Genomic DNA, 72,089 nt, shown 5'->3' on the forward strand with positions numbered 1-72,089 from the left:
TCAAGAGCAGAGCTTTTGTTTTGTTTCATTTTATTCAGTATTATCTTCCAGTCACCTTGCAACAGTTTCTGGCCCAGCATAAGCCCTTAATAAGTGTGCTTTGAGTATTTGAATGAAGGAAGGAATGTAGAAATCTCTCTCTCTGTGCTTGATGATATCTTAGGGGCTTGGTACAACTACAAATGCATGGGCCTCACCCTGGAGAATTAGAGCCAGCAGTTTTGGAGAAGAGCCTGGACATCTAAAATTTTCAAATGCTGCACAGTTAATTCTGAGGTACAAGAGCCAGTTGTTAAATATTGAGAAATTTTGCGAGCTGGTTGCTAAACACGACAATTGTTAAAAATTAGAGTATGTAGAGCTGCAAATAAATCAATAGTTTAATTATATTTAAAACAAGTACTCAAATTTAGAATACTCAAGATTCATCACTGTAATTCCCAATTATCTTACATTTTACTATTATCTGTGTTCTTGAGTGTTTTATGTTGATTATATCTCACGATGGAAATTCTCTAGGATATGTGCCACTGCACATCCCTTCCCGACTCTGTGTTCAGTGATGTCACGTTGGTGGCTTGAAAACGGCTGCCATGGGAGCGTTTACACCACAGAAATTGCCGAACTCTACAAATCAGGGCTTGGTCCCTCTGGAGAGCCAGCTGTTGAACATTTATCAGCATACCACTGGGCACACTCAAGTATGACAACCACTGATAGAGTGAGAAGATAATGGATTCAGATCAACTGTGCCACTCACTCGCTGTGTGACCTGAGTAATTGCTTACCTTCTCTGAGCCTAACTTCCCTTAGCTCTAGATTGGACTTGATTGCATCTTTCTCCCTCCCTGGCCCTTCCTGTTCCTCCCTGAGCCTAACTCAGAGGAAGGGAAAATGAAGGTAGAGCAATTATTATTATGGTTGGCATATAAGATGCCTTCAGTAAAAGTCATATAGCTGCTCTTGGGAGGCTAAAGGGAGTCTTTCCTTGAGGAGTGACTTTCTTGCTGGGTACTGAAACGTGTTAAAGTAGGCAAAAGGGGGCAGGGGAAAGATTATGTGATTGGGAAAGGTGTTCCTGCCAAAGAAAGTCATTAAAGAGAAGCCTGAAAGAGAGAGAGAGAGAGAGAGAGAGAGCATGACGCTTTGGAATACTCGGGGTGGTTCCTTTAGGCTAGAACAGTAGTTCTCAAACTTTTTAGTGTTGGGACTCCATTACAATGCTAAAAATTACTGAGGATCTCTGAAAGGTTTTGTTTACGTGGTTATGTGGGATATATCTATTGGTATTCACAGTGTTGAGTTAAAACTTTTAAAAAAATTTAAAATAGGTGTTTATTAATGTAAAGTAAGAATAAAATAAACCCATTATATGCTCACATAAATAGCGTACCTTTTATGAAAAATAAGTGTATTGTTCCAAAGCAAAAACTATTTAGTGAAGAGCTGGCATAGGTTTACATTTTGGCAAATCTCTTTAATGTCTGGCTTAATAGAAGACAGCTGGATTCTCATACCTGTTTTTTCACTCAATCTGTTGCAATACCACACGTCATGTAAGCTTGGAAAGACGTCACTGAATACTCAGGAGAGGATGAAAGTGAATAAAGCAAAGTGTCTTAATATTATTATGAACATGGTTTTGACCTCAGATCCCTTGGAAAGGCCTGTAGAACCCCATGGGTCCTCAGACCACACTTGGAAAATCTCTTGTGTCATGTATAAAGTTTAAAGTGTGCAGTGAAGGAACTGATGAGGCTTGAGAGTGAAGAAGGGCCAGATAGCACCTCAAGGAGTACATGGAAAGCCATGAGGGCTTAAAACCAAATCATGGGTTATAAAGAGGGAAGTAGATTAGAAAGGCCAAGAGGGGCTCGGGGTGGGGCACCAGTTATGAGGTTGTTGCCATAAAGCACATGAGACATGAGACTGGCCAGAGAAGCAGCTGTGGTAGCAAATCTGGAGAGCAAGGGGAGGAGAGCAGAGTTGACAGGATTTGTGGTAAATCATATGTGAGGAGACAGTAAGGTGGAGAGGGTGTACCCTCCAGCTTTTTTTTTTTTTTTAATGTTTTTAATTTATTTTTGAGAGAGCACAAGCAGGGGAGGGGCAGAGAGAGGGGGACTGAGGATCCACAGCAGGTTCTGTGCTGACAGCAGAGAGCCCAATGTGGGGCTTGAGCTCATGAATTATGAGATCATGACCTGAGCTAAAGTCAGATGCTCAACTGAGCCACCCAGGTGCCCACCCCCGCCCCCACCACTCTCCCAGCTTTCTGACTTGGGCAACTGAGTGGATGGTGGGGACATGGGAGGAAGAACAGGTTTGGGGTGGGAAATAATTAAGTCCACTCTGTATGGGCAATCAGAATTTTCTAGTACACAGTCAACAGGTGGGTCAGAGAATAGGAAAGGTATCTGGGCAGAGGTTATGGTGGTCTGGGGAAAACAAACAAAGGCTTTGAGGGACAAACTGTTTGATTGTGGTCACACAGCTTCTCGGCGCCTTTGACATTCTTCATCAGGACAGATGTATGAAAATGTTAACACAGTACCTGGCACATGGTGGTCCTGCAAATAAATTGGTTATTTTCTGCTTTCATTGGTTTCTGTTTTTCTAATGTGCAAGTGGGCTGCCCAGCCTGTGTCCCCGCAGTCCACTCACAGTTTGGGGCATTCATTTGGGGTGTACAATGGGTGGGCTTAATGCCATTTTCTTCAGCCCTGTGGCCAGGAAAATGAGGGACATCAGAAAATTTACAACGTAACTATTCTGTAACTTGCCGTGGAAAAATGTAAACAGTGTAGAAATCTGCCAGGAGGATATAAGGGGCTACCCCCGCCCCCCACCCTGCAATGTTTCAGGAGCAGAAGAAATCTGGTGTCGACTTGTATAGTTACTGCACAGGGTCTGCTTCTGAGTGCATGATTGGCACCAACACTGATCACATGGTTGATGTGGGGATGGCTTAGTCACTGGGGGACCAGAAGGGCAAGGGGTGTGGTCAGTACAGACTCATGTAACTGTCATTCATTCATATACTTACTCAACAAATATTTATTGAGTATCCAACTGGAGTCCAACCAAGATGCTTGGTCCTGTGGGAGTTATAAAGTGAAATGAGATTAGGGTCTTACCTTTAAGGAATTTACAGTCTCTGACACAAAAAAAGGAACATTTCTTGAAGTCACATGAAGCCAGGAACTGTTCTAAGCATTTTGCATGTATTAGCTCTTTTGATCTTTACAATGACTATATAGAGGTCACAGGTTAGTACTACACTTCTCATTATACAAACGGGAAAGCTAAAGGAAGGAGGGATGAAGGCACTTGCCGAAGTCCCTAGCGCATGTGCTCCAGTGGGGGAGATAAGTGAAAGTCTCTGAGAGGATCTTGCACGTTGTCTGGGTCTTCACAAAGGGGCCCAGTCAGGAGCACACCCAGGAACACAAACCTGAAGGAAGGAGCATACAAGGCTGATCTGGGGGCGGAGGCAACATGTGGAGAGTAATGGGCAATGAGGAGGAAAGCATGGCACCAACCTGACACAGAGTTGGTGCTTCCTAAGTATCTGTTGAATGAGGATTTGAAGAGAACAAATACTAACAAAAATACACAGATAATATGCTGGGACCAGGTTGACAAAGACCTGGAAGCCCAAGTTAAGGAGTTAAACTACTATATATGTATATATGTGTGTACACACACACACACATATATATATATACACAAATGCGCACATACACAAATGTTTAAACATTTCTTTAAACAACCACATATTTGGTTGATTGAAAAATGGTGTAATTTAAATAATTTGCTATTGTTGGATATTTTCTTTGGTTCTGATTTTGTTTTTGTAGTTGCAAATAGTGCTACAGGGAACAGTTCTGTACATTCACCTCAGTCCTGGTCTCTGAACATCTCCCCAGTTTCAAGGCCTAAGAATAAAATTACTTCATTAAGGGGGTATTACCATTCTTAAGGTTCTTGATCCGTATTTCTAAATTGCATTCTGGAAAGATTGCAACAATTTGCGTATCTACCAGCCCCGGGCAAAAGTTCTACCATCGGACTCCCTGTTTTGCGTCAGCTTGTGAGTACCTAGCCTTGAATTGTGTTGAGTATGCCAGACCACAGTTTCAAATTGGATTTCAAATATTTTGACTTGGATTATGTATCACATCAGGACGGTTGTTTCTTAAAGCCAGGTTTGCGCAGTGGACCGGGAATTAGATAAGTAACTGTTTATGTTGTGGGAGTAGAAATGAGGGCTGACGTCATCAAGCTCATGGCCTGACTTAAAGGGATGCAGCTTGGAGAAAACTAAAGACCTGGGAAGAGGACTGACTTTTCAGACACCTTCTTGTTACGTCAACTTCAGCATAAGCAATCTTGATTTTGGGGGGCCTGATTACCCTGAATTTTTATCCCTTTCTGTCTCCTCCTGATGAGTTGGGATTTGACCACCTCGCTTTTCATTAACACCTCTGCCAGAGAACTAGAAGAAGGAATAAAAGGAAAAGAAAATCAAAACTTCCCAGGCTTCTGTTTTGATTGGTGGGAGGATAAAACTAGCAAGCAAGTGAATGTTCTCATAATCCCTGCTCTTTTTGACAACCCCCCCCCAAATCACAGAAAATTGAGATATTGTTTTAGAAATGATGGGAAAGGGTTTTCTTTCTATCACAAAAGATGCCTGATTTTTCTAGCTCTGGATAGTATAATGTCTAATCTTTTTTAAAAACTGTAGCATACAGAAGGTTTCCTGTTTCTCCAAGAGATTCCTGGATGTTGTCACCTCTCCTAGCACTCATCCTCATTGGCCCAGTTTGCTTATCTGTATGATGAGCAGGAGGGGATAAATTAGCTTAGTATTAATTCTAACCCCAATGATTCTTTGATTTGAACACCTTAATCCAGGCTAAATGCCCTGGGGGAAGATCGGGGAGTAAAAATTGGAGGAACCTCTCTCCTTTGTATTTCCTATGGGCAAACTACAGTTCCCTCTCATGACACCTACACTATTCTAAGTGCTCCATGAATGTTATACAGCCAGTTCACACGAGGACAGGTACTGTTAATAGTGCAAAAATTGACAGGTGAGGAAACTGAGGCACAGAGGTTTTTAGTAATTTGGCCAAGGTCTCACAAACACTAAGTTGCAGAGATGCATTTCCCCCCTGGCCTCAGAGCGAGTGCTCTCAAAACATGGTGCTATGATGAGAAAGAATGAAATCAGGCCATTTGCAGCAACGTGGATGGAACTGGAAGGTATTATGCTAAGTGAAATAAGCCAGTCAGAGAAAGACAGATATGATATATTTTAACTCATAGGTGGATCTTGAGAAACTTAACAGAAGACCATGGGGGAGGGGAAGGGGAAAAAAAAGTTACAGAGAGGGAGGGAGGCAAAGCATAAGAGACTCTTGGATACTAAGAACAAACTGAAGGCTGATGGGGGGTAGGGGAGAGGGGAAAGTGGGTGATGGGCATTGAGGAGGGCACTTGTTGGGATGAGCACTGGGTGTTGTATGGAAACCACTTTGTCAATAAATTATATATATATGTGTGTGGGTGTGTATATATATATACACACCCACACACATATATATATATATACACACATATATACACACATATACACACACACATATATATATATATATATATACACACATATATATGTGTATATATATATATATATACACACACACACACACACACATATATATATATCATGGTGCTATGCTGCCTCACAAAAAAAGCTTTGCTCAGTTAGACTCTGGAGGGTTCTAAGCCTGCTGACTCTGCTTCCTGATATTGACCCCTTTGAACAAGTCTGTCTGGCTTGCCTCAAACCAAAAATGGTAACACAAGAATGACACCTCACTGTAGTGGTGTGAACTATAAGTTAAAGTGTTTGTAAAATAACTTTATTCACTTATTGGGATTTGCTAGCTGTGTGATTTTAGGAAAGTTTATTTGCTTTCCCTGTGCCTCTATTTACATATGTGTCAAATGGACATGATAATAGTGTCTTTTGCAGGAGATTGTTGTCAAAAGCAAATATATGTAAAGGGCTCAGAATGGTATCTGGCATGGTGAAATTATTCTTTAAGTGCTGTTAATATCATTACAGTATGTTATGCTATATTATAAACTACAACTATATGTCAGGTACTGTGCAAAGCATTGGAGAAAAAGGACTGAAGACAGGTAGGTTCTTCCCCTTGGGTCTAGTGAGGGAATGATGATGATGATGGTGATGATGATGATTTTGAGAGAGGGAGAGAGTGTGTGGGAGAGAGGCAGAGGGCAGGAGAGAGAGAATCTTAAGCAGGCTCCACACCCAGTGCAGAGCCCGATGGGGCTCAATCTCACAAACCATGAGATCATGACCTGAGACGAAATCAAGAGTCAGATGCTTAACCAACTGAGCGACCCAGGTGCCCCTGAGGGAGTTATTTTAAATCAATAATGACAAAAGGTAAATGTTGGGAGTGTTACAAAGGAAAACTGTATGATGCTCTAGGAGCAACCAATATAAAGTTCCAACCAGAAGTGATGGGGGAAATTGTCAATAAAAAATAACCTAGTGTGGCAGACACCGAAATATTATTTTCTCCCCAGGGTTATTCCTTCCTTACTTTCTGTATTGCCTCCTTTGTTTTCTTCACCCCTGCTATCCAATCCATAAACAAGATCTACTGGCTCCAGTTCTAAAATTCACCCCAATCTCTTGAATTCCACCAATACCAGCCTCACCAAAACCAGCACCACCGCCATGTTGCCTCCTGAAGAAGTCTGAATATTCTCTTCCCATGTGTTCTCTCTGTCACCCCTACTAGCCATCCCCCACATAGCATCCTACATAATCTTGTTCAAATCTAAACGTAAATTAAAATGTTCCAGTGGCTTCCATTTATACTTAAAATCTGAACCTCTTACATTATCAACATGGTTGATTATGCTCTAGATCACCTGTCCCACCCTCCTCTCTGACCTATGGTATACTTGTCTATCCCCATCCCTGTTTCCTAGGACCCAGGCCTTCTTTTTCCTCTTGACAAAGCTCATCCCTGCCACACACAGCTCAGGTTACTAAAAGGTGATCCAATCAATGCATACTGCCCTCTTATGCCCAACTGCCACCCTCCAGAGAGCCTGACGTTCCCTATTCCATTAGCCTTTTATTTCTCTCTCAATAACCTCCATAAGAAATGATCTTGCTTGTTTATTCTCTGTCTCCCCACTGTTAGAAAATGAGATTCAGGGGCGCCTGGGTGGCGCAGTCGGTTAAGCGTCCGACTTCAGCCAGGTCACGATCTCGCGGTCTGTGAGTTCGAGCCCCGCGTCAGGCTCTGGGCTGATGGCTCGGAGCCTGGAGCCTGTTTCCGATTCTGTGTCTCCCTCTCTCTCTGCCCCTCCCCCGTTCATGCTTTGTCTCTCTCTGTCCCAAAAATAATAAAAAAAAAAAAAAAAAAAAAAAAAAAAAAGAAAATGAGATTCATGGGATCAGGGTCTCTGCCTTTTGATCCACAACTATCTCCAGCATCTAGGACAGTGCCTGGCACATAGTAGGCACTCAATAAATATCTGTGATTTTAATGACTGACATTAAGTTGAATCCTAAAAGAAGGATGAGAGTTAACCAAGATGAGGAGCAAGAGTCTTCCAGGCAGTAGAACAGTGTGTTGACAGGTCTCACTTGGGAAGAGTATGGTATCAAGTGGACTAGAAAGAAGGCAAATGCAGATGGAGAACAAAGAGCTAAAGAGGGCCTGGTACAAGATGAACTTGGCAAATGAGTAGGGCCAGAACCTGCTGAGCCCTGTAAGTTGTGCTGAAGGTTGTAGACTTTTGTAAGGGCAGTAGGAAGCTATTTTAAGGCTTAAGCAACAGGTTCAAGTTAGTGATTTTTGTATGGAAACGAATTTGACAATAAATTTCATATTTAAAAAATTTTTTCCTTAAGAATATATATATAAAACCTAAAATAAATAAATAAATAAATAAATAAATAAATAAATAAAGCCTCTATAACCAATGGGTGGGTGTAGAGTGGATACATAACACCAGGTCATACCTCCCCTTCCCTTACCTCAATCTTCACAAAAATCCTGTGGGGTGGATAATGAAAGTGTGATTATTTCCAAGCTGTAGATTAAAAAAAAGCAAAGGTTCTGAGAGCATAAACAAGTCATTGATGGTCAAGGTGACTTTATTCTGGACTCTCTTGGCTTGAAGCAGCCATTGACAAAGAAAACAAGGAGGTGCTTAAGGAGATCACTCAAATGCCCTTAGTGTCTCTTCTCCTCCCTGTTCTAAGGAGGGAGGGCATCAGGCACAACATACATTTAGAACGTTGGCTTATGATAAATGTTCTACTTCCTTTAAAGAGCATCATGAATCTTGTGTCTTCAAGAGTTTCTCTGCTCCATGAATTTTAACAACTTTCTTTAGTGTAGAAACTTGGCCTCTCCCTGTCCATGGTTAACTTTTGAATCCCAGATGAGCAGATATATTATACCACTGAGTCACAAGAGCACTAAGGCCATCCATCCATCTGCCTCGTTGTAGGTCAGTCTTTTTTACCTGTGACTGATGAGACTTCTGCTCTGGTTTGCTTCCACATCACTCTTCTTCCCACTACTCTCTCCCTGCATGATTAGAGCCCAGAACTGTGGCTGCTGTGGGGGGGGGGGGCAGGAAGGGAGGCAACAGTTACTGTGGGCCTACTATGTGCCAGGCTTTGGGTGGGGTGCTATACATGCCTGGTACAAGCCCGATCTCATTTAATCCATCCACAACAATCCCTTTTCTGTTTTGTTGATTAAGAGAACTAATTCACATTTTGTGGGTAAAACCTTCCAACACATTGGAATCAAAGTCAACATTCTCTATTCTGACTATTCTCATGCTGCCTCCAACCTCATTGTTTCTCACATTATAAGAACCACCTTACAGGTGTTTGTCTCAGCCTTGGGTTTTTCTCTCAACTATTCCATACTCTGTTACTGCTAGGGTCATCTGACTGAAGCACAAACCTGACTGAGTTTCTGCCCTACTCAGAAACACCCCCTGGCCCCCCGTTGCCCATGGTTTATTGACCAGTAAGGAACAAAACCAATCATGCCACAAGTACAATAACCGAAGAGGGCTGTTAGGGCAATGTGAGAGGAAAAAATCATGATCCTTTGGCTGGTGGAGCAGGTGGGGGGTGGGGGGTGGGGAGGGGGCAGGAAAGACTTCACAGACAGTGGTTGAGCTGTGTTGGTGGTGGATAGAGGGTTTTCTCTAAAAAAATGCAGCGATGTGAAAGTCGTGGCTCTGACTGCCCGTGAGATGCATAACTGGTTGTTACCGCGCTGTGGAATCTTTCTCTCAGGGCTGCAAGGAGCAGCATAGCAACAAGCAGTGATTTGTTACAGCTAGGCTGTCAGGCAGTTTATCTGATGTTAGTGCCTATGTGAACTGCATGATGATTTATGAAACTCAATTTCTCTACCAATATAGGCAAACAGATTTAGTAGCACAGTGAGGAAGAGCTTAGGGAAAGGCAGCCTACCCCCTCTATCGCCCCAGCTCCACCTCTATGGAACACTGAAACAGTGATTTGGACCAAGGCCATGGAAAATAAAGCCACAGAGTTAGGGCAGAGCTTCCAGTGAGATAAGGAAAATGATTAAAACAACAATAACAACCCTGGAATTCAAATGCCATGGTGTCTCTTTAGTTTTTCCCTTTTTGCCTTATATACTTGACTTTCAAAATATCTCTTCTCCTATGAGCTGAAGGAAGGGGTGTCGGTGCTCTGGGAAGGTCAAGTAGACACCATAAGGGTACCAATAAAGGGACTCAGGGAAAGGGAGGCTTCATCTGTCTGTTGAGGCATTTCCTGTCTAGACTTAAAACTAAAAAGGCAAAGAGTTTCCCAACATTTTTCCATCTCTACTTATTGGGACCGAGGGCTCCTGAGAGGAATTAGGTCTAAATCATAGCTAGTAATAAAGAGGGTCCATTTGCCCAGGCTCCTTCTCTGTGTTTATTGCTTTCATAAAACTTAGCAGCCTAAGGTCAATGATGTATCCTTGAGGATAGATTAGTCCCAAAGTTTAGAGTTGCCATGCCCCAGGGCCACACGAAGCAATAAGGAGGACTTGAATTCAAGCCTTGTGATTGGTTTGTCTAGGACACTGGCAGCCTCTGACAATAGGCTTTAGAAGCAAGGGTGGAGACAGAGTCAACCTCAACTGCATTCTGCCCAAGGCTGAATTCCCACTGTATATGCACATTAACCCATCCTAGGCCACCTGCCCCTCTTGGGCTATGTCTGCAGCCCTTACATTTACTCTCTAGACTTGTGCATGCATGTAGCCAGCCCATGAGAGTCACTTGATCTACAGATTTAATACAACTCCTATTAAAACATCAACATGGTTTGTTAGACTTAGACAAGCATATTCTAAAATTCATGTGAAAAGGAAACGTGCTAGTATGGCCAAAGAAATTTTTAAAAAGAGAAATAAAGTGTGAATAAAGACTCCAGAATCTCAATGTTGATTCTTAATGTTAAGGCTTAATATATAGTTACAATAATCGAAACAGTATGGTATTGGCAGAGAGATAGGCACACAGATTAAGGGGACAGAACAGAGAGCCCCACAATAGACCCCCACACATGCCCAACAGATTTTTGACAAAAGTGCAAAAACAATTCAATGTAAAAAGGATAGTCTTTCAACAGATGGTGCTGGAGTGATAGAACATTGCTATGGACTGAATTGTGTCCTCCACATTGCCCCCTCCCCAATTTATGTGTTGAAGCTATTACCCTCAATGTGACTGTATTTGGAGTCAGAGCTTTTAAGAGGTATTTAAAGTTAAATGAGATCATAAGGGTGAGGTCCTAACCTAAGATTGGTGGACTTATAATAAGGAGAAGAGCTCTCTCTCCTCCACATGAGGACACAGCAAGAAAGCAGCTGTCTGCAGGCCAGGAAGGAGACTTCTCCAAGAACCCAGCCCTGATCTCAGACTGCTAGTCTCCAGAACTGTGGGAAAATTAATTTCTATTGTTTAAGCACCCCAGTGTATAATACTTTGTTATGGCAGTCTGTGCTAACCTAAACATCTACAAGCAAAAAGAAAAAAAACTTTAATATAAACTCCACACTTTGTACAAAAATTAATGCAAAATGGATCATGGACTTGAATGGAAAATGCAAAACTATAAAACTTTCAGAAAGAAACATAGAAGAAACTCTTTGTAACCTAGGACTAGGTAAAGAGCTCTTAGACTTGACACCAATGTGTGCTCTATATGAGGAATAATTAATACATTTTTATCAATATGAAAATATTGAAAATTTTTGCTTTGTGAACAGCTCTATTAGAGATTGCATATTTGTATACAGATTGTATATTTGTAAATCACCTAACAGACAAAGTATTTCTATCAAGGATATATAAAGAACTCTCAACACTCAACATTAAAAAAAAACTCCAGTTGGAAAATGGGCAAAAGACACAAACAGACATTTATCAAAGATTCACAGACGGCAAATAATCACATGAGAAGATGTTCAGCATTTGTAGCCATTGGGGAAATACAAAACTACAATGAGATATCACTCTACCCCCACCAAAATTGTTAAAATAAATTTTTTTAAAAGGAAATAACATCAAATGTTGGAGAAAATGTAGAGAGCCTGGCCTACATTGCTGGTGGGAATTTAAAATGGTACAACCACTCTGGAAAACAGGTTGGCAATTTTTTAAGAATTTAAACATAAATTTACCATATGACACAGCAGTTCCACTCCCAGGTATATATCCAAGAAAAATGAAACACATTCACATGAAAAATTGCACATGAATGTTTATAGCAGCAGCTTTATTCAAATATCCCAAATGAGACAGTTCTTATGTCCATTCCATGGTGAACGGATAAGCAAGATGTCAGTTGGTGAATGGATAATAAAGTTGTGGTACATACACACAATAGTATGCCACCCAGCAATGACAGGGAGTGAAGCCCCAAGCAAGCTACAACATGGATGCATCCCCAAAATATTATGCTTCTTGTCTCTGCTCCTTGCCTCTGAGAACATCCTCGTTGTGCTTAGCTGAGCCCAGAGTGTTTACTGTTTTTTAAAAAACTATTATTTTTGGGCCCCTCTACAAAAGCATGGCCCTGGTGGAGAGTTCAGATGGTTTAATTTGACTTTGTAAAAGACATTAGTCATAACAAGCTTTTCTTAGGTGAACCTGGAGAAGGATCAACATCGGTTGTTTCTGTGTGTCAGGAGGAAGGATCGGGCACAGTGTGCCCAGCTGACGGCCATCAAGAACCCAGAGCCTGGGCCTCACCTGTGGCTTTGTTTACCTGCATCCCCTCGGGTCCCAGGACAGCCCTGCACCCCAGTTTTGGTTGGCCGGACCGAGTGATGTTGAAGGGAACGTGAAAAGGCAGACACAGAAGACCCTGTATGGTAGGATTTCATTTATGTAACATGTCTGGAAAAGGCAAATCTGTAAGAAACAGAAAGTAAATTATTGTTTGTTTAGGCCTGAGAATGGGAGCCAGGAGTGAAAAGAGGTAGGAGGGATCCTTTTGGGGTAATGGAAATGTTCCAAGATTCCACTGTGGTTATGGTTACGTAACTCCCTAAATTCACTAAAAATTATTGAATTTATGTGAGTGAAGTTTATGTTATATGGGTTACACCTCCAAGAAAGCTGATAATTTTTTAAAAGTTAGTTTTTAATTTGAAAATTAATTTACAGAAAAACTATTAAGGAATGAATAGCATATTTAATACGCAGATACCACTGTAAGCTAATTCCCAGGTAATAGAAACTGGGAGACCCTTTGTTCTATACCTCAAGTTTCATTCTGGTACTAAGATTCCCTAATGCTAAGATATGGGTTGAAATCAAAATTTGTCATGGAGAATCACAAATAGAGTGGGTCTGCAATTATCTCATGGCACACTGCATCTTCCGATTTTCAGACCTCCATTTCCCTGAACTGTCATTATTAAAGAAATTATAGCTTTTTGGAGAAATTGTTCTGTCTTAGAATTTCCATGTTAAATTAAGAAATCGGGTCAGTAGCAGAAATCAAAATGGTCCATCTAGTGTCTGTGTTCTGCTCTCCCTCAAAAAATCTCACCCAGTGCAAAGTCGTAATTATAGTTTTACAATTTTACCCAGTTCTCTGGCATCCTTAAATTCACTCTCATGCTAGGAAAGTGTGGGAGATAGCTGTTTACTGCAAAGAACTTCAGCTATACTTAGAGGAAAAATGGGCCAAACTAGAGAATTCTAGTGAGAGATCAGCATATGGCTTGCCATTATGTTTGCTAAAAATATGTTTACTGTAGTAGAACATATTTTCAGACTGCCAAGATGTGGAATCCTCGGCTCATTCTTTTATATCTCCATCTGTTCAGTGCTCTGCCACTTTTATTTTTATAACATGAAGATAATTTAGTCTCAATAGAACAAGAGAGTAAGAATAAAGCAAGGTGCGTGTGTGTGTGTGTGTATGTGTGTGTGTGTGTGTGTGTATCATGATGTACAATGTTCTTGGGTTGGTTTGTTTGTTTTAATACAGTTAGTTTTTTTCTATTTTTTGCTCTAATTCTTTTTTTTTTCTCTAAAGAGAAGACTCTACCTTAATGGTCATGGGTGACATTATCTAAAAATGTTTGAAAACCGTTTTGACTAAAACACAAGCTGACATACAGGAGCATTTGAGTGATGAAAAGGAGGCTCAGGTTCTTGAATCAGCTGTGTCTCATCACATAGGCCAGTCACTTGGCATCTGTAGGTCTCCCTTCTCTCATCTCTGCAGTTCTTTGAGATTTAGGGGAGATAATCTCTAAAGTGCCTTCCAGGCCTAAAATCTATGATTCAGAGAAGTGGTTTTTTTTAAAAAAGAATTTGTTCCACAGACAAGTGAACAACAGTTTTACATAGTATACTATGTAGCATTGTGGAAATATAATGATCTTTGGAGTCACAATTCTGCCTCTGCCACTTTCAAATCTGTTACCTTGGTCAAGTTATTTCATCATTGTGAGCCTTAGCTTCATTACCATTAAACATGAGGTTAATAATACACACTTCATAGGATTGGAGTATGGTTAAAGTCACACTGGCTGATGTAACAGATCAATTCCTAAGTCTCAGTAGATTACACAAATAGAAGTTTATTTCTTGCCCTCAAAAGATTATAATGGTGAAAAGGGACCAAGTCTTCCTTCCACTTTACAGTTCCCCCATTATTAAACGTAGCTTCCCAGGTCTCTGTAGAGGGGAAAGAAAGAATGGAGAATTCTTCCTAACCACACTACCTCTGCTCAGATTTCATTAGCAAAATCTAATCATGTGGCCACACCCACCTGTAAGAAAACTTATAAGAAATGTAGTCTCTAGTTGGGCAACCAGTTTCTAGAAACGACTCTGTCCTATGGAAGGAAAGCATACATTTGATATTGAAAGCTAGCTATTTCTACCACAAAACTGTTAGGAAAATAAAATGAGTCTTTATTTGTAAATGACCTAGTCTAGTGCCTAGTACAACATAGATAATGAAAAAAGTTAAGATTTGGTAGGAGTAAAAAAAGTAAAAATTTCGTTGGAATAAATTTTGGTTGGAAAGTGAATATATATGTACATATATATGTACATTTTTTTGAGATAAAAAGTGATATAAGAGAGTACAAAGTGCAATGAGACATTTTTTTTAGTTTCCTTTTGTCACTGGAACAAATGACCTAAGAGGTTAACACAATACGAATGTATTATTTCACGCTTCTAGAGGTCAGAAGTTTGAAATGCATCTACAGGACTAAGATCAAGGTGTCAGCAGGCCTGCATTTCTTCTGGAGGCTGCAAGGGAGAATCCATTCTTTGACTTTTCCTGCCTCTAGAGGCTGTCCTCACTCTCTGGTTCTTGGCTTTATCTCTCCAACCTCTGCTTCCATTGTCACATCTTCTCTGACTCTGATCCTCCTGCCTCCCCCTGATAAGGATGTCTGTGGTTACATCAAGCCTGTATGGATAATCCTAAAATCAATCTCCCCATCATAAGATTTTTTTCCTTGACTTCATGTGCAAAATCCCTTTCACCTTGTAATGTAGTCACAGTTTCTGGAGATTAGGATGCAGACATCTTTGTTGGGGGCAGGGGAGGGGACATTATTTTTCCCATCATCGATATCAAAGGAAGGAAAGACACTGGTTATAATTTAATATTTTGAGGGTGACATGGAATTGAAAACCAGTTCTGTCTTTTTTCATTGTTGTTATTATTATTTTTTTTTATTCTCAAGTTAATTAACATACAGTGTAGTCTTGGCTTCAGGAGTAGAACCCAGTGGTTCATCACTTACATATAACACCCAGTGCCCATCCCAACAAGTGCTCTCCTTAATGCCCGTCACCCATTTACCCCACCCCACCCCAAACACTCAACCCTCCATTTGTTCTCTATATTTAAGAGTCTCTTGTGGTTTGTCTCCCTCTCTGTTTTTATCTTATTTTTCCTTCCCTTCCCCTATGATCAGCTCTGTCTTTTGCACTGGCGAAACAATCTTGAAATTTGTTCCACTTCCCTCTTCTGTAAAATGAGAATGGTAATAGTGATTACCTCACAGACTTGTAAGGATTTAATAATGTATATAAATTGCCTGACACATGGTCGACGCTCAGGATAAGAGATTCATTATTATTTCACTATTTTAATGGTATATACTGGAGCCCATACACATCCCTTTATCATTCTAGGGCCCTCTAACATCCCAGTTGAATCAGAAATGAGTATTGTGGTTATTGTGTACCATGAGGGTAAAAAGATACTATCAGTTATGTTCGTCATACTGACCTTCTCTTGGAAGAAAAGCAGAGCAATGCATCTTTGCAGTAGCAAAGATTGAGCAATATGGTTCTTCTGCTGTGTCTGGTAACCCCTATATTCCAGGATGTTGTCATGACTTGAGTTTCCTGAGGATTGTGGTTTTATTGTGTACTTGATCATCCAAGGAACCATTTGGCAGGGAGTAGGAAAGCTGAAGCATTTTCTCCCATGAGAGAGATAGTCACACAAACTGATTCCAAGAATTTGGCCACACAGTGAGCAGAAGTCAGGATGACTTCCTGAGAGGCTACCTTCTAGCACCAACGCTTGAGGACCCAGTAACAAGCCTCCACCTCACCCTCACTTTTGGGTGGTTTAGAGCCCTCCCTCTTAACTCTTGCCACAGCTATCAGATGTCATTTCCACTTAGAGAAATCTTCTGGTTAGAATTTTACCACACATCAAGAGATTTGTAGGTTCAAGTTTATCATAAACAATTTGGCTTTACCAAAGAGCTATGATCATATTAGTGTTAACTGTCAGGTAGGGTCTAATCATCTAGAGTGGCTTAAAGTTTCTCCATTTCTTCATCAGCAAAATAATATATGTAAGGGCAACTCCATCAAAACATGGAGAAGCCTTCTCCCAAGGCTAGTTTCCAATGTCAAAACTCTTAAGATTAGTACTTTTTTGGTATGGTTAAAGAAAGGTCTATTATTCACACAGGTGGGGGGGAAATCTCAAGATGAAGGACAAAGGGGATGGGTCTGCTGGAGAAGTCCAGAAGAGAGAGTGTAGAGAGTGCACAGGCATTTTGTAGAGAGGAAGTGCTTCCAGTGGGAAGAGAGCTCACCTGCTACAGTGAAATTTGAAAGAGGCAGTAAAAACACACTTGAGCTAAGGTACAGGAGTGAGAGAGTGTGGCCCTTATTGTATAGTTATTAGACACAGGAATGTCAGCTGGGGTGGGTGGGGTTCAAGTTCCTTTCTTATGCTCTTCACAACTCATCTGAGATATTTGGGCTAATATAGCAACCTCCCAGTTTTCCTATAAATAAACATGTATTTGAAAGGAACCAAATTTGCAAGGCAAACCCAAAGTAAGAGGACAGCAATTGTTATTACAGCTCCCTGAAAGACAGTGGGGAGTTACTTGCCCCAGGCAGAAGGAGATAGCCAGAAGAAGAAATAAATGGAGTCCCAGAATGTCTTAGAGTATTTTAGTAATAACACTGACTATTTTAATTTGTTGCTTTATTTACTTATTGGACTCTTCTGCAGACCTTATGTGTGTTATTGACCTACATGTAGTAGGAAGTAAACTTCAAGGCACACACTCCACTTTGAGATGCCAGTAGATAGTCTAATGCCAATCTGTTATTATTAGCTACCATAGCAACCAGAGAGTTTTATCTCTCATTAATGACATCAATGGCTTGGGCCATTTGAAGTGTGTTGTCTTCTAAGAGTTGTGACATTTGTCTTGTGGCCTCTCTGAGTTGAACCTGTGTTGCAGAATTGAAAATACCTAAATCTATTCCTGTTATACCAAAGGTGTGATGAGGCCCAACATAATAGGTAAAATGTGACCCTTTTGATGGAAGTCTCTATGAGACAAGCAAATTCTCTGTTTAGAGGTAGAGTGATCTGGGTGCTGTCTGATGGAAGGACACAGGCCAGGTTGCATAGGTGAGAAGGGGTAGGGTGGAGGAGGAGAGCCTGAGTCACTGTTGAGCAGGAATAATACCATAGAAGAACCAGTAACCCTAGGGTCTTAGAGGATGGAGTTTCTGATGGGCAAATTTATATTGATACAGACATGTGAGAGCCAAATAATCTCAATGAGGGTTGGGGAGAAGCCACAGCTATATATATAATATTACTTGGTTGGGGAGGCTGGGAAGGGCAAGGAGTCCATGAAGGGAAGGTTAATAGAGAAGCACCTGGTGAGACAAGAGAGTGCTGAGAGGTGTACAGAGGCTGGAAGTTGACTGGAGATGATGAGTAGTTAAGATGAATATTTCAGACCTGTAAGAGAGCAGAAATTAGTTGTAGAAGTGGTTTCCCAAAATCAAATGATTAAAGAATCCTAAATCCCTGAGCCTCCTGTGCCAAAGATTTGGAATGGGGTTGTAATGGGGGTGTTGTTTGAGAGACCCATATTTTAATTTTTATTATCATCGTGACAATTACAAATTTTATTGACGCTACTCTTTCCTAGAATTAAGTATACTGTGGCATCCAGGACAGATTTAGGTACAGTTTATAGATCCAACATGTCTAGAGCCTGGCAGTCTGGCCTATTAAATGAAAAAATGAGGCTCCATAAATGCAAAAAGATCCCTGCAAGAAGGGATTGGAGGATATCTAAGTCTAAAGGGACCTGTTCAGGGATGGTTAGGGCATCTCTTCTTCATGGTATTCGGCATAGTGATAGATCCGTAGTAGGATCAAATAGGATGATGCATATTTTCCATGATATTTGGTAACTGTCCTCTGAAATAGTCCAATTACTGAGGACACATGCAGTAAGAACAGTGGCAACTAGATGGGTTGACCTCCATGCCATCAACACCCACAGGAGGAGGGGGGAAGGCTGCCAAGGATGGGAAGGTTTGGGCTGCCTATTTGAGGAGCCAGGTCAGAGATTTCAATAGCTTGTTAACTGAAGGATCCCAAGAGACACTGACATCTGTCTAATTTTATGTTGGTTAAGTTGAGTTCTGGGTCTGTATTAAAGAGATAAAATAATCAATAGGCTCTGGTTATGAGATAAATAAGTACTGGGGATGTAATATACAATATGATGACTACTGTATGGTACATATGAAAGTTGTTAACAGGTTACATCCTAAGATGTACTCACAAGGGGAAAAACCATTTTTTTCTTTTTCCTTTTTTGGTATCTAATGAGATGATGGACAGTAACTAAGCTTATCGTGGTTCATGTCACAATACATGTAACTCAAATCATTAAGCTGTATACCTTAAACTAATACAGTGCTGTTTGTCAGTTATATCTCAGGAAAACTGGAAAAATATGAGACATAAGAAACCATTTAGAAAACTGGGAAGTGATATACCAACGCAGAGTAATAGCAGTATTTTGTAGCTTAAGTATTCAGTACTCATTCATTGAATACCAGTTACCAAATGACAATGACAAATACCAGGTTGTCCTGGCTAGCATGAATGGAGAGTGGATGATGCATGACAAGAGATTTGAAAAAGTAAATTAGGAAAGGTGGATGCTGAAGGATAAGTAATACATGGGAGGCAGACATGTCTATAAGTTAAGGAGGAGAGGAGGTTGGGAAGACAGGAGGAAGAAGAGAGATAAACATTCCATAAGATGGCTCTAAGCAAAAGAAACATGATTATGAAAGAGAGAGTGAGCCATGTTGCTTCTCCCAGAAGTGGAGGATGTGCAGTTAAAGATGGGATAGGGTAGGGGGACTCCTACCCTTCCCCATTGTACCTAACATCTTCCTCCAATGCCCCTTGTTGAGTCTGCCTTTTTTTTTTTTACATTAGCATTTAGTCCCTTTTAAAATTCTTGAGATCTGGGCACCTTGGTGGCTCAGTGGGTTGAGTATCTGACTCTTGATTTTGACTCAGGTCATCATCTCATTAGGGTCATGGGATCGAGCCTCACATTGGGCACATAGGAATCTGCTTAAGATTCTCTCTTTCCCTCTGCCCCTCTCCCCTGCTCACATTCTCTTTTCTCTAAAATAAAAAAATGAAAGAAAATTATTGAGATAATCAGTAATTAATCTGAGGCTACGATCCACATAATTAATATATCAAAAGACTGGATATATGGATTGTAGAGTAGAATCAGGTTAAAAAACAGAAGTAATATTTTATTTTTCCCAGATGGAGCTAAATAATCCTCTACCTCTGAACTTACACAGCATTTATCAGGTATGCTTTGTACTCTGGTGTTTGTGTAAAGTGAGATCACCTCTAATAGACAATGAATTCCTGGAGCAGAGGACCAAGTCTCTCTTATCTTTGATCCGCACTGCCTGACACAATGTCAAGCACATCGCAGGTGTCATTAAGTGTTGTTGAATGAATGATGGAAGACTATATTATCATTAGATAAACTAGCCTATTCCTTGACTATTTGTTCTGGACATTTTTGTGGTGAATGGCAATGTCTACCCAGAAGAAACCCCTAGCTGGGAGATATCAAGGAAGAATATTTGACCACATTTTGGAAGCAGACAATTTTTTGAGTTCTATGAAAAAAAAAGACAATTTTAGTCCCAAGTACTGGAAACTCACCCTGGCAAGAACTCATGCAAGTTTACAGGATATTCAGACCTGGGTAGCTTTTCCAGACCATTCCTCAGGATTTTTAGAAAATTCATCAGTGTGACTTAGATATGCATGAAAGGGGTCGGGGGAAGTTGGGGCAAAAGATGCACACGGCAGATTTCTGTCTTAAGAGAACTTAAGAGTTGTTGGAAAAGTAAGATGTACGTATTTTGAACAGTAAGAGTAAACTTTAAATCAGGAGCCAAATTGAGAGGCCAAGAAGAGGGAAAGGTACCTGTGCATTGGGCCCAGTGTGGATTAGTGGGAAAGAATGGAAGCTGCTGTCACAAGATCCCTGAGTCCCAGTTTGTGAATGAATGATCTGTGCAGATTGGATCCAAGCCTCTATTTTCTCTTCTGTACAAAGGGATTAATAAAAGCATATACCCTACTTACCTGTAAGGCTGATTCATAAATCAAACCAGGTCATCTATATGAATGCATTTTTTGGGTGACAAAGTGCCAAGGAATATGGGTAGAACTTGAAAAATGGGTATTACGATTGGCAAAAAGAAAGGGTAGCTGTACCACAAAGATGAATAATAGCATGAGCTATCAAGCATGGAGGTAAAAAGTTACATGACAGAGTGAAAATTCTGGCCCACTTGGGGCATGCTATATAATGAGAGCATGTTTACAATAAAAATTGTTCTTTATCTGAAATTCAAATTTAATTGTGCAATCCTGTATTTTTATTTGCTAAATCTGGCAGCCTTATCCAGGCTGCCCCATTTCTGCTGCAACAGCCCAGCTCCTATCTCAAGGGCCACATGCTATTTCTTCCCCCAGGTTTTCTGTTTCTCCTGTTTAGGAGGTATTTTCTTCAGCAAGATGAGAAGACTGGGGGAAGAGCTTTACTGTTTGGTAGTTAAGAGCTTAGACTCTGGCATCAGACATCCAAGATTTATAGTTCATCTCTCCTAATGACCGTATGTGTGATCCAGGGTTTTAAAAAATCTCTCTGAACTTCAACTTTGTTTTCTGTATAAGGAAAGTACTCTGTGGGATTGTCTTCAGGATTCAATAAACTATATACAGTGCTTGACATGCTTTTGCTAAAAAATCTCAGTTAATCCATGTATCCATCCATACATGCATACATCAGATTTTTTAGTGCATACTATATGTCTTTCTGGTGTCTTCTACTAATAACTAAAAATCTTGTATTTTCCTCCTAACTACTCTCCTTTATTTCATACCTACTGTCTCCTGGACCACCCACATAGTCCACAGACATGTCATCTTCAAGTCCAAAGTGAACCCCAGGCCTTTTCGTACCTTTTTTTTTTACCCCCTACCTTAGTGAACCAAGCCACCCGGTTCCCCAAATCTCTTAGTCTTTCCTCTTCCCTGTTCCCTCATGCGGTTAGGAACCAATTTCTATCTACTTTTTGCTGTTGCTGTTGTCATCGTTTTATACCATCTGTGGCAGGCAGAATTCTCATATGACCCCAAGATTTCTTGCCTGTACCTACCCTGCATAATCCCTGGACTGTGGATATGATGAATTTTACTCTCATCATTAGGCTAGTAATATGGCACAGTTGATTTTAAGAAAAGAAGGTTATCTGGGTGAACCTACTCTAAACACATGTCTTTTGAAAGCAGGGTTTATTTAGGATGGTCACCGAAAAGGAAGTCAGAGACACAAATGGCTGACTTGCAAAAACCCGATATCCGTGCTGTGAACCACAGGCAGAGAAGGATGGCTTCAGGGAGCTAACAGTGGCTACCATCTGACACCTGGCAGGAAAACTAGAACCTTAATCCCATGAATGCAAGGAAATGAATTCTGCCAACAACCTGAATGAGGATGGAAGGACCCCTGAGCCCCAGATGAGAACCGCAGCCCTGGCTGACCCGTTGATGGCAGCTTTGTGTGACCCGATGCAGAGAACACACCCTCACCAGCAGGCCCAGACCTCTGACCCGCGGAATTGTGAGCTAATAAATGGGTGCTGTTTTCAGCTGCTAAGCTTGTGCTGTTTTATCATGTGGCAGCAGAAAGCAGGTTTACCATCACATAGATGTACAGCTTCTCCACCTTCTGTGGCTGCTTTGACTTAGTTCTTGTCTGGTTGATTGCAGCTGTCTCCTATGCCTCCTTGCCTCCACTCTCAAATCTCTGCGAATCATCCACATTTCACACGGATGATGGCATGGTCTTTCTAAGATGTGATGGGGCGCCTGGGTGGCTCAGTCAGTTGAGCGTCCGTCTTCGGCTCAGGTCATGGTCTCACAGTGAGTCCGACCCCCGCATAGGACTCTGTGCTGACAGCTCGGAGCCTGGAGCCTGCTTCAGATTCTTTGTCTCCCTCTCTCTCTGCCCCTCCCCCTCTCATGCTCTGTCTCTCTCTCTCTCTCTCTCTCTCAAAAATAAACATTAAAAAAAAACCTTTAAAATGTGAATCTGCCCATAGCACTCCACTCCTTAGAACCCTTGCACAGCCCTTGCTACAAGGTAAATTCAAACATACTTTTAACATGGTTTAAAGTGCCTTGAATTTTTTCCTGTGCCCACCTCTGTGATGTATATCATGCCCCCTCACACCAGCATTTTGGGCCTGCAGCCCCTCCAGGCACCTTTGCTCTTGCTGTTCCCTCTATGGGCATATCTTTCCACCTCTGCCTTTTGAAACAGAACCAGGTTCAGCTCTTCTCTGCCTTTCTTAAGTCTTCTTGCAGAATTAAATGCTTTCTCCTGTTTTCCCACAATATCTTATTAAGACTTCTATCACAGTAGCTAAAATAATCCATTTAATGAGTATTTGTTTAGATATCTGTCACCCACTGGGAGAGGAAAGGCTATGTCTGGTCCATACACAGGTCCCAAACCCAGTGTCTGGAACACTGTGAGCGCTGAATAAATATGTGCTCCATAAATATTCATTCAGTGAATAAACAATAGTTACTGTGCTGCTACTATGTTCCCTGTTCCGTCTTTCAGATTCTATTTCTTTTTTTTTTTTTTTTAATTTTTTAGTGTTTATTTATTTTTGAGAGAGAGACAGAGCGCGAGCGGTGGAGGGACAGAGAGAGAGGGAGACACAGAATCAGAAGCAGGTTTCAGGCTCCGAGCTGTCAGCACAGAGCCTGACTTGGGGCTGGAACTCACAAACTGTGAGGTCATGACCTGAGCAGAAGTCAGACGCTTAACCAACTGAGCCACCCAGGCGCCCCCGCCCCGCCCTGCCACCCCGCCAGATTCTGTTTCTCAAAGGGAAGTAGTTAGAGGCAGGTGCCTAGTCAAGACAAAGTCAAATAGGACATTATCTGGTGCAAAAAGAGCGGCCAAGGACAGGCTGATATTAAATTAGCTTGTTCCTGTTGCCTGAGGACAGTTGGCTGCTCTGTTACTTTGTCTAGCATTGTTATATAACATTTGTTTCTTCAAGGGTTAAGTACTGAGTTTAAAGATTATATGGGCATCTTATTTCTCTGGCTTCTTCTCTTGGTCCCCACCTTTTAATGTGTGTTTGCTTGTTTGTTTTCACTAAGGATAAGCAAGGCCAACGAGATAAATTTATCAGTTAGTTTCATTATTTTTCTGGAATCCCCCCAGAATGTTGACACAGTACAAAGCCGTCACTTTCCAGATGAGGAAATGTAGCTCTAAGAAAAAAGGTGACTCTTGTAGGATCTTGCCTGAGATCTGAGTCAGGCCCAGAGAGCCCTGATCTCTGGATTCCAGGCTGGCATCAGGACCTTTGGGTCCTCTGAGAGTTTTCTTGGTTGTTGCTATTCCTACAGCCCACGTGATAGATGCAGACACAGCTCTGACAAAATAATCCAAACTAACAGCTAAAGTGAGATAGTTGTATATTTTATGTATTAATATGTCACATATTATATACTTAGTTTTGGCCTATCAGATTGACAAATAATTTTCTTATGACAATACCAGCGTTGGATATAGTGCCAGAAATGTTAGTGAAAAAGCAGACTGGTACAAACTTTCTAAAAGAATAAAACTGGCAAAATGTATCGAAAGTCTTAAAAATGCACATTGTTTTTTTCACAAGGAAATACCCGATCTGAGAAAGTAACCAGTAGAGGCATCTCTTTATTTTTTTCTTGGCCACCCAGCATCCTTTCCCCTTTTCTTTAATTTTATTTTCCTTTCCTGTCTTTTTTCTTTTTCTTTCTTTGTTGTTGTGGTTGTTGTTGTTTTTTGTATTTTAAATTCCTTTGTGAGGTCATCCTTTCCCATTATCCTTTCATGTGATTTGGGTTATGTCCGTATCTCTCTAACTCCAGGGCTGAGCCATTCAATGCTTTCCACCCACCCAGCCATAGTCATAGATTGAGAGATGAGTTAATGACTCAATATAGCCCTTAGGAGTCAGGTAGGCCCAGGACTTTTATCCAGTTCTGAGAAACTTTTTTCCTTCCCCCTCCCTCCCTTCCTCCCTCCTACCCTTCTTTCCTTCCTTCCTTCCTTCCTTCCTTCCTTCCTTCCTTCCTTCCATCCTTCCATCCTTCTTTCCTTCCTTCCTTCCTTCCTTCCTTCCTTCCTTCCTTCCTTCCTTCCTTCCTTTCTTGCTGGACTGGAATACAGGAGGACTTGGCTTGGAACCCTTGTGTCACCATGTGAAGTCCAAGAATAAATCTAATATGGAAAAAAGCAAGGCTAAGGAGTGGAAAGGCATGGGTCCTGCTAGAGATGATTCAGTACCTGAACCAAGCAGCACCACGTCTAGCCCTGGACGTTGCAGTTTTATGAGCTGATACTTTTATTTATTTATTAAAGTCTATAACTGTCTATGTATTTACTTATTCATTTTGCTTAAGTTAATTTGGGTTGGATTTTTTGGTCACTTGCAGCCAAAACAGAGTCCTAAGTTGATAGGTATGCTAATGATAGAATTAAGGATGTGCCCGAAGATTTTGATCTCAGAGACATTTCAGGATTTTTTATCATAGTGAAATACTGGAAATAACTAGGATGTCCAACAACAGAGGATGAGATAATAATAGCATCTAACGCATTCCCAGAGGTGCTATGTGCCAGGCACTACTCTAAAAGCTCTGCACACATACTAACTCATCTAATTTTTCCAAGAACCCTGTGACACAGGTACTGGTATTATCGCTATTTTGCAGATGAAGCAAGTGAGACATAGGGAGGTGAACCAGTTAGCTCACAGTCATTCAGTTCATCAGTAGCAAAGGTGGATCTGAATCTAGGCACTCTGACTCCAGAAACTGTGTATAACCATCAAGTTATACTCGGTCTCAAATCAGTTACAATCTATCCATTCAATGCAGTGTGAATCAAACTATTGAAAATATATTTACTGATATCAAATATACTCACAGTATATTGTAAGGGGAAAAAATCAGGTTACAAAAGAACATGGCAATTTCTGGTTTCTGGTTCAACATCCAAGGAGCGTAGAAGTTGTCACTCCATCCTAACAAGTAAAAAGCCAAACAGACTGAAAAATCAAAGGCATTTCTTGGATCCACTAGAAATGTGAGGCCACAGGGCAAACTGTTGTCTCCCAGATCAGAGAAATAGACAGGTAGATACGGAGAATCACAAGTTACCAGACCAGAAGCCCCAGAACAGAAACCTCTGTAGGAAACCAGTTGTGGGGTAGTGAAACCTAAGCTATGATTGAGGAATTGCTGGAGACTCTGTGTGGACAGGTCTGAACGATAAAGCCTCCAGGAGACCCAGTCATAGAGAGGACCCCATACTTTTGTGAGTTTTACCTCCAGGATCTTGATTCGGCTCTCGTATTGGGTATTGGAGAAAAATCCACTTGTGTTCCCTTCCTTCAGGAGGAGGGATAAAGGAACCATTTTAGAAATATGCCAGAGCATTCTTTTCTTAACAAGGCCTGCCCTCAGGGGAAACTATTTTACCAGGGCTTACACTATTTAGGTTTTTCAGAGCCAAACCAACCTGGGGAAGGGAAATACCCAACTTCAGTGGACTCTAGCCACCCTGCTGCATCCAGAGTGTAGGGTGGGGATACTGAGAAGCGCATGCAAAGTTCTCAGTCTAGAAGAACAGGCTCCCTAGAAGGCTGAAACCCAAGCGGAGGACTATAAAACACTCCCCTCCCCCCACGCTTCACCATCACATTACTAAAGCCCAACCTACAGCAGTTCCTTTTACCTGGTGCATCATGTTCTGCTATTCAGAAAAAAGTCACAAGACATACTAAAAGTCAAAAGACACAGTTTGAAGAGATAAATCAAGCATCAGAACCAGACTCAGATATGGCAGGGATGTTGGAATGGTCGGATTAGGAATTTAAAACAACTATGATTAATACAGTAAAAGCTCTAATGGATAAAGTAAACAGCATGCAGGAACAGATGGGTAGTATAAGCAGAGAGATGAAAATTCTAGAATCAAAAAGGACATGTATAGATATGATATCATACATGTATATGTGACTGTTTTTGTAATTTATCCATATTTTTATCCAGAAAACGAGTTTCTTATGTAATAAATGCAGAGTAGTACGTAACTAGTGTAAGAAATTATTCCTCCTTTTTTGAAAATTAGGTTGTTGATAATTGAGACTATAATTATCTTAGACAAAATAGATTTAAAAATTAAATATCAGCAATTTCATAGGGTATAATGTAATAGCTAACTTTCTTTGACCACTGGAGACAAAACATGGCCATTCAGCTTTCATTAGGAGACCCTTTCCTCATTCCTCAGCCTTCATTGCCTTTCTACTGTCTTACTTTATCTCCTGCTTCCAAGGATAGCTTCAAACAACTTCACATTAACAAAACGCCTATTTAAAAGCGTTACATTGACTGCTTGTGTCCTTTGTGTTCCTATCTCAACTCGCCCCACTGTTAAGATTTAGGCTGTAAATTTCCCACTATATTGTCCTTCATAAATCTAGAAATAAAACAGTAGGCTAAATGCCTGTTGTTCTGGGAATTAAACACACACACACACACACACACACACAAACACACACACACACACACACAGAGCTAAAACTAAGTCACCAGGGTGCCTGGGTGGCTCAGGTGATTAAGCTTCTGACTCTTGGTTTCTGATCAGGTCATGATCTCACTGTTTGCGAGCTCGAGCCCTATGTCAGGCTCTGCACTGACAGTGCAGAATCTATTAAAATTCTCTCTCTCTCCCTCTCTCTTTCTGTCCCTCCCCTGCTCATGCTCTCTCTCTCTCGAAATAAATAAACTTAGAAAAAATAAAACTGGGTTACCACTCTAAGAATTATGATAGAAAGATGACTTCCATGCAGGAAAATAGAGTCATAAAATTTTAATGTAGTCTTAAACATTTAATAGGTGTTTCCTCCAACCCCAAGATACTAGTATAGAAGATAGAATTCCATATAGGAGATCTATAAATTCATCAGCTGCGAGAGCTCCCAGCGGAATGAGGCAGTGCCCATGAGTGCCAATGGCAGATAAAAGCCAAAGAAAAAGTAGAGAGATATATAAAGGGTTATATCTTGGGACAGTGACTGCCATATCCATTAGGAATGCTGCTAGTAACACAATATCCAACTAATATTAGCTGAAACAAATACAGGTTTGTTTTTGTTTTTGTTTTTCACGTAACAATAAATTTGAGATAGGTGATTGCTAGAGTCGGCTTAGCAGCTCCATGATAACATCACAAAATCCTTTGTGTCCTTTTACTCTGCTTTGCTTAGGCTGTTGGCTTTTTGTCCTTACACTTGTGACACCCTGGATATGACATGACATGACATGACATGGCCATTGTAGCTTCTCACAGCTACAAAATATCTGGCACATAGTAGTTTCTCACAAATGTTAGTGTCTTTCTCTGCCCAATTTCTTAGTGTGGGGCATGAAACAGTAAGATAAGATCCACTTTTCCATATCCCCTTTGCTCACTCACCAGGTATACTACCCCAAAAGGAGGATTTGGATGACTTCTCTCTCAGTATGCCCTGCTCCCATGGGGCAGACAGCCTGCCAGGCTCCCTCCAAGGCAGAGGACTTCTTGCTGCATATTCATGCACTGCTCTGGTCTAGTCATCCATGGCTGAGGTGTCAGGGTGGGGTTTACTGCAGGGGCACTGCCTGGGCCATAGGGGTTCATACAGAGGAGAACCAAGCCCTCTGGGATCCTTTCCTTACAAGGTAACTGTGTGCATAGTGGGCTCCTGACATCTGAGTCTTCAGAGGTTCCTCCTGAAAATCCTGCCCAGTGGAGTGAGGTACATTAGTAGGAAAAGCATTCACGAGATCCATAGGAAACTACTAGCACTACTAAATCAGACATGGAGTTGTCTGTTCTTCCATGCATCTAACAGGTATTTTTTTGAACACTTGCCATGTACCAGACACTTTTCTAGATGCTTTGGGTTATGACAGTGTTTTTAATGGACAAAATCTTTGTTCTCTATATGCAACACTCACACACACACACACACACACACACACACACACACACACACAAACACACACACATACACACACAGCAATCCTTCCTCTGCTCCCCTCTGCCCTACTCTGTGCTCCAGGAGACTGCCCCACCTCAACTGCCTTCTAGCTCTTGGTGGGGTTCTGTCAATGGAAGGTATAGCAAGAGACTGGAAGTGGAGAGGTGAGAGACATCAGGGTATTTCTTCCCCTCACTCCCAGGGTTTTGGCCCATGGGTTCTGGTCATGGCTGCTTCTCTCTGGACCACAATTCCTGTTAGGCAACCCCCCTCCATGGACCCAGCTCTGACTGGCATCTGTAACACTCTTCTCCTATAGCTCTAAGTGTGCTAACATCTTCCTATCACTGCTACTCTATCAACCTTTCAGTATTCCCTATTAGTTAACCCTTCTCATTCTGCCTTTCCATAACTCAAGTGTCTTGAACCATTGGAATTGCATTGTATTTTTTGCTATAATTCTGACTCAAGGTTGGTTATACAACTTGTAGGGCCCAGTGCAAAATAAAATGAGGGGCTCTTTATCAAAAAGCAGGACAAAAATATTATTAAAGGTACTAAAATACAAAACTTTTTCCTTTAAAATTATTTTATGACATATATTGGGGTAATAGTGATATATGAGTAACAACATAACTTCCATATTGAAAAATAATGTGTCTGGTGTCATACTTTTATATAATACAACAAATCTAATATATCACCATGACATGTTGATTGTTCATAAGATTTCTGGTTGACTTTTCTGCAAATTAATTTATCAGGTCGTCAAAATGTATACTTTTAGCAGCTTCATTTCAAGAAATAAAATCGAAGAAACATCGATCACTGCAAGACTGGAAATAATGTTCAATTTTTTTTAATTTTGAGAAGGATCTTTCTGCTGATGCAGTTATTACTAGAGCTGTTATAAGTTGTGACAACATTAAGATAAATTTCAGGCAAATTATTTTGAAATATAAATTCAATTACATTTAGAGCTGATGATTATTACGGAACAATTTTTCCAAAAAGTCTAACTCTTCATACAGAAATGAGTTCTGTGTGGATCTACATTTAATTTTAATTTACACAATGGAATTTTAATGTTTCCTCTGACTTTCTTTAAATGTAAAGTGACTTCATGGTTTGTATGTAGTTCAAAATGCCTGTTTATATATTCTATCACCGTATCTTCAACTAGAAGGAAGAATTGATTTTAAAATTATCTTCCTTGTTAATAATTGGTTCATCTGAAGCTTCATATAAAAATGGTGTTCTTTTCTGTCAGATGCAACAATTTTTACATTTAATTTCTATTTCTAAGCTTGTGAATACTTATTTATAATATAGTAGCAATTTTCCAAACCAGAGATAACAAACTCTGTAGAATTATAATAATTCTCTGATGTAGTTTATTACAAGTTTAACATATATGCTTTTATTTTGTAGTTATTTGCCAACAGAGTTCACTGTCTGAGCACCAGCAATTTCTATCCTGGTGCTTAGGCTGAAGCATGACATGTGTGCAAAGCCTTAAGAAAAAGCTGCAGGGATGAACAGGCAAGCTGGTCTCCCAATAGGTGTTCTAGAGTTGTTCCTCCATGTGGAGTCTCTCCTCTCTCCTACAACCATGGATACTGCTGCTTATGCTGCTGAGGTCACTGTCACCACCATGAGTATTAGCCTCATCTTGTCCGCAGACACAGCCTGAAGGCCCAAAGCCCCCGGACCACCCCATGGTGTACATGCACACTGAGTGTGTGTGAGCATTGCTGCTGGACCACAACTACACACATATACTATTGTCCAGAATATCTCCACTGCTCATCCACAACTCTGTGCATACTCCATTGGCACACTAGACTTATTTACAGCACACAAGTTCAAGGATAAAATTATTATGAATTTTGAGACTGCAACAGTAGAAGATTAAACTAAGCACAGAAACCTTCCGGGGATGGGTCCCTATTCGACTGCACAGGTCTCACACCCATGAAGCCGGCCCTGGTCTTACATGTTCAGTTCATGAAATTTATATTCCAGTAGAAGACACCAAAGATGAACACCAAAAAGCAAATGTATACTAAAAAACTAGTAGAGCTAATGAAATATTGTAGAAAATAAAGCAGGGCAAAGAGACATTGTCAGGGGATGGAGTATATCTACTCTAGCTAGGATGGTCAAGTAAGGCCTCTCTGATGAGATGAAATTTGAGGAAAGATAGAAATGAATTGAGGGAGTGGATCTTGGTAATGACTGGGAGCAGAGCATTCCCATCAGAGGGAAGAGGAGAGCTCAATCTCTGATATGGAAATATGCTTGCAGAGCTCAAGAAAAAGCAAGAAGCACAGTGTGCTAGGAGGCAGCAAGCAAGGAGTGGTCAGGAGAGGTCAATGGGGCCTGATTGGACTCTGGGCTTTATTTTAAGTGTGTGGGAAACCACCCAAGTGAGCTGGGAGCAGATAAGCTCCGGAGGCGGGTGGAGGGTAGGAATGCATGAAGTTCTCCCCTTCCACCTCACTGATGCTATGCTCCTCCTCTCTCATTACCCCATTCATGGCCTCCTTCACAGTAGTCTTCCCCCAGTTCTTACAACTCAGAGATTTCTCCCCTCCCCCCAACTAAGGCCTTCATTCATGTGGTTCTTTTTGCCTGGGTGCTCTCTGACCACTTTTCTCAAAGTAGACTCCTAATCCTTCTGGCCTCAGTTTAAACTTGACCTTCTCTACCAGCTAACACCTTATTCCAAGTATCTCCCCCATGATTCTGCTTTAGCCCAGAAATTTCAAGTTTCCTTCATGGAATTGATTTATGTCCACATTATCTGTTTACTTACTTGAGTATACTTTGCAATTTTTATTTATTTGTTGACTTATTTTTGGTCTATCTCCCCAAACAAATGGTGAAATCTATGAGGAAGAGGCCTATGACTTCTTGTTCCCCACTAGGAAACAGCCTTGTCACAGTATCTCATACATACTCATGATGAATAACTGTTTGCCAAATGAATGAACCTCTCCTCTGTACCTACTACCACAATATATATCCCATGGCTTGGCAATTCTTTGCCTGAAATTATAGGATTTCATTCCCAAACTTGTCATGTAATGAGTGTGTACTTAGCTTTCAAGTTTCAGCTGTATCCTTACCTTCACAAAGGGAAGGCTTGCATGTTACACACACACACACACACACACACACACACACACACACACACTTCACCATATCCACCTATTGTTTCTTTCTTGTGTTTCCAACATACTTTGCCCCTACCTAAAAAAGGAATCATCACATTGTGTTATAATTATCTCTTTATATGTCTATTTCCCCTTACTGTTATAAGCCCCTTGAGTGCAGAGGGCAAATCCAGCTCAATTTGGCAATCCCTGCTTCTAGTGCCATCCTAGCACATGGAGGTGACCCATATATGTTGGGAAATTAGTATAGATGCGTCTCAAAAGCTTCCTTATGGATGGGCTGCCTCTGTAATCAAATCAAACATTACTCAGACCCTGCGTTTAAATCAGCATGGTGTTATTTACATAGTTTTATGATTTCTAAATGAAATTTTAAATGAAATAATACGTATTCTTTTGTCTTTAGAGTCACTTTCCAATTTGATATCCCATCACACCCCACCCATAATTGTGACAGAGCCTGATATACTTGCAAAGCCTCAGGCCCGAGGAGATAAAGTGCTGATCCACAAAGACACCGTGTTGGCTCTCAGATATTGTTATTAACCAGCATTTGTTGCCAGATGGAACAGACCTGGAGTGGGAACAGGAAAAGCCAAAGGTGAAATGAGGTTCCACTCAGTGTCAGTTCTGAAACTAGACAGCCTAGTGATTTTTCCATTACATGTGCACACAGTGAGGCCAATCTATAATTGGCTAAGTGATAATTATCCTTAGGCTGGCAGCCAAAACACCTGATGCTGACTCTGCCCCAGCCTAGAAGATAGAACAGGCATGTCACAAGGTGGGCTTATTAAATTCATCAGGCTGCTGCTCAGAGAATGGTCATTTCAGAGCCAGGCTTGCAGCCCGCTTTAACCCTTCACAGACTGATTCTCCTATAACGGGTACACTTGGTGACCCTCTGACAAATCCTCTCCCTAATTGCTTCTCAGTCTCTCTCTTTCCTCCCCCCCACACTCTGCAAATCACTTGATATGAATCACCTTAATTAAACTTCAGGACAGTTTTGGGAGATCGATATTGCACTCTCCATTTTACAGATCAGAACATTGGGCTTCCACTAGGTTAAATAACTTGCATAAGGAGGGGGCTTAGCCAGGATTCAAATGCTTATCCATTGGTATATGTATGCTGATATATCCACCAAACTACGCAGGAGTGACTGAGAGTGAATGTCTGTGTCTGAACACAGACAACTATGTGGATATACATTATCTGAAAAAAAAAAATGCCCTGCCTTGGCTTTATAACTTAAATATTTTAAGTGTGAAATTAAAAACTTAGACACAATGTTTATCAGCTTAGAAGGAACCTCCTTGCCCCCATTGAACAGAGGCAGATAGGATGGTCACAGAGCCTTATTGGTACATCTAGAAGAAGCCAGCATTCCTGACTTCAAGCCTGTTCAGCCCCGGATGGGGACGCTACAGAATGGGACTGTACAATTGTACTATTTTCCAGTTCTCAGCTGTGACTATAACCTGAGTCCGATCAGTCATGGTTTTTCTGCTTATTCCCTTTCCGAATTAAACACCTTAGCACCTAGTGTGAAGACACCATCCTTTCTCTACACCCCACCACCTCATCCTAACATAGATGTGCTAACGACATTCTGCCGTACCAGCTTGTGAACTGAACCTTCAAATTTGCAGGCTCCCTCCAGTTGAAAAGCTGATGTGTCATGGAAGAAACTCATGATAGAAGCATGTTTCCTGCCCCAGGGGGCAAAGGCCAGTGTTCTGGAAGTCCCATAGGAAGCTAGGCCCTTATAAGCCTCAAAAAGCCAAGACAAACCATTTTCATTGTTTCAAGACCTCTGAAAGGAGTTTGATATACAACCGCTCAGGACAAAAATAAGCTTCTTGCTCAACAAAATATACTTTTATGAGATCCCCAGTGTCACTTCTTTGACCAGTGGCCTGGATGCTGAGCTTTAAAATCTATGCAGCCGGGCCCACCACGCAGTCTCTAAGCCCAGAGGACCACTCCTAACCCCGAAGGAAACAGGTCTATGCTTAACTATGAGCCCCAGCTCACTGCCCTGTCACAGAGCACAGTAAGGTGGGATCCAGGGGCAAAGCTCACATAAAAACAGATGCCAGAACCCATTCTAGGTGTCTGTTTTCCATCAAGCAGAGAAGACTAAACATGCTTACCAGCTTACAAGCAAAATGATTTCTGACTGTAAGAATCAGCTCAAATTCCACCTCTTATATGATGTGTTCCCTAAATCCCTGAAGCAATATGTGTGTCGGCCTCCTCTGCACGCCCCTCTAGGACTCTCTTTAAACACATGAGCCTATATAGCTTCATGTCTTTTATGACACAAGGTGAGTTAGTGACCAACCACTCAGAGATACAAATTTTCCCCCTTCTTCACTCCTGAGTGGTTTGGTGCAGGTATCACCATACATATATCAACAGTTAAGAGTTTGAATCCTGGATAAGCCTCTTCCTTATGCAAGTTATGTAACCTAGTGGAAGCCCAATGTCCTCATCTGTAAAATGGAGACTGTGATGCCTATCTCCCTAAACTGTCCTGAGGTTTAAGTAAGATGATACCTACAAAGTGATTTCCATGGTATTTGATACTCAGTGGGGTACTTGATAGTTTTGTTCCCCATGTGAGTCTCTCTTTACACATACATGTATCCCATACATAGAAACTCCTATAGCCAGAGGCATTTCAGAATTTTCACATTCATAGTGCCCACATTGGGTCTCAGGCAACATGCTGTAAACCTAACATATTAATATTCTTCGGTGATATGTCTGAATACATGGCATATGTTTCAATAATTGGAATAAAGTCTATGAATGGCTGCAAGGTCAATCTGGTCAGGTTTTCTGTCGAACAAGTATTGCATGCTTCTGAAAATATTTTCGTTTTCAAAGTTCTTTGAACTTTGAAACCATAGCTAAGGGATTGGAGACCTGTGTTAGGATTGTTGTTAAAGCCACTGCATCTCCATTAGAGGTTAAGGATGGGTTTAGCATCTGTTTTCCTCAGTGCCTGGCTCAAAGCAGAAACCCAATAACCATTTTTCAATGACTGAGTAAATGAAGGAAAGAATGCATACTCCTTAAAAACATGAGGTTGACCCTTTTCCGCCATCGCTCACAGGTGGAATTAGCCTTTGTTCTTCCTCTGTATCTCACCTCCTGCACACGTACATTTGACCAGACCCTGAGGGGTGAAGGTTGAAATACAACAGCAGAGTGGATCTAAGTTTAAGGGTATGCATTCTCCTTATGGTTATGAAATGATTCTTCCTAGGAACGAAATATGATTGGATATTTTCTTTAAAATTTGACTTGAACAGTTGTCCTGGCACTGGAAAAGAAAGCAGTACCTTTTAGTTATGTTTATAAATTACCATAAAGGCATCGTTTACAGTTAAAGACTATCTTGTGCCCAAAAGAGCTGAAATGTTTGCTATTCAGGTTTACCAGAGTGCACTGGATATTATTCTTCTATATCTGATGCCAACTAAGCACGAGTCATGATCAGAGTGGTGCTTTATGTATGTCTAACATAGCATTGAGTGCCTTTAAGTGCTGAGAAGGTTCAGGACAAGTCAGAGAAGATGAAGTTATCGGGAGAACGTTAGAATAATTCATGAAGGAGGTCCCTGAGGAGGCTGAATCCCTAACACAAGATGAGGGGATGGATTGATCTTTTTTTTATTTTTAAATTTTATTTAATTTTTTAAATGTTTATTTATTTTTGAGAGACAGAGAGAGCACAAAGGGGGAAGGGGCAGAGAAAGAGGAACACACAGAACCCAAAGCAGGCTCCAGATTCTGAGCCGTCAACACAGAGCCTGACACAGGGCTTGAACCCATGAACCGCGAGATCATGACCTGAGCCAAAGTTGGACACTCAACTGACTGAACCACCCAGGTTCGTTTAAATTTTATTTAAATCCAAGTTAGTTAACATATAGTATAATAATGATTTCAGGAGTAGAATTTAGTGTTTTATCACTTACTTATAACACCCACTGCTCATCCCAGCAAGTGCCCTCCTTAATGCCCATCACCCATTTAACCCATCCCCCCACCCACCTCCCCTCCAGCAACCCTCAATTTGTTTTCTGTATTTAAGAGTCTCTTATGGTTTGCCTCCTCTTTTTTTATCTTACTGTTCCTTCCCTTCCCCTATGTTCATCTGTTCATGGAATTTCTTAAATACCATATATGAATGAAATCATGTGAAATTTATATTAGGAAGAATGATGTACTTTCTAATAATATGGGAAGAAAAGAGGCTAGAATGAGTAGGAATAAGGATATATTTATAATTAGGGGGTGCTTAGAAGATGAGGAAATGTCAACCCAGTGCTTGTATTTTCTTAGTGAAATAGGGAACAGGGATATCTACTGAGTGTTCAGGGTAAGCGATGGAGGGGAGACGTGAGCAGAGAGAAGCTGGATAAGGCCATATGGAGAGTAGGACAGAAAGTGTGCTGGCCAGAGAAACATAAAAGGGTGACCTGCTGTGCTGTGGATTTCTCCAGCCATGCCTGAAATCTCAGGTACAAGAGCAGAAAAAGCATACAGCTGATTGATTCAACCTGGGTAGGGGTTGCCCTGTATATACAATGGAAGCATCACAGGAAAAGAGAAGTTGAGTACATCTGCAAAGGAGTGTTGACGTCATCGAGTATGCACTCTGATCTTAGGAGTGAAGCACATGAAGACATGGGAAGAGATTTGATCTTTCTCCCCAGATCTGCTCTTCTAAGAGGTGGTATTAAGCAATGATTAAGAGCACAGACTCTGGAATTTGACATTGTTCTTTCAAAATCTGCTTAATACTGGCTGGGTGATCCTGGCAAGTTACTTGACTTCTCTGTACCTCCTTATTTTCATTCATTAAGAGTATGTGAATGGTACTTACCTCACTGAGTTGTCATGAGGATTGATGAGTTAATATACTTAGATTGGAATCGGCATAAAAGAAGATCTGTTTAAGCATCATCCATTATGCCTCTGGAAGTCTCCATTTCAGTAACTCCATCTCCATCTATCCAGGAGGTCATAAAAGCAACTTGACAATCATCCTTGACACCATCCTCACTTCCCACATAGAATCCATCTCAAGGCCCTACACTTCTATTTCCAAAATAGACCTTAAATCCCCCCACTTCTCTATTTCTATTGCTGCTACATTAGTTGAAAGCACAATGATCTCTAGCTGGACCTTGGCTATTGCCTCCTAGCTCATTCCCCATCTTCTTCTTTTGCAGTTCTACAGTCCGTTTTCCATTCAACAGGTGGGAAGGGTTTTTCAATCTCAGCACCACTGGGATTTGGAGCCGGAGAATTCTTTGTTGTTGGGGGCTATCCTGTGTATTGTATTTCATTTAGCAGCATCCTGGCTTCTCTCCATTAGACACCAACAGCACCTCCCCCTCCCCTGGTCATGACAACCCCAAATGTCCCAGATATTGTCAGATCACTGTGGTTGAGAACCATTGCCACAGAAAGATAGAATACACTATAAAAAGATTCACAGCATATATGATCTAATGTATCTTGACAAAGATGATGTAACTACAAATTGATACTGTCAAAAACAACACCAATATCCCAATTCTGATTTCAGTCCTCTTCCCATTAGGCCAAACCCTGTCCCAGTGTTTAAAGTAAAATATAATATAGCAGCAACATAAGATGATTCTTACATGGCAAAGGGGAATTAAGATAGCTAACCAGCAGACCTTAAGGTAGGGAGTTATCTTGCTGTATCCAAGTGAACCCAAAACAATAAAGAGTCCTTCAATTCATAAGAGGAAGACAGAAAAGGTCTGAGTGATTCAGTGTGAAAAGAATTTGGCCTGCTAGTTATGTCTTTAAGAAGGACGAAGAATCCAAGAGCTAATGAATGTGGACAGCCTCTAGAAATGGGAAAGGATGAGGAAACTTTTTTTTTCCAGAGCCTCCGGAAAAGAAAGAAGCCTATTGACACCTTGATTTCAGCCCAGTGAGATCTCACACTTGTGAACTATACAACTGTAAGATAATAAACCTGTGTGGTTTTAAGCAACCAACTGTGTGGTAATGTGTTATAGCAGCCGTAGAAAATTAATGCAATGCCTTTCTAGCTATAGAGCCTTAGAGTTGTTACTTAAATTCTCTGAACAACAGTTTCCTCAATATATAATGATAGTATTTAGCCCTTGCCTTCTTGTGAGGAATAAGTGAAGGAATCGAAATAAAGTGAATTAGAACAATGTCTGATGTTATGAACTGAATTGTGTCCCCCGCCTCCAATTTGTATGTTGAACTCCTAACCCCCATACCTCAAAATTTGACTATATTTGGAGAGAAGGTATTTAAAGAGGTGATTAAGGTTAAGTGAGGTCATATAAGTGGGACTCTAATCCAATAGGACTGGGTCCTTATGAGAAGAGGGAGAGGGGCACCTGGGTGGCTCAGTCAGTTAGGCGTCTGACTTCAGCTCAGATCATGATCTCACTGCTCGTTAATTTGAGCCCCACGTCAGGCTCTGTGCTGACAGCTCAGGGCCTGGAGCCTGCTTCAGATTCTGTGTCTCCCTCTCTTTCTGCCCCTCCCATGCTCATGCTCTGTCTCTCTCTGTCTCTCAATAATGAATAAATGTTTAAAAAAAATTTTTTTTTAAGAAGAGGGAGAGACGCCAGGGATATGCACTCACACCTTGATCTTGGACTTCCAGCCTCCAGAACTATAAGAAAATAAACTTCTGTTGTTTAAGGCCCCCAGTCTGTGGTACTTTGTTATGGCCGCCCTAATAAACTTAGACATCTAATCGTACTAGGCGGTCAATAATGTTGATTCTTATCATGAGCTGTTTCTTATTAACAAATTTGGAAAATAGTACTACTTACTGGGATTGCATTTAAATTTTTTTTTCAACGTTTTTTAATTTATTTTTGGGACAGAGAGAGACAGAGCATGAACAGGGGAGGGGCAGAGAGAGAGAGAGACACAGAATCGGAAACAGGCTCCAGGCTCCGAGCCATCAGCCCAGAGCCTGACGCGGGGCTCGAACTCACGGACCTCGAACTCACGGACCGCGAGATCGTGACCTGGCTGAAGTCGGACGCTTAACCGACTGCGCCACCCAGGCGCCCCCTGGGATTGCATTAAAAAAAAAAAAAAAAAAAAAAAAAAGACGATGTGAGAAACCTGAGTTCTACTTTTGGCTCTGGATCCCTGGCAGTGTCATTTTGTCAAGACATACATGTTATATGCGCTCCCCAACTTTTTGTATTGCTGTTTTCTCTCTTCTGGTTGACAATGGTAGATGGAACACATGTGTCTTTCCCCCAACCCCCCAGTCCCCATTAAAAAGACAATAAAGGATTTTTATTTTAAAGATATACAGCCACAAGAACAAAGAGAACAGGAGAGGAAAAGAAAGTAATAAAATGTTTTAAGCTGTGAAGTAAAAGGAGAAAGAATGACTGACTTGGCAGGCCTCAGAACGTTGAACCCTAACCCATCCATGTAATTTTCCCGAAGTGAGCTGATATGCACCACACAGCTTCACAGTGACTCAAGAATTAGCCACACCAGGGATCCATGAAAGTGTGTGTTTGGGGGCAGGCAGAGGTGGCGGCTGAAAATCAGAGGACTGACTGAAAATCTATTTCCTACCCTATGACCCAGCAATAGCACTGCTAGGAATTGACTCAAGGGCTACAGGAGTGCTGATGCATAGGGGCACTTGTACCCCAATGTTTATAGCAGCACTCTCAACAATAGCCAAAGTATGGAAAGAGACTAAATGTCCATCAACTGATGAATGGATAAAGAAATTGTGGTTTATACACACAATGGAACACTACGTGGCCATGAGAAAGAATGAAATATGGCCTTTTGTAGCAACGTGGATGGAACTGGAGAGTGATATGCTAAGCGAAATAAGTCATACAGAGAAAGACAGATACCATATGGTTTCACTCTTATGTGGATCCTGAGAAACTTAACAGAAGATCATGGGGGAGGGGAAGGAAAAAAAAGGGTTAGAGAGGGAGGGAGCCAAAACATAAGAGACTCTTAAAAACTGAAAATAAACTGAGGGTTGATGGGGGGGGTGGGAGGGAGGGGAGGGTGGATGAGGAATATTGAGGAGGGCACCTGTTGGGATGAGCACTGGGTGTTGTATGGAAACCAGTTTGACAATAAATTTCATATTAAAACAAAAGGAAATCTATTTCCAACACAGCTTGACATTTAGACCCTCTCTCTTACTTTGCAAAGCTGCAGCTATACCTTCCTTAGAAGTAGAAGAAAGGGATTGACTCTTTGGAAAGAGACTTGGCATTGGGGGCCACCTGGATGGAAGGCAGAGACAATGTACTGAAATAGGGGAATTTGATGAAAATTCAAATATTGAATTCTGAGACACCTTCACCTTTTCTTTTAGGATTCAGAAGGCTGGCAGGCAGGCTTAACATCTCCAGGTCAAAGAGTATATGGACCTTCTTGGAGAATCTGTCCACCCCCATGAGAAAAGGCACCTGGATACTGACATTGTTGGTTCTGACCCACCTACCATGAAGCCTGTTCAACACCTGCCATGTTCATGCCCCTCTAAGCCTCCATGTGCTGTTTTTAGTGTCCTGCTTTTAAATATGCGCTAACAGCCCAGGGTTGATTGAAGACAATTGAAGGAAGCCTCCAACCTGAGCAAAGGAGACCAAAACTAACAAACACCATAAAAAAAGAAAAGTGAGGGAAGAGGGATTTGAAAAGGGAGACAATGTGGGGAGAAGCAACTTAAACCAGAAAAATAACTATTATTAATATCTTTGTAGACAAATGACACTCCATTGCAGCCACAAATTAAGACAGGTTATTTTTCCAAGGAGTATTCATAAAACCAAAAAAGCACTTAGAAATGTAAAAATAAAACAGCAAAAGTGAAAAGCTCAAAAAAGTTGGCAGATACCAAACCAAAAAGAACATACAAGAAAAATGAGCCTGATGGCTCATCTGCAAATAAAATTTACTTGGTTATTTTGATGTCACCAGATATTACGATATGAATATTTCAAAAGGATGGGGGAAGCAAAGTGTGTGGTCCATGTGGTGTGTGTGTGTGTGTGTGTGCGTGTGTGTGTGTGTGCATGTGCGCATGTGTTCTCCAGGAGGGGACAAGAGAACTGAATCCTCACCTTCCACAACAAGAAGTCAAGACATAGTATCTCAAATAAAGAAATAGTGGTGTAAGCATATTGTTAATAAATGTGGGGATAAATAACCAAAGAAACTGCTAAAAGTTTCAAAGCAGTGTCTCCAGGTGACAGGAACAATTTGTTGAAACGGTATGAGTATGGCAGGCCGGCTGAAGTTCCTTTAATAACCTTTGTAAAAATCATTAACTTTTGGGGCACCTGGGTGGCTTACTTGGTCAAGCACCCGACTTGATTTTGATCTCACTATTTGTGAGATCGAGCCCGGCATTGGGCTCTGCACTGACAGTGTCAAGCCTGCTTGGCATTCTCTGTCTCCCTCTCTCTCTCTGCCCTTCCCCTGCTTGTGCGCTTTCTCTCACTCTCAAAATATAGATAAATAAATATTTTTAAAAACATTAAAGAACTTTTAAAACCATGTCCATATACGTTTTTTATTTGAAATTTTATTTTATTTGTAATTATCTTTATTTTAGAGAGAGAGCACACATGAGTGTGAGCACAAGCAGGGAAGGGGCAGAGGGGGCGAGAGAGAATCCTAAGCAGTCTCCACGTGTAGGCACCCCTGAAATTAAATTTTAAAAAGACTAGGTGTAGGGGTACTTGGGTGGCTCAGTCAGTTAAACGTCTAGCTCTAGGTTACAGCTCAGGCCATGATCTCACCGTTCTTGAGTTCAAGCCCCGCATTGGGCTCCATGCTGGCAGTGTGGAGCCTGCTTGGGATTCTCATTCATTCTCTCTCTCTCTCTCTCTCTCTCTCTCTCTCTCTCTCAGTAAATAAATAAACTTTACAAAAAAAGAGAAAGACTAGATGCAGACATTGGCACATTGTCTGGTGCATAGCAGGTACTCTATATAACATCATCATCAGTTTTCTATTCTTATTTTTTTTAAGTTTTTATGTTAATTTCAGTTAACATACAGTGTTATATATTAGTTTTGGGGATACAATTCTATTCTTACTACTTTACCTCTTTGTTTATAACATTCCAAAAAGTATTCTTTTTTTTCCCCCAAAAAAACTCTTTTCTGTATACTGGCAAAGACACTTTTGAGGAAGTTTTTTAGGCATATTTTCCAGTAAGAATGAAGTAGGCATCCTTCTCTTTTTGCAACCAAGCCACCTCCATCCCTCTCCTGGTGAGACCAAGTCCACGACTCATCAACTCTATTCACTTAGCTGGGGTCTGAGATGAGACGGGTCTGGGCAGGGATGGTGGGAAAGTCACTGGTATTATGCACATGGAATGAATGTGCCAGCTGGAGCCTCTAAATTGAGGAATGAGAAACAGAGGAGGACCTGAGCAGCTCAGTTTCCAATCCGGTAGAGAGTTGGCAATTCTGATATTTTATACATATACTGCACATTTAATTTGCTTCCTGGTCCTTCTAAGTGGCAACTCATTTAACAACGCAAGGCTGGTGGCTGGAATTTTACATTCTAATTGAATGTACATTAGCATAATGGAATGTATGCTATGGCTGCTTCTCTGAAAAGCTGCCCTATTTATTAAGCCACCCTGGAAAAAAAGAGGGAAATTTTTTTTTTCAGAATCAAGAAATAACCACACACTACTATTAAACACTTTGAAATTTTAACTTTTCAGATGTTGTTCATTTATGTTACCTTATAACATTATATGTTTCGTTACTGTTACATATGAAACATTACATAATGTTGGAAGGACAGATATCCGTGTCTGCACTTGGCAAAGCAGAGAACTGAAGTACAAGAGATGATTTACAATAAGGTTGAGTCAAGGACTCCTGTCTTAATTCCAAATCTTGAGCTCTCCCTGCTATACCAGATAATTCTATGGTCGCTTATCTCCACATGGATCAAACATAGACATTTGAACTAGCATAGAGGAACATAAAGACTCTATGACATGCTAAGACCCCATTGTAAAAAGTGCATTAATGGTAAGGGAAAGTTACAGATAACAGTCTGAAACAATTCAAAAATATCTGGGTGGGGGCGAGCACCTGGGTGACTCAGTCAGTTAAGCATCCGACTTTGGCTCAGGTCATGATCTCACAGTTTGTGGGTTTGACCCCTGCGTCGGGCTCTATGCTGACAGCTCAGAGCCTGGAGCCTGCTTCAGATTCTGTGTTTCCCTCTCTCTGTCCCTCCACTGCTGGTGCTCTGTCTCCCAAAAATAAATAAATGCTAAAAAAAATTTTTTTTTTAATTTTTTTTTTAATGTTTTTTATTTATTTTTGGGACAGAGAGAGACAGAGCATGAACGGGGGAGGGGCAGAGAGAGAGGGAGACACAGAATCGGAAACAGGCTCCAGGCTCCGAGCCATCGGCCCAGAGCCTGACGCGGGGCTCGAACTCACGGACCGCGAGATCGTGACCTGGCTGAAGTCGGACGCTTAACCGACTGCGCCACCCAGGCGCCCCTAAAAAAAATTTTTTAATAAAAAAATAAAAAATATCCTGGGGGGTGGCTCACAGGTAGGCCAAGGGGAAGGGATTCTTCTCCAGGGCCATCTGCTAGTACTGGGAGTGGAGAAGCCAGAGGACCGTTGCAAGGCTGCTCAAGGGCAGCAGAGTCTCCTTCGCCACAGGGCACAACCAGCGAGGTCTGGGCAGAGAGAAAAAAATAGGCTTTGTCTCTCATTAGAGTGTTCACCAAATGGTAGTAGCTGATAAGGATTATGAGGCAGAGGCCAAACTTAGCAGCAGAGTGTCATGATCAGTTTACATTGTCTGCCTAGGGCTCAGGAGGGTTTTGAAAGCTATGGCTGTCTTCCTTGGGCAAGAGTCTCCGTCAGATGTTCCCTGCAGGATGACAGGTTTGTCCTTTGAGCCACATCTCAAGGAAGCGCATGAAGGTCCCATCAGTCAGTCAACAGGTGGCTGGTAGTATCCAGGTCTTTCTGACTCCAAAGCCCAGGCTCCTCTCTCTACCGTACCAGATTGCCTTCTCCTTTAAGGTGTATCACATTTATTAGCTCAGTGCTTTGCATGTAATGGCAACTCAATAAATATTTTGTTTTCCCCATTTATTTTTTAGAGCAAGTTTAAAGGTATGTGGTAAGGCTCAACCAAAGATAAGACAAGGAATATTCATTCATGTTTGAGAAAATGAAGGCTCTTTAATTAAAAAGAAAAGAAAAGAAAAGAAAGAAAAGAAAAGAAAAGAAAAGAAAAGAAAAGAAAAGAAAAGAAAAGAAAAAAAACCTGTGTATCTGTAGTCATTCTGCTATGCACAGGGGAGATAAGGAACAGACATGGTCTCTGGCTCACTGAGGTTATAGTCCATTGGCAACACACGCAAAGACATAAAACAGTAACAGATAGTGACATGTGTTCCTCTAAATGAACAAGGCGCAGAGTTAGAGAAGTTGGGGGGATCAATTTTGCATGATGTGGTAGGAGTTAGACTCGGTCTTTCTGGGGAGGTACCATTTAGACTGACACTGAAACTATAAGAAAGAGGCCTGGATGAAGAGTGGATGGGCCACTGTTGCAGGTAAAGTATGTGTGAAGATTCTGAGGTGACACAACCTGGGATCGTCTGGGAAAATCGAAGACAACTCATATATTAGGGGTGCAGCAAACAAAGAGAGAATGGACAAGCAGCAGAAAAGGTTAGCAAAGATGCAGACTGAAATGAGGAGTTTGGATTGTTTTCTAAATACGGTGGAAAGGTTGAAGGCCTTTTGAGCAGAAGAGTGCCATAATCTAATTTATATTCTCAGAAGATCATTCTTGCTGATGTTGTGATAGATTATAGGGGGACAGAACAAAAAAAGTAGCAAGAAACCATTGAAGTGGTTCTAGTTACCACAAGAGACAATGTTCGGTGACCCCATTCAGGGAACAATGGAAATGAGAGAACTGAATAGTTTTGAGATATAATGTGTTTGGGTGGTAGAATCACTAGGAATTGCTAGTGGATTGGATGGAGGTGGGAGTCAGGAATCCAAAATGGTACCTAAGTTTCTGGCTTGAGAATAATAGGCTGATGATGGCACCATTTTTGGAATTGTAGAAGACTATGAAGGAATGGGATTTGGCAGGTAGAAACCTAGAAATCAAGGGCTCTTAAGCCATCCCCAAAGTGGTAACTTTCTTCAGGCCACAGAGCTAGAGAGTGACAGAGCTTGAAGTAGAATCGATCCTATGTTTCCATTACATTTATAAATAAATCATTACAAATTGCCTTGGTTTAATCCTGGCAAAGAGGGAAATACATTCGTTGTGATTTACCAGCAATTACATTAAGTTCCAGTCAAGCCTTTTCTCTTTTGTAAAGAAACTTAAGAAAAATGAGAAAAAAAAATAGAGGATTGCGAGGACAGTCTATCAGTGTGTACTTACCAACATTTACATGTACAACATTGCTAGGCACCTAGAAGATACCAACATAGACAAGACACAGCTCCTGCCTTCAGCAAAGCTCAAGTGTAATTCAGCAGTTTCCAAATAACTGTGTAGCAAGAGATATTCATGCATGTTATATGAGAAAATAGTTCCATGGACAGTTGGTTAAACAAAGATGGGCAGATTTCTTTTGCTGCAGGGCTTCTCAGAGCTTTTAGTCAATTAATATACTTTGCGAGACCCAAGGCAGGGGGAAATATGGTTTACAGCCCTTTCTAATCTTCTTTGACCAAATAGTCTTTATTTGGCAGATATTTATTTTATGACATTATAACATATTTGTACTTCATAGAATAGCCTTTGGGACAATTTTCTCTAGTTGTGAATGTGGGAATTTGAGCTATCTCTCTATCAGATCACAAGCTCTGTAAGCATAGGTTTACACTACAGAAAAAGGAGTCTTCATTTCAGGGATAATAACAACAATGGTAGCTAACATTCATTCAGTTATTCTACAAATATCAACTGAGCCTCAGCCATGTGCCAGGCACTGTGGCAAGAACTAAGAACCCAAGTGGGGAGAAGCCAGACAAGGGTAGTATCCTATGGAATGTAAAGTCCAGTGAAAAGACAGTGTTAAAACTCAGCCTGGGTGGGTGCGTACAGCTAGCAGAGGCTATGAGCAGACATGTGCCAGCCTTCTCCCCAACTCTTCTCTATACCCTTTCAGCTGCTGAGCCATCTACTCTTCTGAGTAGCTGGTCACAGTTGACTTGAAGTGAAGGTAGAGGACATTCCCACAGCTGCCACAAGGGATCATGGATCCAGGGGAGCAGGATCCTGTCATTTAGCTTGGGGTCCTTTGACACTTTTCTTTCTTTGCCTAGTCAATTCTTCTTTTTTCATTGTCTTATTATTTTTAAATTTTTTTACTTATTTTTAAATTTTAATTCCAGTATAGTTAACATACAGTGTTATATTAGTTTCAGGTGTACAATATAATGATTCCACAATTCTATGCATGACTCAGTGCTCATCAAGATAAATGTACTCTTGATCCCCTCCACCTTTCACCCATACCCCCCATCACCTATCTTCTGGGGACCATCATGTTATTCTCTATAGTTAAGAGTCTGTTTTTTGGTTTACCTCTTTTTTTCTTCATTTGTTTTGTTTCTTAAATTCCACATATGTATGGGGGCATCTGGGTGGCTCAGTCGGTTAAGCATGGGACTCTTGATTTCAGCCCAGGTCATGATCTCATGGTTTGTGATATCGAGCCCCATGTCAGGCTCCCTTCTGTCAGCTCAAAGCTTGCTTGGGGTTCTCTCTCTCCCTCTCTCTCTGCCCCTCCCTGGCTCACTCTCTTTGTCTCTCTCAAAATAAATGCTTTAAAAAGTTCCACACATGTGTGAAATCCTATGGTATTTGTCTTTCTCTAACTGACTTCTTTTGCTTTGCATTATACTCTCTAGATCCATCCATGTTGCAAATGTCAAGATTTCATTCTTTTTTATGTCTGAAATGGTGTTCTACTGTATGTGTGTAATATATATTTAGCATCTTTATCCACTCATCTGTCGATGGATGCGTGGGCTGTTTCCATAATTTGGCAATTGTAAATAATGCTGCAATAAACATAGGGATGCATATATCTTTTTGAATTAGTGTTTTAGTATTCTTTGGGTAAATGCCCAATAGTGGAATTACTGGATCATATGGTAATTTTATTTTTAACTTTTTGAAGAACCTCCATACCATCTTCCACAGTAGCTACAACAGTTTGCTTTCCCACCAACTGTGCAGGAGGGTTCCTTTTTCTCCACACCCTTGACAGCACTTGTTGTTTCTTGTGTTTTTTATTTCAGACATTCTCATAGGTATGAGGTGATATCTCATTGTGGTTTTGATTTGTATTTTCCTGATGATGAGTAATATTGAGCATCTTTTCATGTGTCTATTGGCCATCTGGATATCTTCTTTGGAGAAATGTCCGTTTATGTCTTCTGCTCCTTTTTAATTGGATTATTTGGATTTTTTTTTTTTTTTTTTTGGTGTTGAGTTGTACAAGTTCTCTATGTATTTTGGATGCTAACCCTTTATCAGATACATTACTTGCAAATATCTTCTCCCATTCAGTAGGTTGTCTTTTATTTTTCTTGATTGTTTCCTTTGCCGTACAGAAGCTTCTTATTTTGATGTAGTCCCAATAGTTTGTTTTTGCTTTTGTTTCCCTTGCCTCAGGAGACATATCTAGAAAAACGTTGCTACAGCTCATGTCAGAGAAATTACTACCTGTGCTCTTTTCTAGGATTTTTTTTAATTTTTAATGTTTATTTATTATTGAGAGACAATGAGAGACAGAGCATGAGCATGGGAGGGGCAGAGAGAGGAGGAGACACAGAATACAAAGCAGGCTCCAGGGTCTGAGCTGTCAGCACAGAGCCCAACAGAGGGCTCAAACTCACAAACTGTGAGATCATGACCTGAGTCGAAGTCAGACGCTTAACCAACTGAGCCACCCAGACGCCCCTTTTCTAGGATTTTTATAGTTTCATGTCTCATATTTATATCCTTCATCCATTTTGGTTTTGTTTTTGTGTATGGTATAAGAAAGTGGTCTGGTTTCATTGTTTTACATGTAGCTATTCAGTTTTCCCAACACCGTTTGTTGAAGAGACTTCTCCCCATTGCATATTCTTTCTTCCTTTGTCAAAGATTAATTGACCATATAATCGTGGGTTTATTTCTGGCCTCTCTATTCTGTTCTATTGATCTATGTGCTGTTTTTGTGCCAAGACCATACTGTTTTGATTATTACAACTTTGTAGTATAGCTTGAAATCTGAGTTTGTGATACCTCCAGTTTTGTTCTTTTTCCAGATCGCTTTGACTATTTGAGGTCTTATGTGGTTCCATAAAAATTTTAGGATTATTTTTTCTAGTTCAGTGAAAAATATTGGTATTTTGATAGAGATTGCATTACTGTAGATTGTTTTGGGTAGTATGGACATTTAAACAATACGGTATATCTTTTCATTTGTGTCATCTTCAATTTCTTTCATTGATGTTTTATAGTTTTCAGAGTATAGGCCTTTCACCTCTTTGGTTAAGTTTATTCCTAGGTATTTTATTCTTTTTGGCACAATTATAAATGGGATTGTTAATTTCTCTTTTTGCTGATTCATTATTATTGAATATGCATAGAAATGCATATTATTGAATATGCATAGATTATATATGCATAGAATATGCATAGATTATTGAATATGCATAGAAATGCAACATATTTCTGTACATTCCTTTTGTATCCTGTGACCTTACTAAATTCATTTATTAGTTCTAGTAGTTTTATGGCAGAGTCTTTAGGATTTTCTATATATAGTATCATATTATTTGCAAACAGTAAAAATTTACTTCTTCCATAACAATTTGGAGGCCTTTGTTTCTTTTTCCTTTTCTGATTGCTGTGGCTAGGATTTCCAGTGCTCTGTTGAATAAAAGTGGTGAGAGTGGACATCGTTGTCTTGTTCCTGATCTTAGGGGAAAAGCTCTCAGATTTTCTCCACTGAGTATGATGTTAACTGTGTCTTTCATGTATGGCCTTCATTATGCTGAAGTATGTTCCCTCTAAACCTAGTTTGTTGAGGGTTTTTTTTTTTTTATCACAAATGGATGTTGTACTTTGTCAAATGCTTTTTCTGCACCTATTGAAATGATCATATGGTTTTAACACTATCTCTTGTTGATATGATGTATCACATTTATTGAACCCCCCTAGCATCCCAAGAATAAATCCTATTGATTATGGTGAATGATCTTTTTAATATATTATTGGATTTGGTTTGCTAATATTTTGTTGAGAATCTTTGCAGCTATATTCATCAGAGATATGGGCCTGTATTTGTCTTTTTTGTAGTGTTTTTATTTGGTTTGGGTATCTGGGTAATACTGGCCTCGTAGGATGAATTTGGGAGCTTTCCTTTATTTTCTATTTTTGAAGTAGTTTGAGAATAGGTATTAACTCTTTAAATGTTTGGTAGAATTCATTTGTGAAGACATCTGGTTCTGGGGTTTGGTTTTGGGGAGTTTTTTGATTGCTGATTTGATTTGCTGGGGTTTTGGGGAGATTTTTGATTGCTGAGAGAGACAGACAGACAGACAGACAGAGTATGAGCAGGGGAAGGGTAGAAAGTGGGAGACACAGAATCCAAAGCAGGTTCTAGGCTCTGAGCTGTCAGCACAGAGCCGTACGTGGGGCCCAAACTCACAGACCGCGAGATCACGACCTGAGCTGAAGTCATCTGCTTAGCCAACTGAGCCACCCAGGTGCCCCTTGTTTGCTTGTTTTTGATTCCACATATAAGTGAGATCATATAGTATTTCTCTGACTTATTTCACTTAGCATAACCCCTCAAGGTCAATCCATATTGTCACAAATGGTAGGATTTCTTCCTTTTTATCGCTGAATAATGTCTCTTTACATATCTATATAGATATAGGTACACACAGAGAGACACATAACTATCACACTTTCTTTATCCTTTGATGGACACTTAGGTGGCTTCCGTGTCTTGGTTATCGTGAAAAATGTTACTATGAACACGAGGATGCAGATACCCTTTTGAGCTAGTGTTTTCCTTTCCTTTGAATAAATACCCAGAAGTGGAATTGCTAGATCATATAATAGTTCTATTTTGAATTTTTTGAGGAAACTCCATACTGGTTTCCACAATGGCTGCACCAGTTTGCATTCCAGCTTAAATTATTCCTTGTGTTTTTGATAATAGCCATTCTAACAGGTGTGAGGTAACAGCCCATTTTGGCTTTGATTTACATTTCCCTGATAATTAGTTATGCTGAGCACTGAAATTTGAAAAATTGTTTGGGACTCAAAGAAATCAGAGAGACCACAGGTGAAGAGTCACTCAAAGATGTTCAACCCCTGTAGGCACTAAGGAGCTGTTCTCTTAAGGTTCCTAGGACAAATCTCTTATGAAGGCAGTGACTTTGGGGCCACATTTTGCCCTATCAGGCCCTTCTCCCTCTTATTACCCTCCATTTTGTCATGTACCTAGTTTACAGATGAAGAAACAGAGACATGTAGGTTTTCTAATTTGTCTAAAGTTACACAACTTGTAAAAGGTACAAACCCAGGTCTTTCGAATTCAGCTCCTTCTCATCATTAATTTTTCCAGGATTAAGTGTGTATGAGGGCAAAGAATAGCAAGGGGATCAGAGGAAGGATAAAGTATTCCCCTGCCACAGCCTCAACCTCCCCTCTGCGAAGGATCATTGGGTCCTGGCCAGGATTGTTGGATAAGGTGCACCTGGCACCCCAGTGAGTGCCCTGTGATCTGTGGAAGCTCCAGGCTGTCTCTCCGATGTAGAGATTTTAGGCAACTTTTCAGGGAAACCACCAAGACGCAGAGGCCACCCTGATGTGCCTATTATAATAGCAAATGTGCAGAGAGTGCTTACTGTGTGCTGGCCATTGACCTAAGCACTTTACACGAATTGACCCATACAACACTTTAACAGCTCTGTGCAGGAGGTACTCTCATCATCCCCATTTTTATAGATGGGAAAGTGAGGTACAGAGAGATCCGTTCCCAAGTTTGCTCACACAGTAAGTGGTGAGTCCAGATGTCAAACTGTGACAGTCTGTCTATCAAGCCCTGCTCTCCTCATTCTGCCTCTCCACACTGAGAAGCATACCCTTGGGAACTCGATTGATAGGCCCAAATCCTGGCTTTGCTATAAAGCCTCAAGCATGTCACTGAGTTACACGGACTTTTTTCTTCAATCACGAAGTGGGGGGTGAAAAGAAGTACTTCCCTGGGGTGCATTCAGTGACATACAGCATACAAGGCACCCAGCAAGATGCCTGACACGGTAAGTATGCAATAAACGCTAGTAGATTTTGCTATGGGATGGTTTAAGCGCCCAATAAACCCCTTAACTGATGGATCCTTCCACCCACCCCAAGAGCCCATCTGTGACCTGGGTGTGGAGAGGGGAGGTACAAGGATGGGGGAAGAGTACAAGGCTGGGAGGGAGAGGGAAGTTTCCACTTGGGGCTTTCAGGCAGCTGGAGACCTGCCAGAACATGAAAGAATCCAGCAAAACCCAACTTTCAGCTTCTGCATAAGCCAAAAAGGGGGAGCTTAATTTGGAGGGGAAGGAAGGAGAGAAACTGTGCTGAGCTTGCAGAGGGGCAAAGCCACTGTCTCCACAATGCTGCTGTTGGCTCTGTGAGCAGCCCTGGACTCTCCAACCCCTGGCTGATTTCTTCCAGAGCCTGGCACTGTCTGTGAATGGGGCCACCTTCCACAGCCAGCCCTCCTGGTGGCTGCATCCTCCTGTGTCAGTTTGAGTGTCTGAGTCTGTCTGAGGCCTCTGCCCTGCCTTTCTGGGCTCAGACTTTTGCCTTCCCCAAATGTCTCTGCCTCTGGAAGCCTCAGACATCCTGTAATTATTGAAGGGAACCCATAGATGGCCTGGGAACAGGTACAGGTCTCTGGTCTGTCCACACCTACCCTCTAGACATGACCTTAATAAGAAAGAACACTTCCCAGAATGTTAGAAATCAGGAAACAAGTGCCCAAGCTTGAGGAGTTGGGGATAGAGCCCAAATGAAAGCCTGTAATAATGTTATGATAATGGCTAAAGTATCCACAGTTGAGTATCTATCCAGATACAGGGCTTTACCTGCATCATCTCCACTGAGCCTCAAAAGAACCCCATTAAGCAGGTATGATTAGGACCCCCCATGTTTAGAACAATAAAGAGGCCAGAGAAGTGAAATCTCTGATCCCAAGTCACACAAGGAGAGGCTGCAGACCCAGGACAAGAACCCAGGTCCAACCAAGTACAGAGCCCTCGCTCTCAACCCCTGTCTGTGCACTAATTCCTGGCATCAGCCCCTGTCCACTTCTCACATGTCTTAATCCTGCTACATCGATAAACCAAATATCAGAGCTTGCCACTTGAATGAACTATCCACTCCCACTGAAATTAGTTGTCAGGGCTTTTTAAAATTGGAAGCAAATATGAAAACAGAGTTTCCCCAAAGGTTAATTAATTCAGCTCAACCTGACAAGTACTTTTTGAGAATCGACTCAGTGACAGACATGGGTTTCAATGCCCTGGGGAATGTGGGGGGTGAAAGGGGGAAGGAAATGGGGAAGCACTCTGCTCCCTATTGTCAAAGAGCTTTTTATCTGTAGGTGAAAACACCCAGTGATCAGAACTGGACATGCATGTTTTTTAAATGACCTAGCTGGAAAAAAAGATGGGTAAAAGCATTGTCCAAAATGAACACAAGCCAGGCTAACATTGCACTGGGCTCAAGTGTCAGGCAGCGACATACGCATGCCTCAGCCTCCGTGCTCCGCTCTGCTTCACCATGGTAACCTCCAGGGCCCTCATCTGCCAGATGGTTTTTCTATCCTGGGAGTGTAGCTAGAGAGGAGAACGAGCATAGATGGATGGCTGAAGTATCCTCATCCTCTCTGCAGCTCAGTGGCCCTAAATGTGTCTCTCAAAAGGAGTCCCTTCAGAAGCAGCACATCTTCAGAAATGGAATTGTTCCTACTATGTATCAGAAGATGGATGTCTGAAACAGGTGCAGACCAAATCCCAAGTATTGCAGGTCTGCCCTGCAGACTCATACTCATGGTGTCTGCTGGGGCTGCCACAACAAAGTACCACAGACCGGGTGGCTTAAACAACAGAAATTTGTTTTCTCACGGTTCTGGGGGCTGGAAGTCCAAGATCGAGGTATTCAGCAGGTTTGGAGTCTCCTGACCTCCCTCCTTGGCTTTCAGATGTCCACCTTCTTGTGTCTTCACTGTCCTTCCTCTGCACTCACATCCTTGGTGTCTCTCTCTGTGTCCCAATTTCCTCTTCTTATAAGAGTCAGATTGGATTAGGGTCCATCCTGCTGGCCCTATTTTAACAGAATTGCTTCTTTAAAGGGCCTATCTCCAAATGCAGTCACATTCTTCGGTAGGAAGAAGGGCTTCAATGTATGAATGAAGCAGGGGGACACAATTTAGTTTATGACACCAGGCATTACTCACTTATTTTTATTCTTTCACTTATTCCTTTATAAGCCAAGGGCTAAGTACTATTATTTTTATTTATTGAGGAAACTGTTGAAATTGTCAGAGAATTTAAGTGACTAACTCTAAGGCTCGATAGCTAGAAACGGGTTGTATTAATTTTCCACGGCTGTTGTAACACGCTTCCACAAACTTGGTGGCTTCAAACTGCACCGGTTTATTATCTTACAGTTACGCAGTTCACAAGTTCCAAATGGATCTCACTGGGCTGAAATCAAGGTGTCAACAGGCTCCATTCTTTTCTGGAGGCTCTAGAAAAAAAAATGTTTCTTCCCCCTTTCCCACTTCTAGAGGCTTCCCTCATTCCTTAGTTTTTGGACTCTTCATCTTCAAAGTCATAACCAGCAAGCCAAATTCTTCTCACACTGCATCATGCTGATCTTTTCCACTAGACTATGAGCTCACTAAGGCCAAGGACTATATTTTTCATCCCTGGAATCCCAGTGCCAGCACAGCGCTTGCCTATTGTAGGAGCTCAGTAAATTAACTAAAGAAATAAATATTAAAAGATGAATGAATTAATGCTGGCAAAGAGTAAGAAACGTTGATTCTTTCTGCTTCTCCTACTATTCTATGATAGGAGCTGGAGACATTTATTTCGTTTCTCTGGAGTTCATCTTTTCATTTGCATTTGGAGGGTATTTGTCTAATTCTGAACATCTATGCCACTTCTAACACCTCATGACTCTCAGCCAAGGTACCAGCAGCTTCTGCTTTGTTTCTATTTTGTTTTTATTTTATTTGTTGTTATTGTTGTTCCACAAAGGCTCCAGTTTCCCACAGCTCCAGAGAGCTTGATTCTTGTCACTTGTCAATCATGTCAGTAGCTGCTTTGTCTCCAATCCATTCCTTACTTTCTCATCCTTCCCAGATTATTTCCTGGCCTGTGCTCAAGCCATTAGCTCTGCCTTCCTCAACAAGCCCTTTTCATCCTCAGAGCCTCAAAGCAATTTCCTTCCCCTGTGAAATACTCCCAACCACTCCAGCCACCCCCCACCCCCACCCCGCACCAGAGCTCTCTCCTACCTTGGCATCGATCACCATAGCACTCAGAGAAAAAAGCTTAAGTATCTTTGCATCAGAAGTAAAGGAACAAAGGAGTTATTCATTCATATAACAAATATTTGTTGAGCATCCCCTATTTTCCAGTATTCTGCCAGTTGCTGGGATACAATAATGAGCAAAACACACATAGTCCCTGGCCTGAGGGAACCTGTGTATCTGCACACTCTGGATAACAAAAATACCAAGTATGGGGACATATCAAACATCAAATAGTTAGAAGGTGGGGAGGGATGTGAGAGATGATTACAAAGGGACAACAAGAAACTTTTAGGAGGTGGCAGTACGTCATGATCTTGATCGTGAACATGTCATGGGTGTATACATATCTCAAAACTTAACAACTTTGGGGCACCTGGGTAGCTCAGTTGAGGTTAAGCATCCAACTCTTGATGTGGGCTCAAGTCATGATCTCACAGTTTGTGAGATCGAGCCCCACGTCAGGGTCTGTGCTGACGATACAGAGCTTGCTTGGGATTCTCTCTCTCCCTCTCTCTCTGTGTCCCTCCCCTGCTCACACACAGTCTCTCTCTCTCTCAAAATAAACAAACATTTAAAAACTTGAAAAACATTATCAAATTGTACACTTAAAATATGTGCATTTTATTGTATGTCAAGTATACCTCAATAAAGCTGTCAAAAATTTTAAGTTGTTCTAATCAAGAAGAAATAAGATTTGTGTTTGTGTGTATGGGGTGTGTGTGTGTGTGTGTATACATAAATGTGTTTGTTGGTGGGTGCAGGGAGAAAAGTGGCAGGAGGCTTTTTAAAGATGGAAATATTTTATCACCTTAAATATTAGAGCTTAGAACTTCTTGAGACCATGGGGCACCTGGGTGGCTCAGTCGGTTAAGCATCTGACTCTTGGTTTTGGCTCAGGTCATGATCTCAGGGTTCATGGGTTCAAGCCACACATTGGTGCAGAGCCTGCTTAGGATTCTCTCTTTCTTCCTATCTCTCTTTGCCTCTCCCCTCCTCGCACTCTCTCTCAAAACAAATAAACTTTAAAAAAAAAAAAGTTCTATCTCTTAAAAAAATTGTCTAGACCCACACTTCTGTTTCCATCTGAGAATCTGAGGCCCAGAGGCTCATAATGGTTTTCCTAAGGTCCTATGACTCTTTTCTGGTTATTAATACTGTGAATAACAACTGCCCTCATTTAGGCAACCACTAATAACCATTCCCCGTAAGAGGTGCTTGAGGTCCATTATCTCACCTGTCTTCACAATTACCCGTCTAAGTAGACATCATTATTCTCTTTTCTTAGAATGAGGAAACAGACTGTTAAATACCCTTCTGAAACCCACAAGACTAGAAAATCGAAGGGCTGTGATTTCAATCCAGGTCAGTCTGAGCCCAAAGAGGGAGCATTTTTCATTTTAACAAAACCTAGCATTAATAATTACCTACAAACCATTTTGATTCCAAGTACACGGCAAAATTATCACATATACATTTTATTTTATAAATGTATAAACAGGGCCTGTAGGGATGGTGAAAATGTTTTGGAACTAGATAGAAGTGATAGGTATACATCACTGTGAATGTACGAAATGTCACCGAATTGTTCATTTTAAAATGGTCAACTTTATGTTATGTGAATTTTACCTCAATAACAAACACGTATTTAATTTTAGTTAAGATAAAACATATACTTTTCTTTATCATTAAAATCAGGAAAGTGGAGGTATCATTCCCAGCTCTATATTTTATTAACAGAGCTATTATTTTGACAGCCCTCTGGAAATATTCCTTTTTTTTAAGCTGCAGAATGATAATATATGACAAATCAGAGCACATTAACAGGGCAGAGTGTATGGCAGAAAAAGCTCTCAACCGTAGTCAGGGGGACGGTGTGGAGTTGGATGGGCTGGGAGTTTACCTACCATATACCTTAAATAAGCCTCTTTGCTCTTTGAAATCTTAGTTTTCTTAAAGTAAGGATAGTGCAACCTGCTTGACTTGCCTCAGAGTTTTATTGTGAGGCTCAAATAAGAGATCCAGTTGGAAGCTCCTTGCAAATTTAAAAAGCTAGGCAAAATCGAGGCATTATCATTATCATCCCAAACAGTGTAATTTAAGGGAAAGAGCTCCTCCGTTGCACACCTGCTGGTATAAGCTGTAGAGATGATGTTCACAAAGCATCTAATGAGGCAGTAGTGAATCTAGACAGGTTCTGTGACTCATGTGGCCAATATAATACAGCAAGTCATACTGTGCTGGTTTCCATGCTCAATATTTTAAAACCTGGCATCTTCTAATTCCTGTCTCTTTCTGTCAACCCTGGAGAAGTCAGTTGTTATGTAAAAAGTTTGACTATCCTGCGACCACCATGCTATGAGGAAGCCCAGACTAGCCACGTGGAGAGGCTGGGTGAAGAGAGAAAGGGATAGTTTTTCAGTATGTGGGTAAAGAAATCCTATTGGACATTGACAGATGTGGAGAAAAATAAGGAACCCAGCGGAAAGTAAAAATCTGCAAACTCAGACATATACTCTCCAGTTCTTGGGGCCACCCTGGCTGAGACCCCAGTCATTATGGAGCAGAAATGAGCCATCCCTGCTGAGCCCTGCCTAAATCCTTATCTACAGAATCATGAAGGTATTAAAATGGTTGTTGTCTTACTCCACTAGCTTTCGGGGTGGCTTGCTCTTCGGCAATAGATAACTGGAACAACAAGAAAGGGAAAGATCATGGGCCATGGAATCAGGCTGATTTGATTCCAGGCTCATCCACTTACCTACTCGTTGTGTGATCTTGGACACCTTGATTAGCATCTCTGAGCCTCAGTTTCATCATCTATTCAGTGGGAACAGTCACACCTATGTTGCAGAGTTATCGCAAGGAATACACAAAATGTGTGGACTTGCAGGCATATAATAGCACATAATAAGTAGTACCTATAATAGTTACCATTTAATTCTTTTTGAACTTTTAGTTCTCCCATGTGAAAAAAATGGAAACATTCTGGGGAACATTTCTGCACTTACTCTTTTTTAGTTTAATTTAACCGCATCCAAAGAGGCTGCCAGATTGCTTTTCTAACTTGAGCCTCTTTCCCAGGACTGTGCCCTGTTGGGGGCTGCTTTTCTCCTTCTGCCCCTCCAGCACCGTTTCCAGCCTTCCTGTCCCCCTTTCCCTTCAAACCTGGGGCTCCATGTTGGACATTCAGAGGCTCAACACCACGAAAGGCTTCCAGAGTTAGGATCCATAGGTCAGGAAGGGGGCTTGGGGGGTGAGGGGTCAGTCCTTTTGACTCTTCTAAATAATTAAACTGCTGGCTGAAAGCCTGGCAGAAGGCATGAGGTTTTGATGTGCAACCAGCTTTAGACTAGGCACCCTGGGCAATCAGTTCCTGTGTTGCCGCTGTCAGTCTTGGATGGGGTCTGTCTGGGGCTGTGGCAACAGTGGGACTGTCAAGTGCCCCCCCCTCCCTTGCCACTCTGCTCCTTTATTTGCTTACTGCTCAACAGGAGGGCAGTGTGGGGGTGCAGGCTGACAGCCCCCCTCCCAAGGCTCTTTAATTTCCTGTCCTTCCAAATCTAAGCAGCCTCTTAGGATCTATTTAGAAAGACACATTTATCAGTTCCAAATACCAACAGCAGGATTGCAGGGGATCACGAGCGGCCAGGCAAGAGATTGGAAACGTGGCTTCTTTATAAATGTTTCAATTAACTAGACAGAACTTTTCTCGCTTCTCCCCCCCCACCCCGCCCCCTCCATCTATAACAAAGTACAAGTGGGGAAAAGATGAGCGGCAGTGACAATAGAGAGAACAAGAGAGAGCTCCCCCTTTGGGCACTAGGTCTTGCTTGCCATTGCCATGTGAGGAACCTGGGTGGCCCTGAGCAGTCGGACCTGCCACCCTCTCAGATAAAAGGCGTCGTGGTTGGCCTCAAGCCTGTGAAACACCAGCTGGAGCACTGCAGTCTTGACATTTATTTCCCCATCTTCCTGTAAACACAGTAACCCCTTAATTAGTGCCCAGCCATCTCTGACGTCAGCCTGCAGCTCTCCTGTGGGCAGCAACCCATTTATCACCAGCTAAAACCGGTCCCGTTTCCAGGAGCAATCGGTGCCCCCAGACAGTTTTCTCTGTCTGGAAAGAAAGAGCCAGAAGGGAGCCACGGCAGTGAAAGGAGGAAAATGCTCACCCAACAGACCAGAGCTCATTTTCTCAGAAGCCGCTGGCTGTTCACAAAGCCCTGATGAGAGCCTAGAGATCCACACAAGGTTGCCGTGGGCACCTCTTCCCTCTGCATTCCTGGAAAAGAATTCACATTCATTGAACCAGGAGCTTCAGAGAGCAGTATTATAGATCCCTGCTTTTATTCCCATTTCCCAGAGGAGGAAACTAAGTCTCAGAAATGTTTTGATCACACAGCTTGTGTTCATTTCAGTACAAAAATTACCAAAAAACAATTACCATGAACTTGGTGGCTAAAAACAGCAGGAATGTATTCTCTCACAGTTTTGGAAGCCAGAAGTCGAAAACCAAGGCGCCAGTGCGGCCATGCTCTCTGCAGGCTCTAGGGATGACTCCTTCTTTGCTCATTCTAGCCTCTGGTGGTTGCAGACAGTCCTTGGTGTTTCTTGGTTTATGGCAGCAGAACTCTAATCTCGCCTCTATTTTCACATGACCATCTTCCCCTTCTGTGTCTCTGTGTCCAAATTTCTCTCTCCTTCTAAGGATACCAGACATTGGATTAGAGCCCATCCTAATCCAATATGATCTCATCTTAATTTGGTTTTATCTGCAAAGGCCCTACTTCCAAATAAGGAAACATTCACAGGTTTGGAGTGATCATGAATTTTGGGGGGATGCTATTCAACCCAGTACACCCGTAAGTGACCAACCTCAGATTGAAGCCCAGGTCTTTCTGAGAGTCGTGCTCTTATACCCACCAAACTGCTGCCAGGAAGGGATGCATGGTGCAGTGTGTGTGTGTCCAGGGAAACCTAGAATTTGGTCTCTGGACAATGGCAGCAACTTTTCCGAATGGGCCTTGGTAGTACAGGTAGGCACGTCACTCCACCCTGTGCCCTGAATGACCTCTGACACTTAACCCTGCTCCATGGGGATTGCTCCTTCAGTCTCTATTTGCCACCAGTATTACTAAGTCAGACAGAAAAATTAGGCATTGTGATATGAGAAGACAGCATGAGGTGCTAGGATGAGCACTCAGAGGGGAGAAAGGAGGCGTGGTTCGAATCCCCTGTCACTGTTGTAGCAGGGAAAAAATAATTTTCCCTCTACCCTTCTGAGTTCTTGGCTGGGACCCCTATAACAAAATATACATTGACAACAGAGAATCAAACAGAAGTTTATTAACATGTGTGCTTTATGTAAATCTCTTATGTATACATAGGAGATACCTGGGGGAAAATTGATTAACTCTCTGAGGGGGTTTAGAATCTTGGCTCAAATACTATGTTCAGCTAAAGACAAAAGAAAGAAAGGTATAGGGGATACTTACGGAAAAGTTATCAGGAAAAGCAAGGTAAAAGAGAGTACGTTTTGTTATGTCATGCCTTCTGTTATTTCTAAGTGTCTAAAGTTGTCTCCAGGAATTAACTTTTGTCCTTCCTGATAGAGAGAGGAGGAGGGACATATTTGTAAATTCATATCGTCCTTTTAGGCAACTGGGGGGAGGGCAGAGAGGTCTTCTTGAATCTGCTTCTTCTCAGTTGCTTTCAGCAATAATAATCAATAATCCTTATGCCGAAGGGGCATGTTCGGGTAGCACATTCTGTTACCCTTCATCTGCCAGCTGTGTGTCCTTCAGCAAGTGACTTTACTTCTCTGGGTCTTTCATCTTCTCAGTATAAAGTACCTCTCAAGTTCTTCCCAGAGATCAAATGGTATTGGGGAATACTTGAATTTACTTATGTTGTACAAAGCTACTTGAAGTATGACAGGCATGATTAGAGAAAGATAAGAAGATAGAAACTTGCTGGGAGATTCTGAAGGAGACTTCTGAGGACTTTGAAGGACTTTGAAAGTGAGGGCATGGTTTTTAGAATGTCTTCATTTTCCCTGAACACTTATGGCTCTCTTTTTCCTAGCTGTAAGAGTGTCGTTGGAGTGTCCTGAGGCTCATTATTTGTAATTAGGGCCATTTTTGCACTCATGACAAGTCGGGAGAGAGACAATTTCATGATATAATTAGGTAAGAGACAGAAAAGGATCTGGAGTAAAGGAGATGTGTGTGTTTGTGTGAGAAGGACATGACTGGTGATGTAGCACACTGGTTTGCAAGCCGGGAATGGCAGGAAAAACACAGAATGTTCCTCGTGAAGAGGGGAAAAGGAGATGGTGGGTAAAATGCTGGATGAACCAGTTCTTCATGCTGTGCTTCCAAAGACAATATCAACCCAGTGTGATTTGCGGCAGAGGAAAGTTTACCTCTATGTGAAAGAGGAGACTTCGGTGACTCTCTACTGGTTTTTGTTTTTTGTTTTTTTTAGCTTTTTGTTAACAGAGGACATTCTCTTTTTACTCAATCCCTCAATTCTTGTGTAACTGGGGTGCAATTTGGATGCCTTGATCAATCATATATGACTCCCTCTGCATCCTGACATCGAAACAGGAGCTCTTCAGGTTGTCTGTGTGAGCACATTTACAATGTAATATACAAGTAGTGAACACCACCACCGTACCCCTCCAACCTCAAAAAGTGGTGCAACACAGGGGCCGCAACTGAAACACTTCTCAGTTCTCATTAACATTCAATTCATTATGAAAGAGAGCTCCAGGTAAGCCAGGCACACGATTTTCTTCAACTTGAAAAAGGCTAACAAGAAACCCATTAAACAGGTCTTAACAAGATTTTCAGTGTCTTAGATTTAGCTTCAAGTAAGTCAAAAGTCAAAGAAAGCTGCTAAAATAGTTCCTACTTAGACACGTTCCTATTCTGTTTAATTCAGACAAGTGTCAACTATTTTCCTGGTTTAAGATGTCTCTGGATTGACATCTCCCAAAGTCTGTTCTGTGAAACACAACTAAAAAGGTTATTTGGGGGCTCCTGGGTGGCTCAGTCGGTTAAGCGTCCGACTTCAGCTCAGTTCACGATCTTGTGGTCAGTTAGTTCGAGCCCCGCATCGGGCTCTGGGCTGATGGCTCAGAGCCTAGAGCCTGCTTCCGATTCTGTGTCTCCCTCTCTTTCTGCCCCTCCCCTGTTCATGCTCTGTCTCTCTCTGTCTCAAAAATAAATAAAAACGTTAAAAAAAAATTTTTTTTTAAATAAAAAGGTTATTTGATGAAAGGGTTCTGAGGTTAAATGAGTCTGAGAAACACTAGGTAAAATAGGTTTCTTTATTGCAAAGCCTGGGAGACTTTGTGCTAATGTGCTAATGAGGAATTAGATCAACAGAACTCTATTTTCAGGAAGGACACCACAGGCCTGGTCTTGTGTTAACACACTTTGGGAAATCTTCCAGATGATTCTTTGATCTTGGCCAGGATCACCTGGCCACACATATCAGCTGGGGATACAATATAGGTCACTAAGCAGAATTAGGTGGGAGGCAGAGCAAAGCATTGTCCCTTAGGGGAAAAAGTAAGCCTGAATTTTATAATATTCTGTGTCACTGACCTTCAAGGAGTAGGAGTAAGACCAGACATCCAGCTCCCCGAGGACAAGGATCTGGCCTCCCTCCTCAGTGTTTAGGGTAATACCCAGGACAAGTTGGTATTCAAGAAGGGTTTGTTGAAATAAATTTAATGCACAGGTGTTCACGTACATGGCCTACTTCACATGGGTGTAAAAGGTTTATATGCGGGAGCAACTGTATTCACTTAATTTATCTCTAGCTCTGCATGTATGAACGACTTTTTATCAGCAACGTGGAGAATAGAGTACTTCTTGGTTCTAATTTCCTCTGAAAGCCAATAACACCATGATGAGGAGAAAATCAGCCTTGCTGCTGAGGCTGAGAGCCACTTACAGGTGGCCTTTTCCTCATGAAAATTGTCATCATCTTCGCGGTTCCTGCCTTGAAACTTCCCAGCTACCACAGAAACAGTGGCAACAAATGTCATCCTTGCACCTGGCTGATGGTGGAGTAGCACAGCATAGTTCCAGAAACAAACACATATGACTTTTACCTATCTCTTTTGGAAGAAGAACAAGGCAGCCGTGACCTGCTGCGAGTCACATTTTCCCCCCAGAAATTATCTTTCATCTGGGTTTTACATAATTTCCATAGTCTAAGGGAGAAAGGGGTGATCACCCCCCAGAGAGAGGCCCAGACTGTGCCAGAATTTTCCTGTTCTCTCTTAGCCTGTGCCAGCAACAAAGTCCAGCATGCTAAGTATTTTGTGGGGCTATTTTTCTTTTCTAAAATGTCAATGCTGTTATAATCTGAAGGAAGAATCTGAGCTCAGGGAACATTTGGAGCAAGGCTTAGTCATAAGGACACACGTATTGATTTTTTACCTGCCATTCCCTGAGTTCTGCAAAGACCTGGAACTTTCAAAGAAATAGTGCCTTTATGTATTACTTCCATCTTTGGACTGAAATCTCTCTATTAATGGGGCTGAGCTCGTTGGGGGAGGGATGTTGTTTTGTTTTTGTTTTAACTTTCTTACTGAGAAAAAATTTTAATATACCCCAAAGTAAGATGATTCAATAATTATCAGGATTGTCACATTGTTCCATTTTTCCCTACTCCCTCTTCTTGCTGAAGTTTAAAGCAAATCACCAGAGGGCCTCATGTCATTTTATGCCTACATACATATCTTCCAAAAAAAACCCCTCAAAATACTTTTATTTCGTCTAGAGTGTGACATCATATCACACAGCAAGTTATCATATTTGAAATAGCAGGGTGTTTTCAAATTCCTCAATGATCTTTTTAATCGTTGCTTTATTAAAATTAGGATCAAAGACAGGGCCACACATTTCATTTGTTTGCATGTCTCTTAAGTTTCTTTTGATCTAGAGCAGTACCCTCCCCCTATTATCATTCCCTCTCTTTTGTCATCTCCCCTCTACCCAGAAAAAGGGGACCTTTAAACTCCTTAGAAGAGACCCCTAGTTGCCAATACTATTTCAATCCTTCTTCAAAAGAATGGAATTTTAAGTTGGGCCCAATGTGAAGACCATATATCCCAAGCACTCCCACAGTTAGATGCAGCCATCTGTGAAAAGTGACAGTGAACTTGGCAAGTTCTGGATGGTGTCCTTCAAGGTGAGAAGCATACTCTCCTCTCTCGTTCTTGCTCCCTGTGGCCTGAACTACAGACACAGTGTGAGCCTTCTTTGATGGTGCAGACAGGACAACACCCCAGGAAAGTCAGAGCCACAGAACACAAGGTATTGGGATCCCTGCTGATTTCTTAGAGGGCTGCATTCCTGCTCCGGCTTTCTCATGAGAGATAAAGGTCTACCATTTCAGCCACTGTGACTGTGGAACTGTGTCACACGCATTTACACATACACGATTACAAATTTAATATCCGTATCATATGTGTCTTCAACCTAATTTTCTGTTCCTATGCCTTTGGGGAGCTATTTCATTTCACTAATTCTGGGTTTCCTCCAATATTAAAAGGAATGATATCAACACCTATCTCATAGTGTCAAATTAATGCATGCATACATTTCGTCAACAGATACACAGTGAGTACCACAGGTCAATTAATGGGCTGTGCACTGACTGGCCATACAGTGTCGAATCAGACGCTCTTCCTGCACTACAGGAAGTGACAATCTATCAAGTGAGGCAACAAGTATCACACCTTATAGTGTGATAATTTTATAATAGGAGAAAGTAGGCACAGTGTGCTGCAGAAACATCTGGGAAGGACATCCAGCTTTGTCAGGGGGGAGCATCAAGGAGGAATTCCAGATGGGGGTATCTGAGGCCTGAGGGCCGGGCAGAATTCTAGCAAAGGAGCTGAGATACCTCAAGACTTCCTACATGGTCGGGAGCTTGTATACTATTGGGAGCTATGCAAACTTCCTGTGGTCTTTCCTACTGACTCACATGAAACGTATGTTGGTGTCTACCTTTGCACCAGGCACTGAGCTAAATGCTACACATACAGTGATGACTAAAACATGGCCCGTGTTCTGCCTGGAGAAAATACAGTCTAGTGAGAGACACAGATGTCAAGAGATAAAGTATAAAATACTGTGTAAATTACTTTAACAGGACCCTGAATGCAGCAGTCAGACAGAGCAGATAAAAATAGTAGTAATTAACATTTACCAAGCTCTCACCATGAGCTCAGGATTTATACTAATATACACATATCTGATTTTTAAAAATTCTTTAATGTGTATTTATTTTTGAGGGAGAGACAGAGTATGAGCAGGGAAGGGGCAGAGAGCAAGAGAGAGAGAGAGAATCTGAAGTAAGCTCCAGGCTCTGAGCTGTCAGCACAGAGCCCGACGCGGGGCTAGAACTCATGAACCATGAGATCATGACCTGAGCCGAAGTCAAACATTTAATCGACTGAGCCACTCAGGTGCCCCAACACATATCTGATTTTTAATGTTAATAACAATAACACTTATAGGGTTTGACCCAGACACTCTTCAAAATGCTTCGAATGCATTAATCCGTTTATTTTTCACAATGACAGTGTAAGAGATAAATAATATTATTATCCTCATGTCTCAGGTGAGAAAACTCAGGCACAGAGTGGTTAAATAACTTGCCCGGAGTCATGTGGCTAGTGAGTGGCATAAGCGGGATGTGAACTTGGGCTGTCACTGTTCACTCTCAGCCCCTGCAGAGCACTTAATTACATATGGAGATAAAGGAAGACTTTGGGGGAGATGAAAGTTGATGAGGACTTGAGCTACAGCAGAACAATAGGGAGGAAAAACTATAGCCATTGGAGGGAGACCCGACAGGGTTTGGTGGCTTATTAGGGATTGGTGGGGGGTGGAACTGGGGTGCTGAAGAGGGACTTTGGGAGGGTCTAGCCTAGGAGAAGGGAGAATGGTAATGCCGTCGGTCTGGAATATGAGAAGATGGATGTAGAAAAAGAAAGAGAAAGAACTTTGTTTTGATCAAGTTCCCTTTGAAAGATATGGTGGATAACCAAGTGCAGATTAGTAGCTGGATGTCAGAGGAAAGATAAGGCCAGAAACAGAGATTGTGCAATCACCAGCATGGTTTGACCGATCCTGGAAGCCTTAAGATAAGATCACTGATAGAGCATATGTGTGGCAAGGATAAGAGAGTCCCAAGAGTGGAACCAGGAGAAACCCTAACATTTAAGGGTGGACTGAGTTGATAAGACAATAAACAAGATAGTACCAGGTAGAAAGCTTTCCCCTCCATGTTGCCATGAACAAGGAAAATAAATTCTGGAGCTTTAGCAGACATCTTATAACTGTGAGATAATAAGAGGAGAGGACGACCAAGGGAATCATAGATATGTTGATCCTAGCATAGTCAGGGTACCAAATCACACTAGCATTTGGCTTTCTACAGACTTCTCTGTAGGAACCCATTCAACAGTACAGATTATTGTTAGCTATTGAGAATAGCTATCACAAAGGACAGTTGTGAAAACTAAGCCCAGAACAGCATTTGTCATATATTACACATCTCTTAAGCAGATGTAGCATAAAGATATACGGTAAGTGGGGGCACCTGGGTCACTCAGTTGGTTAAGCGTCTGACTTTGGCTCAGGTCGTGATCTCACGGTTTGTGGGTTCGAGTCCAACATCGGGCTCTGTGTTGACAGCTCAGAGCTTGGAGCCTGGTTTGGATTCTGTGTCTCCCTCTCTCTTCCCCTCCCCTACTCATGCTCTGTCTCTCAAAAATAAATAAATGTTAAAAAAATTTTTTTTTAAAGATATATGGTAAATGTTCTTAAGCATTTATCTGACAATCTGGGAACAGAATCAAAGAAAGCAAATGGTTGGGTATCTCCAGAATTGGGAACCAATTGCAAGGGGTAGGGTAAAGATAATGGGTTACACAGAGTAGATGGTGAAAATATGCTTTTCTTGATCACTGGGTCCAAAGTGGGTAGGGAAAAAGATGAATCCAGGTGGGTATTGACATCTTGGATCTTCCCATCCCAACCACCAATGAAGAGGTTAAGTCTGCAGTGAGGACAAACTACAGGACCATTACTTAAAACAGGATAGAGGGTTAGGTCTTGTGACCAGAGAAAGAGATTCCCATAATTTAAGATTTCAGAGGTAAAGGGGTTTCAAATAGTGGCAAGTACAAAAGTAAAGGATTGTAATGCAGAAGAAAGGAATTCTGTCAAAATAATTAAAATTAATAATTAACATTTTATTTTCATCCTTATCTACCAGATTCCAGGTAATACTGGCTTGCTAAGGCTTCTACAACAAAGTGCCACAGACTGGGAGGCTTAAAATACAGGAGTAATTTTCTCACAGTTCTGGAGGCTAGAGGTCCAAGAGCAGGTTATGAGCAGGCAGTCTTTTCTGGGGTCTCTCTCCTTGGCTTATAGATAGCTATCTTCCCCCTGTGTCTTTACATGGTCTTCCTTCTATACTCTGTGTCCTAATTGTACTTTTTTTCTAATTTCTTTTTATAAGAGATTGGATTGGGTCCCACCCTAATGATCTCATTTTACCTTACTTACCTCTTTAAGACCCTGTTTCCAAACACAGTCTCTTTCCAAGGTAGGGGAGATTAGAATTTCAACATATGCATATGGGGGGAGGGAGGGTACCATGTAGCCCATAACATCAAGCAAGGTGTTATTCTTTTTTCTATATATGAATGCTGAGCTTCTCTGTGTAGCATTTAGTTCTCATACAACCCTGTTGAGAACAAAGTTACTTGTTTAAATTTTACATATAAAAAGCTAATATTCGGTGAGATTAAGTAATGTGCTCAATGTCTTATTCAGTTCAAGCTGTTATAAGAAAATGCCATAGACTGGAGTGGCTTAAACAACAATTTATTTCTCACAGTTCTGGAAGCTGGAAAGTCCAATATCCAGGTAACTTCAGATTAGGTGTCTGGTGAGAGCCCTCTTCCTTGTTTGCAGATGGCCTCCTTCTTTCTTTGTCTTCACATGGTAGAGATAGAGATCTCAAGTCTCTTTTAATTAAAAAAAAAAACAAAAACGTTTATCCCATCATTAGGGCCCCACCCTCAGAGCCTAATCTAATCCTCAATTACCTCCCAATGGCCCACCTCCAAATATCCTCCCACTGGGGACTAGAAGTTCAACATATGAATGGGGGTTTGGGGAATAAACATTCTGTCCACAGAGCATAAGTACACTCTACTGTTTACCTGGTGCTTGTGTTCAAGCTCAATTCCATCTGATTCCCAAGGCCCTATGACTTATTCTCTCCCTTGCTTTTTCCTCTAATTTAAAATTTATATCCTCTATTCTTCCAAAATGGGGGGCATCTTACCGTTATTTCTAACATCAGTCAAAAATACTTTTTGTGTCCAAGTTCTGTGTTTTCACAGTAGTAAGAAGTAGAGAGGAGGGGCCATCAATCATGAAAGGGAGCCAATAAAGAGGTTTTAAAAGAGACAGTTTGGGACAAGAGCTAAGTGATCTCCTAAAAAGGGCTATAAACAGGGCATACCTCCAGGATGCATTTCTATTCGCCTCCCGTATTAACTTCTCTATTGCTGCAATATCAAATTACCACCAACTTGGTGGCTAAGGACACCACAAGTGTCTAACAGTTCTGGAGGTCTGAAGTCTGAAATTAGTCTTAGGAAACTAAATCACGGTGTTGGCTGGGCTGTGTTCCCTCTGGAGGCCCCAGGGAAGGATCCATTTCCTTGACTTTTCCAGCTGTGAGGGGCTGCCTGCATTCCTTGGCTCCTGGCCACTTCCTCCATCTCCAATATGCATCACTTCAACCTCTGTTTCTATTGTTACATCTCCTTGTCTCACCATGGCCCTCCTGCCCCCCTCTTATAAAAACCCTTGTGATTGCAGTGGACCTGCCTGGGTAATCTAGAATAATCTCACCAAAACAAGACCCTTAATTGGGGCACCTGGGTGGCTCAGTCAGTTGACTATCTGACTTCAGTTTAGGTCATGATCTCATGGCTCGTGAGTTCAAGCCCCACATTGTGCTCACCGCTGTCAGCGAGCCCACTTTGGGTCCTCTTTTCCCCCTCTCTCTGCCCCTTCCCCTGCTTGCATTCTCCCAAAAATAAATACATATTTTTTTTTTAAAAGATCCTTAATCACATTTACAAAGTCCCTTTTTTCCATGTAAGTAACATATCTATAGGTCCCCGGGGATTAGGACATGGTCATCCTTGTGAGACCATTGTTCAGTCTATACACCTACTACTAATGATTGTCCTTGAGTGAAAAGTTGAACTAGGAGGGAAAGCACCAGAGATGTTATTAAAGTGTGTTGAAATTCCCAGCATATAGAAACATTTAGAAGAAATTGGGAGTGCAGCACTGATAAACAAGCTGACTAACATTCCTCTGTATAGTGAAGTTTGCAATATGTATGATGTAGCCAATTGGAGCTGACAGTGATATTTCTGAATAATGGACATCTCCAGCTGTAAGATTTATGACTCTTATCATGTTAATATGTGGGAATTGAAAACCAAAGCATGAATTATGCTCATGATTCACTCCTCAATGTGATATGTGAAAGGGACAATAAAACATGACTGTTGTCAAGCACAGGACTTGAATTTTTTCTCTACCCTTATAGCACAAGGCATCTTAGGCAACCAAGGTGTACTTTCTTATCCAGACAAATGAAATACCAAAAACCTCCTTGTAGGGTTGCTTGACAGGTTAAACAGAGGTGGGGGGTGGTACATGACAATACTCTAAAATGTCTAATTATGCTACCTACCCTATGCCACTACTCGCAGGAATTTGGTACCCACTCCCTTTAGACCCACAAAAAGAATTGCCCTTCTCCCACTCCCTTGAAGTGAGAAGGATCCATATATATAACTTGCTTTAGCCAATAACATATGATTGAAGACGCTCACGCTACACTTCCCCTGCAGCGGTGATCGTGGAAACAGGTCTTGACATCGTGACACCAACACAAAATGCCTAAAGCTCTGAGCCTGCATATGGAGGACAGTTGCACTGAAAAGCAGCCGAGACCCAAAGCAGAATGGATATAAACACGAAACAAACTCTTGTTTCACGCCACTAAACTTGTGGGGGGTTTGATTTTATAGGCTTAAACAAGCTGACGGAGATGAATCTTTAAAGGTGGGAGAGGCTGCCTCCAGAAGGTTTGGATGCTAGCCTGCTCCAGAGCTTTCAGCTTTCAAGATAAATATATAGTAGCATTATTAATAGTAATGGAACTGCTTTGGTGCTTATTGTGCTCAGGGCGCCACATCAAGCTCTTCAGTTTCTTTGCACGTTTAGGCTGTTCATGCTGCTAGCTGCAGTGCCAAGAAGAGTGTAAAAACACACAGGAGGAATTCAAGTGCCTGCTGAATTACTAAATTTCTATTTTCTATTAGGTAGGGATTTAAGCTTTAAGTGAAAGAAAACGAGTTTGATGAACTAAGTGATAGAAAATTGTTAAATGAGTAAGGTCACTTGCTTCACATAGGCATTCATTTGCTTTTCAAACTTTACTATTTAGTGCTGATACCTCATCATCAACCAACGTCTTTTTTTTTAATGTATTTTATGTTATTATTGTATTGTATGTTTTGAGAGAGAATAAAAGAGAGTACAGGGTGGGTAACAGAGGGAGGGAGAGAGAGAATCTTAAGTAGGCTCTACACCCAGAGCAGAGCCCAATGAGATGCAGGGCTTGGTCACAGGACCTGAGGTAAAGTCAAGAGTCAGATGCTTAACTGCCTGAGCCACCCAGGTGCCCCTCAGCAATGTCTTGAATGATTGTTGTGAATATTTCTGCTTCAATCTTTAGTGGTTTTCTCAGGTGTTTTATAGCTGTTACAACAGAAGAAGGTGAGCAAGCAAAAGGTGACAGGTGTCATTAGAGGGCAGAATAGAATCTTTTTTATTGAGAAGCAAACTCTAACTTCAAAAGAGTATGTATGCCTATTTATCTAATCTAAAGAGTAATAAGGAAACCCACATGCCATGTACCCTTCTAGACTTTCACAGAAATTCCAGTACCTCTGGAGTCCTCCACACCCCACCCTTCGCACAGAGATGGTCACTCCCCTGAACTTTGTGTTAAGTGTTCTCTTTTTCTCTTGAAGTTGTATTTCCTCTATGTAGACAGTATCCCTAAACAATCATACTGTATGTATTCTGAGTCACTTTATTTTGCCTAATATGTTTTGGAGATTTATCTATACTGATGTAGGTAGTTGTCATTCAATCACTTTCATTACCAAGTGTATTTTGTGACTTTACAGAAAAAAATTATCCATTCACCATATGATGGATTTGGGCTTTTTTTTGTTTGTTTATTTCTGTAATGAATAGTTGAGCTATGGATATTCTTGCACATGTGCAAGGTTTTCTCCAGCTATTATTTCAGTTAGGCTTGGTTTCAGCCATGAATTATAGAAACTCAAAATAACAGTGGGTTAAAATGTATTTTAACCCTTAAAATGTATTTAAGTGAGACCTTGATAGACATGGTGCCAGGCTAATAAAGATGCGTTGCTCTTCTAAATCCCCAGAGACCCAGCCTCCTCTCAGCTCATGATGCTGCCATTTCTAGAATGTGGTTCTCATTCTCACAGTCCAAGATAATGGCATCCTGTATTTCAGGCAGTGAGATGAAGGAAGAATAAAAAATCAGGTACAAAGCACACACATCACCTATCCATTAAGGAAGGTTCTTGAAAAATGTTACACAGTATTTCTACTTATATCCCATTGGCCGGAAATTATGTGGCCACACCTGGCTACAATGGAGGATGAGAAATGAAGTCTTTATTCCAGGCAGTCATATGGCCAGCTAGAAATTCTATTTTCAGAGGAAGATGAGGATAGATCTTGGGAAAGAGTTGGAAGACTCCATCATAGGTACATGCCTAGGAGTAAAATTGCTGGGCGACAGGGTAGGCATACTTTCATTTATACAAGGCATTACCAAATCATTCCACCAAAGAAGGTAGAATTTAAGTACAGTCACTCCTTGGACAAGTATTTACTGAACACCTGTTATGCTGCAGATTGTTCTAAAAATTGGGCTGTAACAGTGAGGTCCTGTTTTGGTGGAGACAACAATAAGCAGGTAAACAAATCAATGTTCTAATTTGGGGAGTAGTGTCAGGGTAACGAGTAGAGGTTGTAGGAGTGCTAGGTTTAGAGAGTGGTCAGGGAAGGCACTCTCCAGAGGACTGATGGGAGAGAGGCAAAAGGTCACAGTGGACTAAACTCAGATCCTTCTGTGTGTCTTGCATTGGCTCATAAGAACAAACTTGTCTTTTCTCACAAGTGGTCTTCTCGTTTAGCCCATCAAAAGAACTAAATGTGATGTTACTGATAATATACTCAAATAATGATGATTTGGGGAGGACCTCTTGCCTGGAATGCAGTAGAGCTATCCAGAAGTTTGGAGGCCAGTCTCTGATTTACCATTTATTCATCAAGAACACCACAAGTGCAGAGCATTGTACCAGCTGAAGGGGTATTAAAAATGCACGAACAAGAGTGCGAATGGTAGCTTGC

The sequence above is a fragment of the Neofelis nebulosa genome, chromosome 2 (genome assembly GCF_028018385.1).
Source record: "Neofelis nebulosa isolate mNeoNeb1 chromosome 2, mNeoNeb1.pri, whole genome shotgun sequence".
Lineage (NCBI taxonomy): Eukaryota > Metazoa > Chordata > Mammalia > Carnivora > Felidae > Neofelis > Neofelis nebulosa.